Raw genomic sequence first — 70,001 nt, 5'->3', positions numbered from 1 at the left:
TGGGGGGTTGGAAAGTCAGGGCCTCCCATCTCCATCTCTCCCCCAATGAGATAGAGTTTGCTCTTGAGTGATGTGGAGGCGAAATACCGCAAGGTGAACGGGAGGCTGGCGATTTCTGCCCACTCCTCGTGCTCCAAGTCAAAGCTCTCGGCGCCCACCAGGGCCCCAGTGTGATCCCATCCGCCGGCGACATACAGCTTCTTCTTGCATTGGAGGAACGCGTGCCAAGCGCGGGCCATGGACATGGAGGGGAGCTGGGACCAGTAACCCCTGAGTGCATCATACACAAACAGACTAGCAGAGTAGGAGCCATCCAAATGCTGCCCACCAGTCACATAGAGTTTGTGGCCCATGGAGATGCACCCAGGGGAGGTCAGCGATTTCAGGTCAGGCAGCTGTTCCCACCATTCAGTGGTTGGATCAAAGAAGTGCACATGAGAATCCAGCTCCTCTTCCCCCAGGTTCATCTCACTCCATTTGGGGAGCCCTAAGCACACGATCCCATCGTGGTACATGCCCCTCCGCAGCCCTCCACTGGCCCACAGCCTTTCTTCAGCGCTTAGGTCCTCCCAAGGCAGGCGCACACGCTTGCAAAACTCAGCCGTGTCAGCCCGGACCTCAGCAAGCTCTTCGGGGACCAGGAGAGGGAGGCGGATGTGCCCCATCAGTTCGGTGAACTTTGGGAGGCGCTCGGTGGGGTCATGTCCCACCCAACGGCGCACAGCCCTGTACACGGTCACCTCTGAGTCCACCGCCAGGCTGTCTGAGCTGATGATACTGATCAGGACACTGACGTCCAGGGAGAGGAAAGCGGCTTGCTCTATGAGACCCTCAAAGCAGGATGTGACATAGCGCAGTGCTGAGTGGAGGAGAGGCAGGTGGTTGTGGGAGTGAGCCAGTACGTACAGCTCCAGGCAGTTCTTCTTGGAAATTTGCTCTGCCAGGAATCTGCGGAGAGGAACAGAAAGAGGCCTTCACTTCCGATGCCCATCGCAAAACCTGCTCCCATTATGCCCTCTGTATCTGGATCAGCCCTTGACTCTGAGCAAGGCCTGGCGTACTCCACACGGAGAAAAACCAACCATTTTAAGTCCTGCATTGAGAAAGTCCAGTTTCAGTGATTTTCAACCAGCGTGGCCGTGGCACATTGGTGTGCCACAAATGGTCTGCAGGAGGGTCGTTTATTAGTAGGGTCGTTGGGGGATGTGGGCCCTCGACCAGTAGCATGGTGTGCCTTGTCAATTGTCCAAAAACCGATGGTGCGCCTTGACAAGTTTAGTGCCCTGTTAGTGTGCTGTGAGATGGGGAAGGTTGAAAATCACGGCTGCAGACATTTTTGCCAGCTAAGCACAGAAGTTCGCATAATCTTGCCATTTTGACTATTTTGCACCTTTTCTTCTACTTCCAGGGAGGGACCAGGAGATGGCAGGGGGCAAGAGGGATTCTTCCAGTGCGGTGCATGTATATTTGCTGAGTGGCCAGGTTGCTGATGTTAGCAGAGTGTTAGGACAGCTGGGATTGGAATCAGAAACCCAGGAGGTGCTGGACTCTGCTGTTTAAAACACATGTTTTTGCAGTGTTCTTCTGATGCACAAATGCACATCTGAGCATTGGTGGTGGTGGTGGTGGTGGTGGTGGTAACAACAACAACAACAACAACAACAACAACAACAACTTAATTTTTACCCCGCCTTTCTCCCCAAAGGGACTCAAGGCGGCTTACAACAGGTTAAAACAGATTAAAAACAGATAAAAGCATATTAACACATATCATAAAAACAGTAGTCAGATAAAAAGTAGTAAAAAGGTAAAAAGAGCATAGAGCAGCAGCAAGTCATAAAAGAATCAGGCCTGTAAAAAATTAAAAGATGTTGAAAAGATGTTAAAAAGGCCGAGAACTCAGAAGGCTTGTTTAAACAGCAGGGTCTTCAGGCCTCGCCGAAAGGTCTCAAGAGAGGGAGCCATTCTTAAGTCAAGGGGAAGGGAATTCCATAGCATTGGTGCCACTACTGAGAAGGCCCTGTTTCTTGCCTCCGCCCCATGTACCTCCTTAGGCGGCAACACTTGTAAAAAGGCCTTCTCTGATGACCTAAAAGGACGAGCTGGATTGTATGGGAGTAGGCGATCTCTAAGATACCCTGGCCCAGAGCAGTATAGGGCTTTAAAGGTCAAAACCAGCACCTTGAATTGGGCCTGGAAACAAATGGGCAGCCAATGTAGCTGCTGGAGAAGCGGACTGACAGAGTCAAACCGCCTACCTCCAGTAACCACACGGGCCGCCGCATTCTGGTAAAACACTATACAAAAAGAATCTTGCTCCAGTCATATGTACAGTCATAGCAAGTTTGCCTACTTTGTTGTGTTTTTTTTGCAGTGCTTTTTTTAAATGCACATAATGGTGATTTATAGGAAAGGGAAAAAGCATGACTGAGTAGAAGGAACTGTATACTGTGGCCAACTGCGCATACTCCACTGGCATTCCTGGAAGGGGGGGGTCAAACACTAAGTTTTTTCAGATGCCTGGCTGCTGGTGTAAAGTGGCCCCTCCCCCTCACCTTTAGAGCCAGTCCTGATGGTAAAAGCAAAAGCTTTTGCATCCTGGCTGACTCTGAAGGGAAGGAGGAGGGGTCGCTTTACACCAGCATCCAGGCATCCGAAGAAACTTGAATGTTTTGCCCCCACTCCAGGAACGCCAGCGGCCTACACAGTTCAAAATTCAGAAATAAAAAGCAAATCAACAGGGAATTCCTAATTCATTGATTCTGTTTTGGAAACCAGAGCAGATAATTTTGAATCCTGGGAGAAATTTGGATAGGGAGAATTGTGGAGGCATTCCCAGTGCAACCCTCTCTGCCACGTGGACTTGTGAAGTACCATAAGCCCTGTTGGCCCGCCGCTAGTGGGACAAGCCATAGAGTCACGGAGGACCTTCTCGTCTGATACCTGCTGGTGATCTCCAGGGCAGGCACCATCTGAAGCCTGCTGGCCGCGGCAAATAACTGTTCCGCATCTTCAACTTGGGGCAGCAGCTCCCCTGTGTATACGTAGTCCAGGAGACTCTGGAGGGAGGTGGCGGACAAGTCCTTGAGGATGATCTCACCTTCCCGAGACTCCTTGAAGGAGCTGGTGAACATGCGCTGGAAGTAAAGGCTGACTGAGGCCAAGAGAGCCCTGTAGGGAAGGAGAAGATGGGAGGGAGGCAAAAAGGGAAAGAGCAAGAGATTGCTCCCAACTGATATTTATTATGGTCATCGTTATTAGTACCCATCAGAACCTATTGGGGGGGCAGGCTATGCTCTGTGATTCACCCCTTGCACAAATATGGTTCTCATGGGGGCCTGGGACCTGTGGCGTAGGGGACTGGTGAAGGGAACTGGCCAGCACTGATGTAGCTAGAGGAGGTGCAAAGCTCTAAGTTTTGCAGGGAGCCTCACCGCAGAGTGCAAGTGGCCCCCCCATTCAGAGCCAGTTGTTTTTGCTCCCCCCCCCCACCTAGAATGGCTCTGAAGGGGAGGGAGAGGGTTTGCTTGCTTGCTGCAGTGAGGCTCCCTGCAAAACTTAGCACGTTGCACCCCCTCTAGCTACATCAGGGCTGGCCAGTCCCCTTCCCTCCTCATCTCGCTGGCATTTTTCGATCACGTGTGTTTGATCATAAAACTACAGGGAGGTCACTGCAGGGTGGTGTGGCCAAAATTTCACCAAGGAGAACTTGATGGGGAGGGTGTGTGGCAAGATCAGCCCCCGCTTGCTACCTCTTCATAGTTTGCAGCGGTGCTGGCAGCCAAGGTGGCCAGTCTGCCCAAAATGTCGTTCCCCCAGTTTGCTTTTTTCTCAGGTTAACCTTGTGCCATTGGAATGGCTGCTCTTCAGTGCCTCCCCATACAAAGCATGAGTAAGCATTGCTACCTACCTGTGACAAGGGAAGCGCCTTCCTTCCGCCACCAGTGTGACATCGCAGAACTGCTGCCTCAGATATAGCAGTCTGATCCCTGCAGGGGTGGGAAAGGTACAAAGTAAGAGCCGTTGGCAAAATCAGGGCCATTAGGGAAGCACCGGAATGCAGTAGTGTAAGAACTGCTGGGTCAGAGCAGACTCCGCTAACCCAGCATCTTGTTCTCACACAGTGGCCAGCCAGAGGCTTCTGGGAAAGTCCACAAGCAGGGCAGGGAGGTGGCAGCCATCCCGCCATGCGTCCCAGCTGCTGTTAATCAGAAGTACTGTAGACTGCCTCTGAACATGGAGGTTCCACTTGGTGTGCACACCTTGCCAGACATTGGCAGGAATGGCAGCCTTACCAGTATTAGATCAGGAAGAAGCCTCCTGTTCTGATGTAGAGATACCAGGAGCCCCAGTGAGAAATGTCTCATGGAAACTTGTTTGACTTTCCTGAAACATTCTCAGGTGTCTCTTCTTGGGAGAGACTTTGTGTGATGATGGTGTCGGCCCTGAAGGGATATGACCCGGCAGATGTGCAAGATTACCCTGCCGGATGCAGCGTCTGAGAGATGGGAGCTCAGCCTGGATGCCATCTGACTCCATTTCTCGGTCTCTCGGGGAGAGGCTGTAACTGTAGACTGTGGAGACATCTGGTGACTGGAGCTGGATTCCCCTTGAAGAAAGGCAGAGAGAATTGGGTGTTTTGTTGTGGTTATTGCTATCACGTAACAGTTTCACCCTGTGGAAGATGCTGTTTAATGAGGGTACAAGCTGACGGTCCCCCCTTTTGACCCGCTTTTCAGAAAGGAGGTTGGTGTTTTCCCCTGTGGGGAGGACACATAGTGACCCCTGGAAAAGTTTGCGTGTCGGGATGCATAGAGGCAGTTGCAAATATCAAAGACAGCCTCTCTTTTAACGGGTGCCTCTTTGCCTAGTTAGCAGTGGATTTCAGGCATACCTACTGCGGTGAACATTAAACATGGGGAGCTGTAGGTGCAGGGCACCGGTTCTGTGGCTGATTCTGGCTGAACTGAACATGCACGAGTGATCTCACTGGTGTGGTTCAGCCTGGCATAAATATAGCTTCCCACATAGAAAAGAGCCCACTCAGTTTCCGTTCTCGGTGGAAACAGTGCCACTCCGGTGACTTCTGGAGTGGGCTGGCTGTTGGCGAGCAGAGCAGAGGCCAAAGAGGTTCTTCAAGTGAAGTAAAGGTTTGCCTGTCAACATTAAAAATAATACAGCTTGGTCTATGTACATTTGTAGATTTACAAGGCAATACGGCATGTCAGCCAGAAAGTCAGGTCCCTGCCCCAAGAAACTTACAATCGCAGCCTCTACATTTCCAGTAGTTGGGGAGGCAGCAGAAGAGAAAGAGAAGCTGGATGAAGAGATGGACAAGAGCAAATGCAGTGAGTCCAGTACCCTGGGCCAGGAGTAGGAGCCAGCAGGCTACAGGGGAGTTAGGGAAGCTGGTGGATTAGGACAAACCACCTAATCTGAAGTGGCAATGGAGGAGCCCCACATGCATGGGCTACTGGCCCAGCCTCTCCGCCCATCAAGCTTGAGCCTCAGTGGGTTGGACTGCCTCTGCCTGGTTGCCAGAGGGGTCCAACATTGTCCCTTCTACCTGGTCAGGGGGGGAGGAGAAACAGCTCTGGTGCTTCATTGACAGGAAGAGGTCAAGACTGGGCCTTGCAAGAAGTGGGAGCTCTCCAGGAAGCCCAGAACCAGAAGCAGGTGAGGGCACAGAGTTGGCACCTCCAACCTGAAGGCAAAGCTGCTTCCCCAACCAGACTTGATGACCCTTTGAGCATGCTTTGTGGCCCTGGAAGGTTGAAAGGGGAAGATGATGAGGCGCCCCCACTGGGACAGTTTGGGAGAGGCTCCTCTGAGAGCACAGGCCATTAACAGCTCTGAACACGGTCCAGGCCATAAGCAGGGGTTTCCAACCCCCTCTCCTTACCCCAAAGCAGCTGTAGTTTCATCCTCAAAGGAAACTTTGTAGACAGCCACAGGGTCTCTCCCCGGATGGTCCAGCCGCTAGGCCTGTGTCTTGGGTGCCTAGCAACCACCACCAGCCTCTAAGCATCTCCTAGCAACCCTCCGACAGATGTGGAATTCACTCAGGCAGAGCTGGTGGAAGGGCAGAGGATACCCCAAGGTCCATCCCCTGGGCGGAGGGCAACACTCTCCCTGGGACAGGGACCAGACAGATGGTAGCTGATGAGGGAATTGTCCTCACAGAGAGCTGAGGACACAAAGAATGTAGAGTTGGGCTTAAGAGGGGAATTAGCAACTCATGGCCGCCTTCTCCAAAGTTTCAAACTTCTCTTAGCTGTTCCAGGACCCAGGTGGTGTCGAGGTTGGCTGGTTGAACTAGGGGCAGGGAGATTTGTTTGAATCAAGGAAGGCAGATGTGCAAAACAGGCTTTAATCTTGTCTCCTAATTAATGCTTGTTAATGGTCTGACAGGGTAAAGCCTCCCTGAGGAGGAGTCTCCTCAGTGTCACCTCCAAAGGTTCATCCCATGGTGAATGTTCACCCATCAAATGTATCTGCTGGTGTGGACTGTATCAGAGCATTGGGGTCTCCGGTTGACCCTCCAGCCACCACCTGTGGGCCATCCAGTAGCATAGCTAGAGGGGGTGTAAGGCACTAAGTTTTGCAGTCGCCTCACTGTGCCGTGCAGGCGGCCTCTGCCCTTCGGAGCCATTCCGGGCTGCTCAAGCAAAATGGAGACATTTGCCTTTTCTCTGGGTCTTCTCTGGCATTCTCCTCCATTTTGCTTCCACTGCCTGGAACGGCTCTGGAGGGGAGGGGGAGGGGCGCTTGCATGGCACATTCAGGTGGCTGCAAAACTCAGTGCTTTGCACCCCCTCTAGCTATGCTACTTGGGCTACATGCTCCTCATCCTTTGCAATTGAGAGTAAGTTTATTGACAGCATTTTACAGTATGTGAATGTTGTAGACACTTGTTTCGTTGTTGGGCATTTAGACCCTTGGCTCATCTAGGCCGGGATTCTCTCCTCTGGTAGACCCCAAATCTTCAAGATCCTTTCAGATCCAGATGCTAGGGTCGAATCCCGGACCTTCTGCTTGCAAAGCCGATGCTCTTATGACTGAGGGATATCTTCTCACCTCCCGAGTCTTCTTTTTTATGTTCTTAACCATAATCAGGCCTATAAGGGAACTGCTCTTAAGATTCATATATGAGGCAACCTCTGCCACCTCTGCACTATGAAAAAAAACTCACCATGCTCCTCAAGTTGTTTTCACAAACTCAGAAGTGCAGGGGCTGTGCTTTTATTTAAAGGGACCGTGCAAATGCAGGAGCCGCTTTGCTCATTCACTCCCTGCAAATAACATTGGAAGTCCGCTTCCACATTTGAGGAAACTGTATGAGGAGCATGTGAGGAAGTGGGTGACCCACCTTCTGTTCCCTTTTAGCCAGCAGAAAGTGGTTCAGTACAGCTCATGTCCTTGGTGACTGGAAGGAGGTGGTGGCAGACTTGAGGTCATGGTCACCTTGAATCCACTGCCTTCATCCTGCATCACCTTGCCTGATGGTTAGGCCTCCTCTGCTAGTGTAACTTAACTCCCCAGAAGCATCTAGTTTTCCCCTACAGCAGGGGTGTCCAAAGCTTTTGGCAGGAGGGCCACGTCAGCTCTTTGACACTGTGTCAGGGACCAGGGTAAAAAAAAAGAATTAATTTACATTTAAAATTTGAATAAATTTACATACGTTTACATAAATGAATGTATTAAAGATGAACTTATATGAATGGATGAAGGTCTTGTGATAGCTCAAGGCCTTGCACAAAGCGAGGCTGGCCTTTCCTTTGCTGCCGCTGCTGCATCACAGACGAGCCCTCATCCCATAGCTCTTGTGAGAGGTCAAACAGTCGCCCTCAGGCTGAGAGCAGTTGCATCGGGCCAGTGCGGGCTGCAGCAAATCTCTGGAGGACCAGAGGCTCATTGGAGACTGGGGGCTCCCTGAGGGCCGCATTGAGAGCCCTCGAGGGCCACAAGTGGCCCCAGGGCTGGGGTTTGGGCACCCCTACCCTACAGGAAGAAGCAGGATGTTGGAGTGGATGGACTGGATCTGGTTCAGCAAGTTTCACCAAATCTAGACTTTCCTGTTTTCTTTCTTATAATGGGTTGCCCTGTGTGTGTCGGTGCACTCTCAGCAGCTCCGCCCGTGTCGGTGGCTGATTGCCGGAGGAGTGCATGTGTGGTGTAACACATCTCGGAGGTAATTCGCAGCTAATTTTGAAGGAGCACTCAAATTCCTAGAAGTGACATAAATGCAGCTGTCTAATCCCATTGGCCTCCGCATTGACTAGACGCCTGCCGGCTGCTATCAATGCTGGAGAGGGCGGACGGGCAGTGCGGAGGCTTATAATTAAGCAATCAGCCTCTTAGTGGAGGTGGATTCGGCAGGAGATAAGAGTGATTGTGCTGGAATGACTGTAGAAGAGAAGGAGCAGCCAGTCTGTGAACAGACAGTGGCCTCTCTTTGGCCAGGTAGCAAACCTGCTTTAAAAAGGTGCCCTCTTCTTTGTCAAAACAGGTCAAACCATACATTGCTTTAAGTGTGTCATTTAGTTGTTGCTTTTAACAGTAGATAGCAAGTGCAGAGCTGTTCCAGTGGGTGAAAGGGGGAAGAGTGTGCATTTTATTTTTATTGCCTGTTGTTTTTTTTTCATATCCTACTGCATCCCAGCCTGCAGCTTTGTGGGGAAGGAGGGTTTTTGGAGGATTGGAAGGAAAGCAGAGGAGGCATCTTGGGGGTGTTCCAAGAGGCACTTACAAGCACAGGGAGCAAAAAGGGGGAAAGACAGGTGATATGAGGGGGAGCAGGGGACCTTCGGACCACTGAGAGTGATGGTGCTGGGAGAATGGTGATCACAAGCAGCAGAATAATGGGATGTGAGTTACGATGGGGCAAAGCTGTGGTAAGCGTCGAAGGAAAGGAAAGGATTGGTCAGGAAGCCAGTGCAGTGGGATTGTGGGAGTAGTTTTGAGGTCAGGGCAAGAAAGAGGATGGTTTAGCAGCAGAGAATTGGACCACTGGCATAGCTAACAGGGGTGCAAAGCACTACGTTTTTCAGGAATCCTCAATTCTGCATGCTGGCAGTCCCTCCCTCTCCCTTTCAGAGCCATTCCAGGTGGGGGGAGCAAAATAGAGGAATGCCTAGAAGGGAAGAGGCCCTTGCACACTGCACACTGCGGCGAGGATCCCTGCAAAATTTAATACTTTGCACCCTCTCTAGCTATCCCACTGAGTTGGACAGAGGTGAGGCCAGAGGGAAGAAGCTGACTACCATCAGTGTGAGGTACTGACAGTTTTTGCCCAAGGGGCAGAGAGGAAGGGCCACCTTTTGCGAAGGCTGTAAAAAGAGATTTGGTACAGACTTAATATGGGGGCAAAAGAGAGAGAGGCATAGAAGAGAAAGCCAAGTCTACGTTTAGCATTCAACGTGGTTGTGGAAACGAGTTCATCTTGCAGAATAAATTATGCAAAATCTTCTCGGTTTTCATGATCTACGCTAATCTCAGAATTAAGCTGTTCTTCGTGCAGATTTCAGAGCCACACAGCTTTCCCTTAATGATGCTCAAGCTGGTGTTGGTTAGTGGCTATTTGGGTCTGTCACAGGCCTTCTGGTCACCCTGCCTTGTCACACTTTCGAAAGGTTGTTTTTTCAAAACAGCCATCCAAAAACTTGTTTCCCCTCCCCCCCCATTGCTGAAATTAGGCCTACACTCATTTGGAGAAATAGAATTTTACTTTCCTTTACCAGGGCTGGAGGTGGTGTCTGGCTGCTTAGTGAAAATGTGCTGGCATCCGGGAGATGGATCATGTATCACCTTCCCAGATTAAAATGTATTGGAAGATGTCCAGCGCCTGACATTTCGGATGCAAGCATTGGGCCTCCAAGGAAAGTCATCTGCACGGGTTGATGTCTTGCTGATCCCACTGGGAACCAAGCATCTCCTAGAGGGGAATGTTTATATACAGTTTTCCTCCCATGAGCGCACTGAGGATTGTTGCAGGATGGTGGTGCTGGAAAAGGGATGACAGATGGCACTGGGAGTTAGCTAGTGACTCAGGACAGCCAGGCTGTAAATTTCCAAATTGCATTCATTTTGATGACAGGCCTTCTACCTCCTCTTTGGACTGGGCTTAAAGAAGCCCAAATCATATTAAAATTGAAATGCCCAAAATGGCTCCAAAGGGGAGGGGGAGGGTTCTGCTTGTACAGCACATTCAGGGCCCTGCAAAACTTACCATATTTTTCGCTCCATAAGACGCACTTTTTCCCCCCAAAAAAGTGGGGGGGGGGGAAGTGTGTGTGTCTTATGCAGCGAATACTGCAATGCTGCAGCCGTTCTCAGGGCAGCAGAGCCTCCTTGGCAGGTGCTTCTGCCCCTGACTAGGGTCCTGCCTGCGCTCAATGGTAATGCAAATGCAAATGCAATGGTAATGCAAATGCAAATTGTAATGCAAATGCCGGCACTCAATGGTAATGCGAATGTTCAGCGCTTAGTGACAATGCACTTGCAGAAAAATACTACAGTACCTCATTCTACCAGTGCAAGGATGATAAAGCAGAAAAGGCTAGCATATAAAATTCCTTTTAAACTAGAGGTAGTAAAATATGCTAAGGAGCATGGAAACAGAGCAGCGGAGAGACATATTTTATTACACTATTTGGTTCAGAATATTTTTTTTCCTGTTTTCCTCCTCTAAAAACTTGGTGCGTCTTATGGTCAGGTGCGTCTTATAGAGCGAAAAATACGGTAATGCTTTGCATCCCTTCTAGCTATGCCACTGGGCTGGGGGAAAAGCTTGGTTGTTGAGTCGCTGCAAAGGTCAGGGAGTCATGAAATTTGGGGGGTGGGAGAAGAGAACTGGAGTGTGTATGGTGGGAGGGGAACAAATTCCTGCAGAAATTAAATTCAGGAAAAAATCTCTTTCAGGACGTGCCGCCTGAATTCTTTGAAGTAAATGAACAAGTCTTCTTTTGAACCTTGTTCTCGGCTTCTGAACACTTTCAGCACCATAAATGCCTGGACAGCTCCCACCATTGGACAGCTGTTGGATGCAGCTGCAATACAGTACAGTATTTTGAAACGTGTCCCCTTCCCAGTTAAGACCTTTCTCCCAGTCTCTCCATATCCTGCAAATTTTCTTTTGAAAATGTTATTAGGGGTGCTTCTGAAATTCTCCTCATCCAAATTTCTCAGTTTTGGAGTTCTGAATTGACTGGTCTTCTTTCCTTTTTTAAAAATTTTTTATTAATTTTTTTTAATTAACACACGCAGACATCACACAATACAAAACAATACAAATACTGGTGTTCTTTCCAAGGTAGAACTGGTGCCATAGAAATTCTCCCTTGTTCCGCTTTTAGTTCCACATTTGGTAGAGAGCAACACACATGTGTCATATGGCAGCAACTGTTACCCTGCACATGCGTGATCTTGTCTCATCTCGGAAGCTAAGCAGGGTCAGGCCTGATTAGTACTTGGATGGGAGACCGCCTGGGAATACTGGATGCTGTAGGCTTGTACCATAGTCTTTCGAGACTGAAGGTTGCCGACCATGTGCCATAAGTTTCTGTTTCTTTGATTTGTCCATGTCTTTCCCTTCACTCCTATGTCACATGGGTGCATTGTAAAACACTGGGAGGGGGGCAAAAAAAAGCAAACCTTTCATGTCATAGTACATGCATCAAGATGATTTTTGGAGTGATGTTTTATCAATGTGCGAGTACACGTGTGCATCAATACAGGGCTGTGAGAAAATAATTTTGATACAACGGTGTAAACAATTGCATGAAGATTACTTTTGCAATGCACATGTGAACAGGGGTAGTGTGAGTGGGGGAATACAATAGTTAAAGAAATGGAAAGCAATGAAAACCTTGCTTGGCACAATCACAAAATTAATTTTTGAAATTAACACAGAATTTAAGAATGAAGCAAAGAACACAGAGCGGAGTGAACCAACAACAACAACAACAGTATTTATATACCACTTTCCAACAAAAAGTTCACAAAGTGGTTTACAGAGAAAATCAAATATCTAATGGCTCCCTGTCCCAAAAGGGCTCACAATCTAAAAAAAGAATCAACAGAGAAATTGAATGCATCAGGGGTTGAACTCAGGGTGGGACTGGGTAGCTCTGACCTCTTTCATCATTTTCAGAGGTGAGTCCAGCTCAGGGCCAGTGTCAGAGATCAGCCAGAATGAGCACTGCTGAGATCCAGTCAGCCAACTCTTGAAGCCCCCCACTGAGACTGCATTCAGACAGCCTCAGTGGTGGAGCCATGTGCTTGGCTGAGACTGTTTCTCCATCAGTGCTTTCCAAGCATGATTGTCCAGGCTGGTGAAGGGGGAGGGACCAGCATGAGTCTTGCGTGGACTCCTCTACCTTCCCTTGTACCCTGGGCAACTGGTTTGCTCCCGAGGCTGTCTGAATGCACAGCATCCCAAGGAGTTAGCCCCCACTGGCCTGCTCACTTGCTAGCTAGCTTGGCTGGCAGGCAGCCAGGCAGATAAACCAGGGACAGGCTGGGAAGGAGGAATGAATAGCACATGGGGGGGGGGAAATGTTGTGGAGGAAGACAGATCCCCCTATGTGGGGTTTGCTTTGCACATGCACGAGAATCCTTTCCCCATGCCCAGGGCCCAGTGCAACGAGGCCAGGTCTACCTAGTTGTTATCCTGAGATAGCAGGATTTAGCCTTTTTTTCCTTTTGGAAAGAATAGATCATTGTTAAAAGAAAGCAACAGAAATGTTTAGAACTTTAATATTTCTGGATTTTGAAACATTGTAGACAACACACACACACACACACACACACACACACACACACACACACACACACACACACAGACACAATCCGGAGCAGCTCAGATTTTTGGCTTTGTTCATTTCTGGGCCTGGATGCTTAACACTGAGTGACAGTCCACAAGCCATGATTACTATTGTTCAGTTCATATCGAGCAGGTTTGCATGAAGGTTCTTGCACATTCGTGATGTGGCTGCAACATGCTATGATTTGTCATGAATCCTGGCTCTTAGCAACAAATGGTTCTCAGGCCTACCTTTGTCCTGAATGAGAATTCCACCCAGAATGGAGCGAGTCCTCTTTTTCAAGGTCTGCCTCCCCCCCCCAGCACATTTGCTACAAGGCCTGTTTCCCATGTCACAGCCTGCCCAGGGAGTCACGTGTGTCGAGCTCTCCTCTTGTTGACGGAATCAGGGCAGCAGGTATCCCAGCACATCTGCCTCCCTCTCCACTCAGAAACTGGGGCCTGCAAGCTGCAGCCCGAGATTCTCATTACCGCGCCAGCCATGCCACGGCTGCTGTCGTCCCAGGAGAGAGAAGGAGAAATTGAGTGTGATCGCTAATGCGCAGGGCAGACAGATGCATGTGTGAGAGAGAGAACCAGAGTGGGGGAGTGGCCTGCTGGGAGAGGTGGCAGGGTATTTGCCTCAGAGGATGGAAGTGGGAGGATAGAGTTCTTTGTTGCCTGAGACACATTTGAATTCTGGTGCCAAGAGGCAGGTGGTTAATTATCCACAAATTATGCATCAACACAGAAAATCCAGTGTGATGCAATGGGGCTCTTTAATTAAGAAAGAGCCACAGCCAAATATGGGAAGGGGAGATGCTTGGTGGGTGTAGTTCATGGGATGGGGCTACCTGCCAGTGATGTGCTTTCTACTCACAGGTAGGCATGCAGCTGAATGGCCTACAGGTTTTTCTTCCTGGCAGATAGTGGGGTGATAGCGACGATCTGTCGAAGCAAGATCCCTGGCAGCCAGACTCCAGTGCCTCACTTCCTGTGCTCCTGGGGCAACTCTTAGGCAGGGGAAGCTGGAGGGCAAGGCTTTGCTGCCCGTGGTTGCCTGACCTCAGCATCTGGAAATGTGGGGTTGCAGATGCGGGGACTGGTGGTGTCCCAAGACCACTGACCTTTGAACACAAACAGGGGCATGAATCTGGTGATGGGGTGCAATTTAATGGTACAACAGATGCCTTGTATGTGGGCAGTCGCTGGCCATTCTTGTGAATGGTATGTGCAAGCTCTTGGTTTTAGAGCAGGAGGGCAGGAGATCTGGTCTAGAGGGTTGAGCCTCCATTTGCCTGAAGATAACATCCGAAGGTCGCCAGTTCGAGGCCACCGGCACCGTGCAAACTTGAAGCAGCTGACAAGCTGAGCCGAGTTATTCCATCTGCTCTGAGCGTGGGAGGATGGAGGCCAGAATGTATGACCAGATCAAGAAAGAAACATCTGAATGTTGTGGTTTCTTGAAAGATAGAAACCTTCTTTCAAATTGTAAAAATCCCTACGGGGATTTAAATTGCCTGCCTGTGTAAACCGCCTTGAATAAAGTCTAAAGAGAAATCTGAGGACCAAGAAAGGTGGTATAGAAATACCTGTATTATTATTATTATTATTATTATTATTATTATTATTATTAGAGGCAGGTTGCCTCTGATTGCCAGATGCAGGGGAGGGCACCAGGACACAGGTTGTGTCTGTGGTCTTGTGTGCTCCCTGGGGTATTTGGTGGGCCGCTGTGAGATACAGGAAGCTGGACTAGATGGGCCTTTGGCCTGATCTAGCGGGGCTCTTCTTATGTTCTTACGAATGTGGACCATTTTTATCCTACATCTTTCTGGTCAATACTGAGCTAACTGGACCAAGGGTCTGCCTTGGGTTAAGGAAATTTTCCTTGTTCCCCCAAACCAAACAGACCTTAAGGGAAAAGATGTTTCAGGTGCTGCTGCCCAACCTGCCACCTACATGCAAAGATTCTTCTCACCCTCCAAGCTGCAGAAGCAACTAGTCATTGTTGAGTATGTGGGGCAAGGCCACCAATTGGTGCAGCACCCGGAACATGGTTAGGTGCTCCCTCCAGGCTTTTTCTCACAAAGCCGCCCTGCTGGACAAGCCGGGCAGCCTTGGAGCGATGAGCTCATTAGTGGTACAGCTTCCCCCAGCTGGAGACGGGATTTCAGAAGCTAGCCTGGTGCTGTGTTTCAGATGTGCCCCGTCAGCTCCAATTAATCTTCATTGTTGCGGCAGTGCCTGGATTCCACAGTGAGTTTTCTCTCCCGTTCTCCTTAGAACGCGGTCCCCCAATAAAAACCGATTGGCAGAAGGCTTGTGAAATTCTCTGCCGCCACATGTGGTGATGGGAGTTGGTTTGCTGTGGCTTTGGAAGTGGGTTGGCCAATCCACGGAGGGACAGGGTTCCGTCTGAGGCATTAGTGATGCTGGCCAGATGTTCCAAGGCATCTGAACTCCATATGGGAATATCAGATCCTAAGAAGTCATGGAGTCTCCAGGTTCAGTGTAGCTCCAAGGTGAACAGAAGTGGTGTCACAGTTGAAGTGAAGCAAGTAGTGGGGGGGTGGGCTCAGTTGCAGCAATTGCCTGGCAAGTGAACTCTGGGGGCTCCAAGGTGCCTGCTACTTTGGAAACAGTGCTCCAGATTACAACTGAAATGGCAATGAATTGTGACCTCAATTTTCTGGTCAGTCCCTCTTCGCCGCTGCTTTGCAAGCCACACATAGTGTGACCCTCTCACGTTCCACTTAATTGTTGGCTTTTTTGTTTGCGGCTAAACCTACCAGGAAACGTGGACCTCCTTGTGTCCTTCCACAACCACCTTCCTCTTCACAGCCCTTCAGCGCTCAGGAAGGCTGAGCAAGGAACGGAGCTTCTTTATCCCACAACTTGGAGGACAAGGAAAATGGGGCGAGACCAGGAGAGCTGCACCTGCAAAAGGTGCCAGCAGTTAGGGCTCCCGTAATAAGAGTAAAACATCAAGAGGGTCCTTGACTGTGTTCTTCTCGACCAGAGCTGGCAATAGCCATTTGGAGAGCTGGGCAGGAACCTGGATTGACAGAGAGGAGAAACATCCCCCTGGCCTGAATCTGACTGGAAACCTGGTACTGTTTCAGATGCTGAGTCCCTCCGGCCCACTTTGGTTGGCGCAGTGTGCCTGCCCAACCTGGCATGTCAGGGGTACCATGGCTCGCCACTTTCCTCTCCTCCTCATTGCGCTTCCCTTCTTTTCCCAACCCAGGGAGTGTGAGAAGGAGTGATGGATAGGCAGAGATGATGCCCTGACACCAGTCTACCGCCAAAGGGGGCTGCCTCTGTCAGCTTCATGGACAGGCTGGTCCACTGACTGGCAGCAGTTCCCCAGGGTCTCAGGCAGGCACTTGATTTTGCCCTTCCTGTATTTGCTGAGGAGCAGATCAAACGGTCCTTCTAACCCAGCACCTGAGACCACAGTGCCCAACCAGGTGCTTCTGACAGGGCCCCAGGCAGGGCATGCCAGACCTCCACTGTTGCTTGATCTCCTGTGCCTAATATTGAGGCCCAGTGTATGGAGGTTCCATTTAGCCATCCAGCCATCATGCTGTGAAGATGTTTCTACTACTTTAGGATGCTCAGGGGGTGGGGGTGGGGGGAAGCATTTCAGGTTTTTACCAGTTTTGCTTTAATTTGAAATAAACACTTGACTTTCCTCTCTTTCTTTCCTCAGCCCAAAGCAGCAGGCAACGGGCCCCCAGCCTGAATGTCCCTCTGCAACAACGGTGCCAGCATGCCTTCCCCGCAGGAGGCATCCAATGGCTTCCCCCAGCCCGGTGCCTCGGGCTCCTGGCACAAGCCAGAGGAGGAAGTGCGGCTGGTGGAGGCCGGTCTCGTCAAGAAGGCACACCGGGAGATCCTGGACCACGAGCGGAAACGGCGAGTGGAGCTGAAGTGCATGGAGCTCCAGGAGATGATGGAGGAACAAGGGTGAGCTGTGTGCCTCTTGGGGCAACTGAGCAAGAGGTGGAGGGTGGGCAGGGAGACGGAGAGCATGGCCTGTCTTGCCACAGCTCCTCCCCACTGGGCCTTGTGCCCGCTTAAGGCTAATTAGCTTCCCTTGTTAAACTCACAAGTGCAGCAGGCAAAAGTCAGAGTCCAGTCCCAGTCCAATAAGTGCAGATTGCCAAAGCAGAGTCCAGAAACGATATGCCGGGTCACAGTCCAAGGTCAAACTCCGGTCAGGTCAGGTCAGGTCTCCTCTGGATCAGGTAGCGTCTCCCTCTGGGTCAGGGTAGGCTTTGGTCCTTCTGAAGCTGCCTTTTATCCTTGGATGTCTCATAATCCAAAATTCAGCTCAGCTGTGAGCTACCTTGCTAGCCCCTTGTTAAGTCCAAGTTAGGCTCAGCTGAGCCATCTCTTCAGTCCATGAGTCCACGTCCATTCAAAGCCCCATCAAGGTCAAATGAAGCTCAGGTGTCCATCCAGGTCTCCATTGGCCTTGATTGATTACAGCTGTGGAGCCAGTCCTGCCCTTCCCAGAGCTGTCAAAACAGGGAATCGCTGTCAACACCACATCACCCACCTGATGATCTTCTGATCTTCCATTACATGGCCTCTTATAGGCAGCTGAGGCTGGGTGTGGAGAAGATGCAATCGCAGGCTGATGCCTTTGTTAGTACCAACCCAAATGTCCAGCTGCAGGCTTTGGGTCCCGCAGGGCTCTCACCGGATTGTTGGTCAGCAAAAGAATGGTGCAGGGAGGGGCACATTTGAGAAGCCCAGGCAGGCTGCAGCTTGTGAACTTGTGCAGCTTGGGAAGATGGAGTTTAGGGGTTTCCTTGCAGATGCGGCTCATCCTTTGAAAGGCATGAGTCAATTTCAAAGCACAGCCGGGGCTGCTTAGAAAAAAGGGAGACAAAAACGGTTGAACCATCACCCTTCCCCTCCAAATTTTCTGAAAATATGAAATCTAAAACTAAACCCAGGGAAATCCTTCAAGTCAACATGGAGCTCACAGGTTCCTTCCAAGACAGAACTCGGGAAGAACCAGAACAACTAGCAGATGTTCTCATACCAGGACAGAAGGTTGAGGTGTGTTATCGGTGGCCATGGGCCCAGGCTCAGTGACCCAGCCCTGCCTGGCCCTTGAAATGAGGCACCAGAAGCTCTGGAGCTTGAGTCTCAAGCCCATGTTTGATGTGATAAAAACCTTGGCAGAGAAGCTGCTTTGTGTGTAGCGAGTCCCGGGATCAACACCTAGGAAATATCTCCAGGAAGCTTTGGGAAAGTACCATGGGAGGACTACTGGCTCGGTGTCTACTCTGATGTGGTTTGTGCTTTCCTGGACTGAGCCACTGTGGGGGAGGGGGGTGATAACATGCTTGAATGTTCCCCCAAGTCAAACTAAATTCTGTGCATAAGGAGAACTAGATGCCGAAGGAAGCATTTTAGCTAAACAGTCTTCCTGAAGACCACCTTTCTGCATACAGAGATCTGTTTTCATGTGGGGAGCACCAGTGCTTGCAGTCTCTCTCACTTTCAGTCCAAATGTTCAGTCTGGTACGGACTGTACCACCTGGTATTTTGCGCATGCTTGAACCAGCCACCAAAGTCATGGTAATAAGGAAGAGCTGAGTTGCTGGCAGGCGTGTCGATCCAGCCCGTCCAAGGCTTTGGCAGCGTGTGCTCGCTCCAAGGGCTCATCCTGTTGAGTTCCACATTTTCCCCTGGAGAGCTGGAGGGAGGGTCAGTGTGGAACATTGTTTGCGCCTGAGCACTTCTGCCTTCGATTTCAGCTGTGATGGCCTCTTTTTTCCTGCACTGCACCAAGGGACAGATGAGTCACAGGGATTTCCGTGCCTCTGCTGAAGTGAAGGACAGGAAGAAGCTCCAGGGGTGGCAGGGCAGAGGCTTTCCCTTCCTGATAAAATGCGGCAGCTGCTCCCAGCTCCCCCAGCTGGCCTGTGACTCAGAAGCTGCCGGCAGACCAGGCTGTCAGGCTTGCTTTCCCATCAGTGGCAAGAGCCCAGACAGGAAAGCGCCTGCCTTGCTGCTTCTGGCACCCTGGGAAACACTTCCCTAGAACTCCCATGAGGCCCAGTTGTCACGACGCAGGTCAAGACTCTGGACCTGCAGGCGCAGCAAACCAAGTGGGCTGCCTGGTTTGTTGGGCTGGGATTTCTTTTTAAAGGAATTCTGTTCTGTTCTTGCTCATCTGGCTGAGCACATGAAACTTCCACAGATGGCATCAGACCCTTGTGTTCTGGGAGGAAAGATACTATCCGGCGGAGTAGTGATACCATCACTGCCACTCCCACAGTACTCTGGAGCAGGGGTGCCCAAACCCCGGCCCTGGGGCCACTTGCAGCCCTCAAGGCCTCTCAATGTGGCCCTCAGGGAGCCCCCAGTCTCCAATGAGCCTCTGGTCCTCTGGAACTTCATTGGAGCCCGCACTGGCCCAACGCAACTGCTCTCAGAGTGAGGGCGACTGTTTGACCTCTCACATTAGCTGTGGGATGAGGGCTCCCTCCACTGTTTGTTGTTTCATGTCTGTGATGCAGTAGCAGCGGCAAAGGAAAGGCCAGCCTTTCTTTGTGCAAGGCCTTTTATAGGCCTTGAGCTATTGCAAGACCTTCATTCATTCATATAAATTCATCTTTAATATATTCATGTATGTGAACTTATGTAAATTTATTCAAATTTTAAATGTAAATTAATTCTTCCCCCTCCCCGGCCCCCGACACAGTGTCAGAGAGATGATGTGGCCCTCCTGCCAAAAACTTTGGACACCCCTGCTCTGGAGCAACAGCACTTTGAGTTTAAAGAATGAGAGGAGGCTGCCATCACTGCTGTGAAGCCACCAGCTCCCCCAAAACACTGATTTTCCTGGATAGGGCTGTAAAAATGAACACACACACACACACACGCACCGGAATTCTCTTGGAGAAAATATGAAGGTGAAAACAATTAGCCTAGTTTAATTGGAAGAGTTTTTTTTTTGGGGGGGGGTAGGATGTGAAAAATAAGAGGTCATTTCTGCTGGGGGGGGGCTGGCAAAAAGGGTGTGAAATGGGAAGTCTTGAATGAACAGAGCTGAGCTGAGCCAGGGGTGGAATTTGGGATGCTGCTGCTTTGGAGCAGGCTTGGGCTACAATTTGTGGAAGGTCCTAGGTTCAAATTCTGACAACTCCTGTTACAAGGATCTCGGACAGCACAGCTGAAAGGGACCATGGAGAACTGCACCCAGCCAGTGCAGGTAGACACTAGTGAGCTTGATAGTCTCTTGGAATAAGGCAGCTCTGTTTGTCCATATGCAAGAGCTCTGATGTCGGCTGATGTGGACTGTCAGAGAGAGACTTCCCGTCCTGAGTGGACGGCCCCTCCTGAGCAGTGTGCGTACATTTAATTCAGTGGCACAGCTGGAGAGGGCACTAAGTTCTGCAGGAGTCTCACTGCGGCATTCAAGTGGCCCCTCCACTTCTGAGCCATTCTGGCAGGGTGAGCAAAACAGGGGCAAAAGGAGAGGGGGAGGTGCGCCTTGCACGTTGTGGTGAGGCTTCCTGCAAAACTTAGTGCTTTGCATCCCCTCTAGCTATGCCACTGATTTAATTGGTGGCTACAGGCTGTGACCTCCCAATGAGAGTGGTGGGGGAGTTGAATGTAGCCTCGAATGTTTGGGATTTGGAATTCTTTTTTTTTTTCCCTTTCCTGAAGAAATTCATCTGGGAAAAAAGGTGGGGGGGGGGAAACTTAAAATTTTACATCAAGAGGCTCATGAGCAGAGAGGCTGTCTGTTGTTTGGTGTTGGCCCCCACTCTCCGACATCCAACCACCACAAACATTGCTGGCATGATAACACACAGGGACATATATTTATCATTTCTAGCTGGTCCTTCCAGCCAAGGGAATGCTTCTTAATGTTCTCCTCAGAAAGCTCTCCAAGGGAAGGCAGGAGGTCTGTCTGGGATGAGTGTCTGTCTAGGGCCAGAGTCATAATTAACATAATTATCAGCAGATGAAAGAAAATATCTCCACCAGTGCCCCAGTGGAAGCTCCAGTGCAGGGGTCCAACCCATCAAAGTTCCCTTTGGTGTAAAGGGTTGCTGAACGGTATCTTGTTGGAACCTGAGCAAAGCTTGTGGGGCACCAGAGATCCTTTCCCATGGATCTTGTTGGGAGTCCACAGCATTGCCTGCAGAGACGTTAGTTCAACTGAGATATTTTGTCCAGTTTAAACGGATAAGAAAAGTCCTGTTGGATCAGGCCAAAGGCTTCCAGCAGTGGCCAGCCAGATCCCTCCAGGAACCCTCAAGAGCTGCATCTCTGCAAAGAAGCCCCTCTGCTGTTTGTCCCCACAAATCTGGTCCTCAGAGGAAGTGACATGCGCTGAGGTTCCCGGCTGGTGAGGCAGTGTACGTGGGACTCGGTGACCCAGAAGTGTGGTGGAGATGTGATGATGTAACCGTCAAGCTTCTAGGTCACCAAGCTTCTGCATTATTTCTACGCAGCACATGTCCAATTTTAGCGAAGGCTGAGCTTTTGCTGCCACAGCTCAAATCTCTATACAGGGAGAGACCATCGCCGTGGCCGATGAGAGCTCAGCTTCCCCCGTGCTCGTGCAACCACTCAGAAACTGGGCATGCACAATGTGATCCCCTGTGACTGTGCATGCGCTCCACCCAGTTTCTGAGTGACTGCACAATCCAAGGGGAGGCTGAGCTCTGGACTGCCCTAGCTCTAGCCTAGCCTCCCCGGACCACACATCCCTGCTCTGAGGTGCATAACCCTGAGCATAAAGGCCGTGAAGTAGGCAGGACCAGTTCTCTGCCCCAGCACGATGTGTCCCTCCCCCTTCAGCATTCTCCCCATTTCTCATAGCAATGGCCCTTCCATTGCGGAGTCAGGATTCATCCAGAGTCCCTGGCTCACTGCTAGTGAGCAGGAAGGGAGAGCAGCTTGGAAACAGTGAGCATAGGCAGCCCCTCCTCTTCAGTCGAGCGCTTGGTTCCTCTAACTCAGTCCTGCCTGCACAGACTGGCAGTGGCTCCCCAGGATCCTCACCCAAGCCTTACCCAGAGTACCTTCTGCAGGTGCTCTCCCTGGGGGCGACAGCCCCTTCCCAGGGCAGGCCCTGCCCTTCCCTGTGGCTCCAGCTTTTAAATGTGAGCACACGGGCAAGCCTGTGTGAGGTGCCAGTGCCCATGAGCCCCTCTGATCACTGCACAGTCTTAGCGTGTTCCTTCTGCCACCCCTCGGCTGCCCTGTGATCACAGGAGTCAGGGCTGACCAAGAAGGAGCCACGGCCTTAATGAAGCCACCGGAGAGATGCAGAACAGCAGCCCAGCTCCTCAGCTTTGGTGTGATCAATTAGTGGCGTCATCCTTTTGAGTGGAGCTGTGAAGGCAGAAGCAGCAGGGAGTGGGAATGAGATGAAGCTCAATCCGGTTCTTCAGCGCCAGCTCTTCAGTCCTTGTTCTTGCTTCTTTGTGCTGAGCTGGTTCATGGACCTGCATCTGATCCTCTCACCTGCCTCTGCGCAGGGAGGTTCGGTTCGGCTGTCGTGGTGACTAAGCCGGCATATTTTAGTAGGAATAAAAAATTGCATTTTCTCCGTTGGGTGTTGATAGGCCTGCTCCAATGAAGGCAGCGCCCCATTCATTGAGCCCCCAGAAAGGAAGGAAGGGGGGGCAGCAAGATCGCAAAGCTGCCAATACACAAGGTGGCATCAGCCTCTACATACCTGGAACCACACTGGTGTTTCTGCTGCTTCCTCTGCCACTGCCATCTTGGCTGAGCCTCACGTGGCACCCTCTGCCAGCCTGGCACCTGAGGAGACCTGCACCTGCCCCCTATGCCACTACTGAATAGAGTCAGATTTGGGGAGGTTGGAAACAGGCCAGCTGAAGTCCTCCTGGTGCCTGAGATGGCATCCTCAGTGCAGCCCCTCCTTGCCTGGTGCTGAGCCAACCTCAGTTCCTCCAACTCCTTGGAGGGAGTGGAAGAAGTGAGAGATGGACTCACTAGAGCATCTCTCTAGTCACTCTGCCCCTCCACTCTCTTCTCTTCCTTTCCCAATCCAGGGAGGAAAAGGGACAGTGGAGGCAAGTGGACGGACCAAGCCGGCGTTACCCCCAGTCTGTTGCTTGTGGCAACCACCTTCCCCCAGGCATCTGTTGGAAACATGTTGGCCACTGTTGGAAACTTGTGAACGCGTGGGAGGCAGAATAGGAGGTGGGGGTCAAAGGAGGGGTTCAGTGGGGTAGAAGGAGGGGCTGGCGATGTCTACCGCACTGCTGGGTCCTGGTAACCAAGGTGAGCGCCTCTATTATTGAACAGCCGAGCATGTCTGTTGGTCATGAAAAATTCAACAGAGCTCAGATGCCCAGCTGAGACGCCTGCAACTGCCTGAGCCCTCCAGCTCCGTCTTCCTGGTATCAGACATTGTCCAGATCGATTTGTCCCTCTTTCCTAACCAGTGGGACAATCTGAGCACTTTGGAGATGAGCTAATGCTTTGCTGGAGCTCAGGGCTGCCTGCTCTGACCGGCAGATGCTCACAAGCAGAGACTCGTTCCCGTCCCTGCTGCTAATGCCAGGGACTGAGTCTGAACCAGTGGCATAGCTAGAGGGGGTGCAAAGCACTAGGTTTTGCAGGGAGTCTCACCGCAGCATGCAAGGGGCCCTTCCCCCTCTCCTTCAGAGCCTGGTGTACACCTGCGTTTTGCTCCCACCACCCAGAATGGCTTCGAAGGGGAGGGGGAGGGCCCCCTTGCATGCTGCAGTGAGGCTCCCTGCAAAACTTAGTGCTTTGCACCCCCTCTAGCTACGCCACTGGTTTGGGCTTGGACCTGCTGTGTGCAAAGCAGGCGCTTCGCCAGTGCACTCCAGGCCCTCCCCAGTGCGCAGGTCTGTTTCCTCTGGAAGACACAAAGAGCAAATTCCTGCACAGCAGAGACTGAGAGCTCAGGCTAAAGATGTAGCTATTTTGAAGGCTAGAATGGCAGCGACTATTTGTCAGTGATAGGACAGGGCTGTCCCTGGCCAACAGCATATGAAGCTGTGGGAGAACTGGTTGTCATGGAAGAGGCAAGGCTCGAACCTGGGGCTTCCTGATGTGTAGCTCTGCCTTCCTCTGCATGCTGACCTAGGAACAAGTCTCACTGAACTCAGTGTCGTCCGCTTCAGGGGGAGCATTTGTAGGCCTGTGATTTGGGGCTGCACACCTAACTGCGAGTAAGCCCCCTTCAACACGGTGGGACTGGCTTCTGGATAAACCGTTTGCCTCCCTGCTGCGCCAGGCCTTGGATATGAGCCACAGGGTGTGGTCTGTTGGGAAGGCCTTCAGCACAAGTTTCACTCCACAGGGCAGATGTGGGTTCTGTAGTGTGGCCAAATTTCAGGTTTCTGCATGATGATGTTCAGGCTCTAGCAGCCTCCCTCCTCCTGCCTTTCACGCCCATTGTGCCCTGCTCTGCCTTTGCCGCGTCACTGCCACACATGTCTCCCTCCCTTTGAAGTTAGATGAATGAGAATTATTGATGTCCTCATTTCTAGAACTCCTACACACAGGATGCCGTGGAGGGGCTGGAAATCCACAGAGGTGCTCAGAACTTCTCGGGATCAGAGTCAGCATTACTCACAAGCTGGTTTCCCTCTAGGCAGGCACTTTGAGGAGAGGGACAAGGTAGCAATGTTTGCTTGGGCCTGTGGCCTCAGTCAAACATGGTCGTCTAGTGGACACTGGCAGGAAAAGGAGGGGAGAGAATTCAGGCTGTTGTCCCCACTCAGGCCTCCCTCTCTTACACAGCTGCAGTGGCATAGCTAGAGGGGGTGGAAAGTACTAAGTCTTGCAGGAAGCCTCACCACAGTGTGACTCCCCTTCCCCTTCGGAGCCATTCCAGGAGGGGCAACAAAACGGAGGCAAATGTCAAAGGCAAATGCCAGAGAAGACCCAGAGAAGAGGCCTCCGTTTTGCTCCCCCACCCAGAATGGCTCCAAAGGGGAGGGGCTGCTTGCGCGTTGCGGCGAGGCTCCCTGCCAAAAGTGCTTTGCACCCCCTTTAACTGTGTCCCTGTGCAGCTGCCTTCTGCTGAGTCAGATCCTTGGACCCGCTGGCTCAGTGTGATCTGCGCTGACTAGTAGAGGCTCTCCGGGGTTCCAGGCAGGGATTTAACCTGGGACCTTCTGCATGCAGAGCCAGGGCTCTGCCATCAAGCCGAGGCCCCTCTTGGCACAGGTTCTCATGGGTTACTGCATGGGTGCAGTAGGCAAGCTTGCATTTGAAGGGTGCAAGGGTGGCAGGGCAGTTGGAGCATTTCTCCAAGTGGAAAGCTCGTCCTCCTCCTCCTCCCTTCTCCCCTTCCCTCCTTGCTCTCCCCCTCCCAGGATGTCTCACCGATGCTATAAATCAAGGAAGTATCGACCAAGCAACTCGTGCCATGGGAGACCCATCACGGAGAGCCTCTGGTGCAAGCAAAGATCAGTGTCCGGCTCCGGCTGCCAGGCCATAACTCCAAGTTAATGAGCTGTGAAAGCTGCACCAGCCGCTGGGTGGATCACCCAGTCAGCGCACAGCTGGCTGGGAACCTGAAGCCAGCCAGGAAGGCTTTCCGTCAGTGAGGCCAAATGCAAGGAGTGAAAAAGGCTCTTGCATTTTGCCCTCCCCGCAACCACTACTGCATATTGCTGGCGGGCAGGCAGGTCTGTGCTCCCTCTTGTGTTCATTTCCTCTGTAAACAGTTGAGTGAACTTTTTTCCTTGAGAAAGGTGTATGCGTATCCTTTAACAACAACAACAATGCAGTAGTAATAATAGTAATTAAACTGGACCACTAGCGCTTCTGGGGGGGGGCAAAAGCTAAGTTTTGCAGGCTCCCGAATGCCGCCATAAAGCATTTCCTCCTCCTCACTTTGCTTTCCCAGCCACAACTGGCTCTGAAGGCGAGGGGCAGGTGTGCATTACACCAGTATTTGGGAGCTTGCAAAACTTGCATTTTGCCACCCCCTTCCAGGAATGCCAGTGGCTTGGACATTCCGTCATTTCAGGTAATTCTGGGGAATATAGCCCCTGTGGAGCAGCCTCCAAAATGGGTGGATGGGGTTGTCCATCTCAGAATCTGAGAGTCCCCAAAATGTAATAGGGTCTCAAGAGTGCACCCCCCCCCCACACACACACACACATTGGTTAAAGCAACACCAGGTGGTTGTGCGAGAATGAAACCACAAATGTTACCCATTTTCTCTCCCTCTCGTTGTCTGTCCTGGCAGGTATTCTGAAGAGGAGATCCGGCAGAAAGTAGGAACCTTCCGGCAGATGCTGATGGAGAAGGAGGGTGTGCTCACCCGTGAAGACCAGCACGGACGGCAGATGTGAGTATGGGGGGATCGGTGGGAAGGCTGGGTTGGGCAACATGGGATCAATATGTCCATGGGAGGTTGATGAATGGATTGGTAGATCTATTGATCAATAGAGAGACTCTGGCTTCCTTATCTCTGCACCCTTGATTTCAGTTTGTTTCTCAAGGTCTCCAGGATGTCTGAACAAGTGCTAGGCTGACCATCCTCCAAGACAATGTCTTGGGAGCTCCAATGGGAGTCAGGGGCAAAAGCCAGCATGAAGCTGCATTTGCATTTCCAGGGTGTCTTTGCAACTTTCCTCTGAACCCACTGGCCTGCCTCCCAGCTCTGATTGGCTGCTGGCCACAATCTTTTTTCCCCAGAGCGCCCCAGGGCACTGCAAACATGACATGGCATTATTCCAGGGGGTATTCTGGGACAATTTACCGCAGCCATTGACACTCTGCATAAGCCTGTCTGCTGTCTTCTGCACCCCATCTTAAGACTGTTACAAGCGGCAGACTTGGGGGCACCTTCCATGATGTCCTGCTTTGGCTCCCCCCGAACTTTCTTTTGCCTAACATCTGCCTAGCATTGAGTTCTAGAAACAGTGGATGCTTGCGCACCACTGAGTCATGCTCATGAGTAATAAAGACATTACCCAACTTTAGGTTTCTAATTTGCCACCATGACCCTCTCTCCAAAAAAAGAGGGCTTTTAATCTCATTTTTCTCAGGTGCCCGTTGCCTCTTGCCCAGACTTCCCGCTCTTCCTTCCAAGCTGACAATTATATGATGTCATGAGTCCCCCTTCATGTGACATCATCAGGCATCTCGGTTGCTTGGACGGGCCCAACCGGCCACCCTGGCACACTTCAGCGACTGAAACAAAACCACCTAAGAAAGCCTCCTTACAACCAATGCCAGCACGAATGAGGTGGCCATCCCTGACCTTGTCGAAGGCCTCGGTGCAGATTGTCTATGCATAGGGGCCCATCCACTAGGCCAACTGAGGCAACTGCATCCAATGATGGATTTGCTAGGAGTTCCCCCTCCATTTGTATGCCTGCCTCTACCACTTCTCCTTCTTTCTCTCCATGGCTTAGTAAGGGGGGGGGTGGAGCAAAAGAGGGACAAGAGTGCTGGGTCCTCCTCTCCCGTCCTCCATTTTTCCTCTTTCACTCCCTTCCCCTCCGTCTTTTCTCATCCTTGGAGCAGGTGGGAGAGAAGCAGCCACAGAGGCGGCAGCAGCACCAGGGGTAGTGGGCAGTAGTGTTGCCAGAGGGGGGCAGGGTAAATACTGCAGGCACTGCAACACACTGTGTAAGCAGCCGCTCCCACTGGCTGTGAGAGCCATTCCAGGCATGGATGGCAATATGCAGGCCTGCATGTTGTCGTGTACGCCTGGAGTGGCCCCAACGGCAAGTGAGAGGGGCTGCTTACATGGTGTGTACTGCATTACTCACCCGACTGCCCCCCTTCTGGCTACACCACTGGTGGTGGGACAGAATTTGGTGCACTGCTTCAGTTGCTGGGAGTCTTGAGTGAGTTCTCTCTGCGCAACACTCAGGCCCGTAGATCCCGCTGGCTCTAGGTGGCCTTTCAAGTGCACACCAGCCTGGTTGGACTGCAAGAAACCGCTTCCTCAGTCATGCTCTTTTCTGGGTCTTTGGCCTCATCTGATTCCTTCCATTTGCCATCAGAAGCTGCGACTTTGCTTCCCCGAGTCCAGACCTTGCCCATTGGTAATGCTTCTCCAATCTCCGGGATTGACAGTGATTTAGTGGCTGAGCGCTGGACAGTCCAGCCAGCAATCCACACGCCCTTCTAATCCATCATCTGTGGTTCCGGGTGTGGGGAAACCAGGTCAATCGGGGCAGGAACAGGCCCTGCTGAGCCACTGAATATTTATGCCTCGTTAGGGCTGAGGAATCGAGGCTGTGGTGGTGAAAACGCCGGGCAAAATGGACAGTGGGGCTTTCAGTGTTTTTGTTCCATTTTCAGTTATTCCAGTTTTTCATGTTTTTCCTTTCATTGGTTCATTTCTTTGGGCATCGCATTTTCGGTTGGCTTCTGTCTTTTTGTTTTTATGTCTGAGTTTCATTTTTTATTCTTTAAGGTGTAAAAGAAATGGCATCACCTTCCTTAACCATCCACTCAGGGTCAGAAAGTCGCATGCAGCCCCTCCCCCTTCCCAGCAGCTGTTTTGTTTAAATGTGGGGACCCCAAGCCAGTGTTTCTTACAGGCTGTTGTTCTGTTAAGTAATGGCTGCTGATTTCATTGTTGTTTTAGTTTTCTAAAATGAAAAATCAACAGCAATGTGGGGATTCTGCAATGGAGTTCCCCATTTGTTGCCATTTGTCCCACTTATTTCTAGGGTCCTTTGGTTCAAAATGAACAGAAATGGATACAAATACGGCCCTATCAATGGCGTAGCTCGAGGGGGTGCAAAGCACTAAGTTTTGCAGGGAGCCTCCGTGCAAGTGGTCCCTCCCCCTCCCCTTTCCTGGTGGTGGGAGCAAAGGGAAGCGAATGCAGAAGAAGACCCAGAGAAGAGGCAAAGCCTCTGTTTTGTTCCCAGCACCCAGAATAATTCTAAAGGGGAGGGGAGGGGAAGGGGCCGCTTGCATACTGTGCTGACCCACAGTCTGGAAAACACTGCCCTAGAAGGTTCTGAAACGGCACTACATCATGGCGTGCTGCTGTTCTGGGAAAAATAATATGGTATCCACTTGCCTAAAGAGGCTGGAATACTCATACTCAAAATCCTGCGTCCCCCCCTTGGAAAACAGATGCGGTGCTTTAGACCCCCTTTTACCCCCAAACACCCAGCCCAAAAGTGGCTACATTTTGGGGCAAAGAGCTTTTCTCCCAGGCCGACATTTGCTTGGCTTCCTGTTGATGACATCGCGGTAGCGAGTGTCCACTCGGGTCTACACTAGGACATAGCCAGGTTAGAGAGAGGATGGTGTCGCCAGCCGCTCTCTGACTGGGAGAGGAGCCGGCCCTTTCCATAGGAATGGAAATGCAGGGATTGTGTTTCGCAGGTGCAGAATTGACTGCGACACAGACCTCTGCCATTAGACGAGGCAGCCCTCCACACATGCCCCATTCACATCTATTGTTCACTCCAGCCTCCGTAGTGGCTCACAAAGAGAATCCCCTGAACAGGCCCTCTGATCCCAAGCCAGGCTCCCACTTCAGCCTCTCCAGCCCACTGACAGCTCTGTTGTACTTCCTGAGCCCAAACATCCTGGGGTTCATTTCCCTTCAAGCAGCCAATTATTCACTCCACTCGTAATTGGGTTAAGCTCCCTGAGAGACTGAGATTAATGCCTGCCGGGCTGCGTCTGCCTATCGCTGCACTTTCCCCCTCTCGACATCTTCCGAGGGGAAGCCAGACAAAGAGGGAAGGCTGGTTCTGCAAGCATTTGCCAGCCTCAGTTCTATAATTACTTAGGCTTTTTTCCAAAATCCAAGTGCAAAGACCGAGGGCGTGAGGTTGCCAAACGTTGCTGCCGTGATCTGTGGTGCGACTTTGCTGCTCACCAGTTCAGGAGTTTGAGCTCCTGCAAGCGCATGTCAAATGGACAAGCCTCATGAAACAGCAGAACCCCCTTTGAGTAAGAAGAGCCTTGCTGTGTCCAGCCTAAGGGCCCAATCCTATCCAATTTTCCAGTGCCTGTGCAGCTGTGCCAATGGGGCATGCACTGCATCTTGTGGTGGGGCAGCAGTCACAGAGGCCTCCTTAAGGTATGGGAACATTTGTTCCTTTACCTTGGGGCTATATTGCGGCTACTCCTGGAAAGTTGGATAGGATTGGGCCCTAAGACTCTTCCCATCCAGTGCCCTGAGTCACACTGTCTACAGTCACACACCTGTAGCAGTGGCATACCTAGTTTTGCCACTAGGCTACAGGTGCCATTAGTTTTGCCACTAGTTTTGCTAACTAGGCATAGCACTAAGTTTTACAGGGTGCCTCACCACAGCCTGCAAGCACCCCCCCCCCTTTGGAGCCAGGCATACGCCTCTGTTTAGCTCCCCCCTGCCCAAAATGGCTCCGAAGGGGAGGAGGAAGGGCCGCTTTCATGCAGCCCCTCTAGCTACGCCACTGCAGCCATGTGCACCCCATCTACATTCGTGGCTCAGACCTGTGTCATGCCATCGGCCTATCTGCTATTGCATGTATGTCCCCAACATGCAGGGCTGGTATGTGGGGTGGCAGATAGATCTGCACCAACATAGGAACCCCTTTGACATTGCCTTCCTCTTTATCGCCCTTGGGCAGAGTGATAGAGAACCATCACATGGTGGACGGAGAAGAGTATGCTGTGGAATACCCAGAATACGGGGAGGGCTGCCCACTGCAGTGCGACTGTGCAACTGACAGCTACCAAGACGACAGCAGTCATCAGGAATGCAGGTGCCTTTCTGAGATGTGTGTGGCACTTGACAGCAGAGGAGGAGGCAGGTCCCTGCCCCAGGAGGTTCACAGTCTGGAAGCAGACAACAGAGGAAGGAGGGGGTGCCAGTATAAATGCAGAAGAGTGGCTGGTTATTTTGGGGGCCTGCAGTCGGGCTTAGTGGCAACTTGGATGAAAGGGGGTGTGTGCCAAAGTCCTCATGAAGGCTTTGAAAGAGGATTGCGAGGAGCGGGGCAGCAGGGAGGGGGGAGGAGAGGAGCCTCTGGAGATTTTTCCTCTTAATACCCTGACACAATGTTGCTGTGGGTCACCCCCATTTGGTGGGTGGGTGGAGGGAATGGCGGCTGCAGCCCAGCCACCACCAACACCCAGCGTGACTGCCCAGTAAGAGCCTCCCTTATGAACCTGGGGAGGGAGACATTCATCGAAGGGGCAACTTATCAGAAGGACACCTTGATCTCTTCTGATCTCGGAAGCTAAGCAGGGACAGGCCTGGTTAGTACTTGGATGGGAGACCGCCTGGGAATACCAGGTGCTGTAGGCTTATACCATGATCTGGGAAGCTAAGCAGGGTCAGGCCTGGTTAGTATTTGGATGGGAGACCGCCTGGGAATACCGGGCGCTGTAGGCTTATACCATGATCTCGGAAGCTAAGCAGGGACAGGCCTGGTTAGTACTTGGATGGGAGACCGCCTGGGAATACCAGGTGCTGTAGGCTTATACCAGTGTCTTTCGAGACTGAAGGTTGCCAACCAACCATTCCAGGCACAGGTTGGCCTCCTCCTCTGTCATCTCTGAGAACTACCTCTCAAAGAAAGTTTTAAGGAATGGGTGTCTCTACACTACCTCTCTCTCTCCCCCCCCCCCCACTTTCTCCCACAGGCTGAAGAGGCGATCCAGCACCTCCACCTCTCCCCCACCTAAAAAGAAAAAGAAGAAGAAATCGGGTCACCGCCGAAGCCGGTGAGTCGCTCCGCAGGGAGCCGTTCTTTGGAAGGACAGGCAGGCAGGTGCAGAACTGGAATCCGGGACTCTGAGATCCAGTGGCAATGCAGGTGATGAGGAGAGCTCCTTTCCCCCAGCAGGCTCCCAAATCAGCTTAGAAACCACAAATAAGTGATTGGAAGCATGACAGGGACCTACCCCACCCTGGCCTCTGCGGAGCCTCCCAGGCCCTCACTACACCAACCCAGCTGCCCCTCTCCCATTCCTCCCTCTGTCCCTTGCCTTCCTTATGGTGGCGGCAGGGGACTGGAGGAAGGGAAGGATAAGTCTCCCTTCTTCTCCTCCCTGACTCCTGCCACTGCTTCAGAGAATGGGGAAATGCAGTTTTCACAGCACTTCCGACAGATGTCCGGGAGGTTTGAAGAAGGGGGGTTTCCTTTCTTCTCTGTCTCAGATCCAGAGAAGAAGATCTGGGGCTTTATGCTCTCTTTGCATTGAAGTGAGCACTAATGAGACCATCAAGATTTGAAAATGACCGATTTCCACTCTGTCACTAACCAAACCCCAAGGGAGGGAGGGAGGGAGGGAGGGAGGGAGGAGAAGGCAGTAGTATCAGCTGATCAGAAGTTTGGGGGTAGAGACCCTTTCAGGTGCAGCAGCAATTGGCGACATCCCCAAGTCAAGTCATGCACTTATTTCTGTAGTGTCATCAATACACATGGCATTGTGCTTGTGAGAAGAGAGGTCTCTGCCCCAAAAGGTTTACAAATCTGTATATTGACACAAGAGATACTGCAGAGGGAGGAATGGAATGGAGGCAAGGTGAACAGGAAGCATACATGCTTGCTTCCATTACGTGCAATTACAGTGGGAAAAAAGACACTTCAAGCCCGATCCCGTCTGGGGCTCACACCAAAAAATTTCTTGATTCATCTGTGTAAGTCCTAGACCAATGGCAGGAAAGCTGATTCACCGCTCAGTGGGCCACAGCCGCCTGGGCAAATGGCTGGAGGCCATGTGCTGGCCACAGCAGCCCACAGAACCTCCTTGGTCCCATGCGGTGGCCACTAAATCGATGGTGGGGGAGGTTCAGAGGAGGATCACGAGTGGACTGGGGTGGGGAGTGGGCTAGGCTGAACTGGGAGCGGTTCAGGGGCAGAAAGGGGAGGATGTTGATGGCAGCTGCACACGGAGAGAGCCTGTTGCCCCTTCCCAGCCTGGAACTGCCCCCTGGAGTCTCCTTAGACTTCCACCAGCTAAAGAGCTGGCTTAGATCCAAGGAAACCCGCTGGAGACCAGGTGGCCCATGGAGCGAAATGTTTACTTACTTCTCCTGGGTTGTCTAGTTCCCTTCCCAGCCATGACGGCTCTGCCTGGTCTGGACTGGCAAGGGTTAGAATTAGGCCCTCAGCCTTCCTAAGGACACAAGTAGGGCTTAAACTCCACATATGCAAGACAGAATGTTTGCAGTTAATTAGTCCAAAACAAACCACGCCCTGGCAGCACATGCGCAGACCTCCCTGCGAGACCCAGCCCTAACTGGGACCTTGAAGAAGTAGCCATGGCTTCCCTGGCCTGCTCGCAGCTCCTGCCTGCCCCGTCCAAATTAAGTGTGGGACTTCAGAATAGCTGCCCGTGGCCATCTTTGCTCATTATTCCTGCCTACGTGGGGAGCCAACCCCAAGCCCCCTGCCACTGAGGCATTTTTATACACTTAGCTGCCCTACTGCGACCTGCACCCCAGCTGCGCTAAGAGGTGGAAAGGGGGGGTTGTCGCTGCTGCCAGTTTTGCCAGCCGCACATTCCTCTTCCCTTCCCCCTCCAAGGCTTCCACTCCCTGTGCAAACCACATTCTCCTTGGAACGCCCCGACCATTTTAATGAGCCTCCGTGCTTTGATCTGGGCTAGTGGAAAATGCAGCTAATGAGGGGAAGGGAGAAGCACCTCCTCCCTCGGGAACTTGCACAGGGCCTGCTTTCGCTTGGAACTCTGGGAGGTGGGGGCCATCACTCTGTGAGAGAGCCCCCAGTCCAACCCCCAGCAGCAGCTCCAGGGACCACTCAGGAGGCCCAAAGGCTCGACTCAGCATAAGGCAGCATTTATATTCATCGGGACAGGACTGGCTGGATTCAACCCTCCCACCCCCTCCCCAACCCCCATTATGGCCCCTCCCCACCCAGTTTCACCCCTCCCTGCCCCACACTCCTCACACCCCTTTCTAGTAGTGTTGGGATGAAAGTTACAAAACCCCCAGGAGGGCGGAAATTTTTTGGGGTGTTTGAGGTGTCTCTGTTATTCAGTTTGAATGTTTAAATGCCACTTTTAAACAAAAGGTTCTCAAAGCACTTTCAATAGCAGAGGAGGGAGGAGACAAACCCCTGTCCCAGAGGAACTCACAGCCTAAAGATCATAAAGTGGGGAGGAAGGGGAAGCCAGGGCTCCTGGAATGCCGTTTTCAGCTCGTTCACAGGGCTGCTGGAGGAAGACTCAAGGGGTGAGCTCGGCTCCATGTCGCCCGTGGGATCACAAACCTGGTTGAACTCCCACCTTCAGCCCGGATGTGGGAAGCCTGTCCTTTCCCCCAACCGCTCTGCCCTTTTCCAAAGAGGCTCTTTTAACCCCCAGTTTGTTTCCTGTCTTGCACCTCAGCAAAAAGAGGAAGCCTGGATCAGAGCGCAGGTGAGTTGCTGTTCTTATGGTTCATCTTGGTTTCAAGGGATGGGTCTCAATGAAATGAACGAGAGAGAGCGAGACCCATGGCTGCTGGCCCATGTCTATGTGCTCCCTCCCCACCTCCATCCCACCCTCCTCGCTCACTCTGGTTTGGCAGAGCTTTCCTGGCCACCTGCAGAAAGGCTGGCATTTGGTTTCAGTTTTGGGGAGAAGATATCAGTCTACATCTGCTGCCTTTCCATGCCAAGATAGAGGAGTCGAAGGCAGCGAGCTGAAAATATTTCCTGACCCAGCATAAGTGGAACTCCTTGCTACAGGATGTTGGGATGGTTTCTGAATCTAGATGCCTTGAAAAGGGGATTGGACAGATTTCTGGAAGAAAAGTCCATTGCAGGTTACAAGCCATGACGGCCATGTGAAACCTCCTGGTTTTAGAAATAGGCTGCATCAAGAATGGCAGGTGTTGCCAATCAACAGGATATGGATATCTTGCTGTCTTTGTGCTCCCTTGAGCATCTGGTGGGCCACTGTGAGATCCAGGAAGCTTTGGCCTGATCCAGCGGGGCTCTTCTCATGTTCTTATACAGAACGACATAGGAAGTCTAAAACGAATGACTAACACAGCACGAAACAACAAAGCCCCTCCCTCCCCCAGATAGCTTTAGGGAGCTGCTGCCTTCCCATCTGGCTCACCACACTGGGAAGTAGGCCGCTGGGTAAGATGGCCATCTGATCTGATCCACCACAGCCCTTCAGGAGTTCCAGACTGAACTGTGGGGCTGTGGATCTGAGAAAACGGGCAGGGCCGCTCCACCCCTGTCCCCCATTTCCAAAGTGCCCACCTCTGGCCTTTGTCAGTCCAAATGTTGGCTTAGCAAATGTTGATCAATCCTGTCTTGGCTGCCTGGCTTTCCCTCTCGGCTCAATTGTTTGTGTCTCCTTCACAGCGGGGACAGCTCTTCCCCAGTTCGGAAGGAGAAGAAGAAGAAGACAGGGAAAAAGCATAGAAGAGACAGGTAACCTGCTGTGGGGACCTCTGCCTTCTTTCTCAGCATTCCCAGATGTCTTGATTCACCATGACTGGGTGGTGGAGGCCAGAGCATGATGGCAACAGAGCATGATGGCACCCATGACTGGGTGGTGGAGGCCAGAGCATGATGGCAACAGAGCATGATGGCACCCATGACTGGGTGGTGGAGGCCAGAGTATGATGGCAACTCATTCTGCAATAGCAGCAGTGGGAGGGCAGAAATCTCCCCCCCCCCCAATGTCCACATTCTGATGCCTGGCACAATGCAACAGCTGTGAGCCAGGTGCCAGGAGCCCTGGGAAATGTCATTTCCCAGTTCCCACAGTAACACACCACCTCTGTTCCAGTCAGTGGAGTAGCTAGAGGGGGGTGCAAAGCACTTCGTTTTGCAGGGAGCCTCAAAGCGCCTTGCAAGCAGCCCTTCCCCCTCTGTTTTGCTCCCGCCATCTGGAATGGCTCTGAAGGAGGGAGGGGCAGCTTGCACACTGTGGTGAGACTCCCTGCAAAATTTAGTGCTTTGCACCCCCTTCTGCTACGCTACTGGGTGTCATGGAGTGAATTTTTGTGTGTGTGTTTTCAGTTATTTTATGGTTGTTTTGAAGTGTTTTGCTGTTAGCCACCTTGATTGCCTCCCTCACAGGAGAGGAAAACATAAGAGAAAGGAGCTTTAAACAAACAAAACAAAACATTGTCCCCATAGCCTATGGGGGGAAAGTGAAGAGGTGCCCCATGGGGACAAGAGATCATCCTTTCTCCCGGTGACCTTGGTCTTTCAGGATCAAGCCTGAGCATGCTTGTACATCCCCTGGCTGGTACTTCTTAGAGCTGATGAAATGTTGAGGACTGCCCTGTATATAGGCCACCTCCCAAGGTGCCACAGTGCGCTCACAAGGGCACCATGCAGCCTCTTCTTCCCAGCTCACTGGGCCAAGATCATACAAAATCTTGCACGACTGAATGAGATTTCATGTGATAGCACCACTGCTACAGGGCAGCATAGACAAAGGGTACCACAGCAGCGGTAAATGAGGGGTTAAAGACTGATCACTGGCATTGCAATCTGTGTCCCTCCTTCTCTTCATTCCCCTCTTGTTGGTTCCCCATCAGGTCTGCATCTGGATCTCGCAAGAAGAGGAGGCACAGGTGAGGCCAGAGTCCTCTTCTTCCTTCTCCACCACCCTGGTTTCTAGAATTGTTTTCCTGCTATCTTCCCCCACCCATCACTGGCCAGGCAGGCTTCGCACTGCGCTCTCGTGGCCAAAGCCCAGTGGCGTAGCTAATGAACGTGTAGCCCAGTGCCAAGCTCAAAATGTTGCCCCAGAAGTGATGTCACCACCGGAAGTGATGTCACACCTGGGCTTTTAAAAAGTGAAAATTGGGAGGGACCCATCTCCTCCCCCCAGCAGCTCGCCAGTCACTTTTTCTGCTGCCTCCCCCCAGTCAGTGGCATAGCTAAGGCAACTATCTACTACCTGGGGTCAAAGAAGATTTGTAGCCGCCGCCCCCCCAGACAAAATCAAATTTAATTAAGTAAATAAATGACAAGTGTGTCCCTGATCGGTTTGAGACACTGTGTTGGGGTGAAGAGGGATGGTTGTTCTCCCCCTGCTAAATATAAAAAGGGAACCACTTGAAAAAGTGGCTTTTTACCCAATTAGCAGGGGTAACTGTTTTATGATACATGAAATAAGAGCTGACTCATATTAACACCTTATTGATTTCATGCTGTATCATAATAACATGTCATTGCAACACATCAATAACATAATATTTCATTGGCTCTCAGAACAATCAATCCTATAAGTCAGAAGAGTTAAGAAAATCGTTTAAAAAAAATCCAATTTTTGTTCCATAAGGCAGTTGTGTTTTCATTTTCTGGTTAATTGGCCATAACTTTTAATAGAACACAGCTATTCCAATGCAGTTTGTTTCATTGCATTCTGCATTAAATTACCTTTCCAATGATTTATAACATGATGGTATTATTCATACATACCAAGATTTTTACAATTTTGATCACTAGTGTCAAGCTCAACTTGTTGCCCCCCTAAAGCTTGATACCAGGTGAAACTGCTACCCCCTGCACCCCCTTAGCTATGCCACTGCCGAAGCCCACATTTCTTTGCTTTCCTTCATTAACCTCATTTCCTTGATAAACTCACAGTGGCCTGAAGCAGTCAAACATGTGCTGTAAAATTTTAAAAAGCCGCACAACACTGTGAAAGCAGCACAATAAACAGCACATCACCCAGCAGCCGGGGATGGGGAGGGCTGTGGAATGGGAACATACAATCCAGGGGTATTAGTGGAAATATAACATCTGCGTGCGCTCCGAAAATGGCCAGGTTGGAGCACCAGTCCTTTGCAGAACCTCCAGGTGCTGTTGTTTTTGGTCTTATCCCTGGCAAACCTGAGTGGGAGGTTCAAACCCTAGTTGGAGAAAACCCTGAGACCTAGCAGATGGGTGAGCCAATCCTTCCATGTGTGTGGTGTGCCACCGGTGGCCATTTTGAGTCTGGTGCCACAAACAGCACTGGTGCCAGAGGCCCACTGCCGGCTACCTCTAGCAGCAAAGGTAAGCCAACGGTGGCAGCGGGAAAAGGTGGGGGTGGGAAAATTTGGTCAGAGAGGGGGAGGAATGGGGAGCCCCTCCAAAGGATACAGCGCATTCTCTATTGTCACGTCTGCATCAGTGGAGGGGGGCATTTAATTAGGACTGAGCTGAAAGGGAGGCCACTCCAGCGAAGATGTTCTGGAAAGTTCCAGAAGGTTCTAGAAGATGCACCACACTCATGAGGCTGGTGCTGCCCTCTCTCTCTCCTTCTCTGTGTGTTCAGTTTTCTGCTGTCTCATAGGTCCAGAAGTCCCAAGAGCAGAAGGAAAGAGAAAAACAAAGACCGAAAAAGGTGAGGCTCCCATCGCCAGCTCAACACGCTGGGAGCGTCTGGTGGGTCTTTTGTGACAAACAGCAGCGCAAGTCAGGAGGGGCAGCCTGAGCTCCGGTGGGCCCCAATGCTGAAGTAGGATATTGGTGGTTAGGAAAAAAAAATATGGAGTGACGTCATCCACCTGCTGGAGAGGGAGGGACCTGGGATGGGGCTTCTGGAGCTGGTGGCTGCTCAAGTTCAGGACCAAACCGGATGTAATCATCTTTTTTGTAAAGGAAGCAGCGGGGCAGGGGATAATTTAGGCAGAAGCTGCTAAACAGGGCATCCCTCTGCCCCTGCACTGTTTCCCCATCTTACACCACATGCCTCAGAGAAGATATAGACCATTCAGATAACCTCCTAGTTAATTCATAAGATCAGGAGGGGAGCACAGCCTGCAGGTGGAGAGGGGTCAGAATCCTGGACAGAAGGTGGCTGCAAAGTCATTTAATGGGAGGATCCCACCCCTCCCCAGTTCCAGGCTGCCTGGGCACGGGTGCCTGGCCAGTCACCTCAATGCCCCCACTTCTCATTCTCCTCCAGGTCGCACAGCGGGTCGTCCACCCGTCGGTCCCACCGGCACAGCAGCTGCAGCTCCCAGAGTGCCTCTCTCTCCTCGGATTACAGTGACTGCAAATCAACCAGCAGGTGGGGTGCGCTTGCGCCTGCTTTGGCCTCGGGTTCAGGAAGAGGCTTAGTAGGGAGAGGGGATGCGGCTAGGAGGGGCAGATTCAGAACATGAGGAGAGCCTGCTGGATCAGACCAAAGTTGAGGCCCAGCTAGTCCAACCTCTCATTTCTCCCAGTGGCCAGCCAGATAGACAGGCTCTGGATGTGGAGGTTCCATGTGGACATCATGGCCAACACCCATTGGTAGACCTCTCTCCTCTCGGGCAAGCAGGTGTGGGTAGGAGCTTGGACAATAGTGGAGTGGAGGCAGAGCCTTGCAAACCAGGGGGTGGGATCAAGACAGGGCACTTTGTCCCAGAGGAACATGGTCTTCTGGAAGGTGGGCATCCATCACCCATTGCTCTGCCCTCTGCAGACTCAGCCCCAAGTACAGAGAGGATGGCCAGAAGGCCAGCAGCCACCGATCCAGCCGGAGCCCATCCTCCTCTTGTACCCGCCACAGTCGGTCGGCCACTCCTCATCAAAACGGGCACAAAGGAAGCACCCACAATGGCCGCCACAGCCACGGTGTCCAATCGGAGAAACAGCAGGAGGTATGGATGCTCCTGTTCTTACCATGGTTCGCTCCTATCCAGACCTTCCTTCCTGGAACTAACTGACCCTTCCTCACACTCCCCCTACCCACTTTTTAGACATTTTGGTCAAGGCAGAACCAATGATAATGGTTCTGCATCTGTGCAATGAGGCAGGGATGGGAGTGGGCGTTCCTTGGCCTGTCCTCCCTCCCTCCCCCTCTCTTTCTCTCTGCCTCTCATCCCAGCCCAAGAGGAAACTTGCTGGCAATATCTGGGCAACTCCAGATGAATTCTCAAGGCAGAGAGGGAAATACAGAATCCATGGGGAGAGAGCAGCACTTGGGGGAGGCCATTTCTTGCCATTCAAATGCTCATAGCAAACATCTTTAATACGGTGGGTTGGGGGGGGGAATGAAAGGTTTAGCAAAAGCTTCCTTCTACCTTTTCCACCACATTTCATTACCTGACCCATAGTTCAAGGGGCAGCAGTGTTCAGATGTCTGCTGATGTTGGATGCAAGTTTTAAAAAAAAATCCCCGTAAGTTAGCAGTGTGGCTAAGCAAGGCTCGAGTTGGGGTTGGTTCTGCCTGGAGTTATCCAGCACTGGTGAGCAGCTTTCAGGTTCTGGAGACCCTGAGTGAGTGTGTGTGTGTGTGTGTGTGTGTGTGAGAGAGAGAGAGAGAGAGAGAGAGAGAGAGAGAGAGATGGGTTTCAGGACCTGAAACAGCTCCCAACTGAGGCAGACGTTGCTATGTACAAGGTCAAAAGTTCTCATGAAATAACTTATGTCTGGTTTAATGGTGGGGGGCTATCAGACAAAATATCCCCCAAATTGCACCCAACTCACCTTGTTTCACTCCCCCGAAAAGTGTGGGTGCTGTCGCCCCCGCTTGGGCTCAGCTTCACTCCTGCCCCCAAATGTCATTTTCTGCTCCCTGAAATTGTGCTGAAATTGCCCTCTAACGCCTTTGAATAGGATGGTGGGAATGCAGGGTGGGAGCACTTCCTGCCTGTCCTAGCTTCCTGTCTAGACCAAGCCAGAGGCAGCTGGGACCGTCTACATATTGGTTAGGGAGCCGTGGAGTCCATCCTTTGGGCCCTGAGACTAGGGACAGTTGGCCTGGAGGAACCTGGACGTTCTCTCTGTATACAGGCAGCCTTCTTGAACCCTTTTCCCATCTCCTGGTCCTCCGGTCACCTCCCAAGGCCTCATAGCCTGGAAAATCAGTGCCCTCAGAATGGCATGTGTCACCACTAAGATGTCACTAGAGCCCCCCCTCTCCATAGCTTCTCTGTTCTTTTTTTTCTTTTTCTTTTGCAGTTGTAACCTCCCACCCCATCTCCTTATTGAAAATCTACATCTGTATTTTTATTTTTCTTATTATCTTAATAGCGTTTCCCCCCCTTCTTTTTCCATATCACAACCCCCCTCCCAGCAATTTTTCTCCCCCTCCCCATCTCCATTTTTGTAAAATCTTCCCCGGGATGAAAAGAAAAATGGTGTTAATGACTTAATGTTCAAGCTGCAGTTCTATACATGCTTTCCTAGGAGTAAGACCCATTAAACACAATGGGAGTTACTTCTGGGTAGACATGCATAGGCGTGTGCTGCAAGCCAGTGCTTGCCAAACCTTACGGTGGAGAAGAAGGCTTCTGTGCCATGATATGTCAGTCAGTAAAATGATGACAGTTAAACCTGCGAGCCCAGCACTGAGGTTGCCCACTGTGTCTCTGCCTGATGCAAGGCTCTGGTGTGGTCAATCAGCTTCCGCTGTGGTAGGCATATAATTCTGCTTCGTCTTAGCATCCCATGGGACTGGATCATTAAATCACTCCTGATGCAGAGATGTGGCAGGATCGCCTTTGCAGAGGAAGGCAGGTCCCATGTCTCTGTATGAGTCACTGCTGTGGGCTTGCCTTTTTCCAGCCAGCCTTGATCCTGGGCTGGTGATTCCGTCCTGTCTCTGTATTGCATGTGGCTGGACCATTCACTCGCTTCTGATGAGTGACGCAGGAAGGTTACCTGCCCTCAGAGGAGTCTCGCTAGAACAGTGACTCACACCCAATCCAGGAGGCGAACTTCTCTGAGTGCAGGTGTCTTACTCTTCGGTGCCTTAAAACTCCATCTTTTCAGGCCTGCAAAGAATGTGTCTCAGTTTTCTGAAGTTTGGGGAAACTCTGGTTTGAATAGCCACAACTTTTGCAGTTCCAAAGATGACAAAAGAATCCTGCTGTTCTCCCCGGTTTTCTTCTGTCCTCCCCAAAGACAAGATTTTTTTAAAAAAAAAACAAACAAAAAACAGACTTTCCTTTTGTTAACACTTGTGGCCAGTGCTCTTCTATGAGAGATTTTTTTTTTAATTCCAATCTGTGTTTTTCTTTAGCCTCCCGTTCGAAATGCGGTAATATGATATATTCCATTTCTTGCTCGGTAGAAGCAGGGAGAAGGGTGGTGGGCGACGGTCAATGGGACATGCCTTTTGGACACCCCCCCCCCCAATTTCTTTCCAACTTCTTACCTTTTGTAATGTACAGAAATGCAAACTATATCTTTCTCTTTTTTTTCTTTTCTGTTGTTGTCATGTGGGTTTAGAATATCTATATTTTATTTCTCCTTCCTTTTTTGGTTTTTTTTTTTTTGTATGTGTTTTAATGTGGGACGCTCTCAGCCACTTAAGAAATGCACAGGCATCTTTCTTTAATTCTTTCAAACTGTTGAACTTTGTTGTCCGTTTAGTTTTCACATTTAAAAGGGAAGACAACTGTGCAGATTTTTTAAAGAAAGGGGGGAAACAGACTTCTGTTTGGCTGTGAACATTCTGACTTTTACAGACTGAATTACTGCATTTTGCTGTTCCATTATTTCACTTGTGGAAGGTTGGAATGGCGAGGGGGGAAAAATAAAATAAATTTCTTTCAAAGAAGTAATAAAATAATCGCACAACCGAGATACTGGAATTGTTCAGCTGATTAATCAGAACAAAACTCTGAGATCAGCTAAGCTGCAGATTTTTAAAAAATTTCTTGCTAAGTGCCATTTCAGAAGAGGTATTCTGTCCTGAGTGAGAGAAAATGGGGAATGACAAAGATGACACCTGCTGTGATGTATGAACACATAAACAGATTGGGATTGCATTGGGGGGGGGGGGCTTCTAATTGATTAAATAGACAGATGAAGCTACACACATTCCAGGGACAGTCCGTGGGGAAGTGTATGTGATTCAGCAGCTGTGGGAGTGGGCTTCTGGCATCCAGGGTGCTGGATGGCTAAAGAAGGCCTGTGGGACTTGCTCCACCAAATACTGTAGCGGGGGGGAGCAGCGTGATAAGTGAGCTCCTGCCATCACTGCCCCAATGGCTCCAACAGTGAGTGGGGAGGGGCCACTTACATGCACCCACATGGATCTTGAGTCTCACATCTTCCCCAGCGGCAAGTGATGGTACTATTTGGCTCTGAAAAACATAAAAGGCCAAAGGTGAGGCCCATCTAGTCCATCCCCTTTTTCTGTGCTAGGAGGCCCATAAACAGGCCATGAAGGCAAATAATCCTGCTATTGCTACGCAGCAGTATTTTCTGGTAGACTGCCTCTGAACCTTGGAGGCTCCATTTAGCTGTCATGATCAATAGCCACTGATACACCTGTCCCCTGTATGATATGACTGCATGAAGCAGGAGAGAGATGGGGAGAGCCTAGGACTTGACAAAGGAATTGCAGGATAGGGTGGAAGAGGCTTCTGCCATTAGGACTAGGAGGGAGGAGCCTGACCGAGATCATCATGATCCCAGGTAGCTTGTGGATCATAGAATACTGTATTTCATATAGGAAATTGGCACATCTGATGGACGTACAACTGATGTGCTGAAATTTTGAAGGCGTGGAGGGATTTCCTTAAGAGGTTCACCGCCAAGACAATCCTATTCTCCTTGGGAATCAGACTGAGACACAAATATAGCTTTTTTTTCCCTGCTGGGGAACCTGAAATAGTTTTGCAACTCAAGTTGACTTCCCTTTTAAACCATTTCAATTATCATTTCATCTTTTCATGCCAATTGGCTTCCTTTATTATTCTCTCTCTCTCTCTCTCTCTCTCTCTCTCTCTCTCTCTCTCTCTCTCTCTCTGACCTTCTTTCTCTCTGTCTCTTTCGCTCTCTTTCTGTGTCTCTCTCATGTGCACACTATACAACTCCCCCCCCGTTTGATGGGGCCACTCCTAGTCTATCCCAATACAAACAGAACCTCCAATCTTGACATTTTCTGCCTCCATCTGCTGCTTCTCTTGCATGCTCTTTGGGACTTTTTTCCTTTAAAAACTTTAAATGTTACATTGAAAGTTTTTTTTTTTTAATTTTATTTTATTTTCCAAGGGCTGCCGCTATTTAGACAACTGGTGAAAAGAAAATATATCTATTTTTTTAAAAAATGGCTGCCTCGATTGACCAAGGCAAAACTGAATTGAAAAGAAACACAAAGCAAAAAAAAAAAGTTTATTAGCAAAAAGGGTCTGAAGCAAATTACTAAAGAGTCATTGTCTTTTTCCCATTCTGCCCTCCAAATGTGGAGATTATTGTTTTGTTTTTTTTATTGCATTCCCGACCAAACAGAAGGTAGGTATTGTCTCCCTACGCACGTTCACTTCTACAGATCAGCCTGTTGAAAAGCACCGTAGTTTGATTAAATGTTATTTTTCTACCTTTCTATCTCTCTCGCTCTTTCTCTCTCTCTCTCTCTCTCTTTCTCCCTCTTTCTCTCTCCTGACGCTTGTCTCTTTTTGGTGGCTCTGTACAATTTTTATTGTAATTTTTTTACAATTAGCTACAAAGTCATGCTTCTCAGTCTTCTTTATTTTCCCCCCATGTAATTTTTTTTTCTTTTCAAAAGACTTCCTTGTTCTGTTGTTAGAATGCATTTCTGTGTGTTTTTCCAGCTCCTTGATTTCGTGTTTGTTTCCATAAATGGTACGGTTATGTCTAGCTGATTTGATTTTTTTCCTCTGTGTGGTTTTAGTATTCTTATCTTTTAATGTCACTGGCTAATGAAACAAGCCCCCTTAATTATAACCGATGGAGAATAATTCAGCAAAGGACTGTCCATTTGATTAAAACTCCCACTTTGGTTTGGTGTGGGTTTGATAGTTACTGTACTCATTTTACTGAAGGTGTGGAAAAAATTATTTCAGCCAGAGTTGTCACTGAATATTTCTTGAAAGATATTGATTTGAGGGATTGTGGTTGGGCCAAAGAGCCAAGGAATGTCAAGGGAAACAGGAAGGGGTTTTAGCATAAGAGATCTCCCAGCCAGGAGAGCCCCTCCCTCTCCCCACGGAATTCACCATCAAGTTTTGCTTACACCAAGATCTGGGACTCCCCTGAAGACTCCTATTCAGGCAAAACACTGGAGGAGACTTTCAAGGGGCTCCATAAACCGAAGCAGGGTTTCCCTCCCAAGGGCCCCAAGATAATTGCTAGTGGACAATAAAAGACAAAGGATCTAAATAAGCAAGCTGTAAAAGTGCCCATCCACAGAGGAAGCTCCTCAACGTCTCTGTATGAGTCAGTGCTCTCCTTCCAGTCCGCCTCTGCTGAGGTCCTTCTTCTTGATCTTTTCTGTCTACTGACTTAAGAGAAACTATCCACTGCACTTCTCCAAGAGTCCTTGCTCTGGCTTGGCCTCCTTCTCTTCTGGGGAGTCATTGGTTTGGTGCCTGCATCAAGTATAATTGGATTAGCCCTGCCGTCATGCAGAGATGCAGCATATTTGACCAGCACTTGGAGAAGAAATGGCCAGAGCATTGACTCATGGGAATATAGTCAGGTCAGGGAAGACAGCAGAGCAATGGTAGACTGTGCTCCTGACCATGTTCACTAAAACATCTGTAGGATGCCTCTGATGTAAAGTGGTTGGGGTGGGACCTCCTGCTACAGATGTTCTACTGCTTGTGTGTTGCTAGAGGTGGAGCCTGTTCCCCCTCATGTGCATTTATTATACTTTAATGAGCACCTGAAAAGGGTTTGATTTTTGTCCTATTGATTGGCATGAGCAAATCCCTATTTTCCCATATTCTGATGGGATTCCAAGCAATTTCAGCTTGAATACATAGAGAGTTCCTGTGGGATTTTGGACCACATTCAACAGACTTAGCCCTTCCTGATGTTTTGCCCTTGAATATGTAGGGCTGTAGCGTAGATGGAGGGGCGGGGAGCCTCACAGCGGTGTTCAAGTGGCCTCCCCCTTTGGAGCCATTCTGGGCGGTGGGAGCAAGACAGGTATACACCTCCATCTTGCTTCCACCCCCCAGAATGACTCTGAAGGTGAGGGGAGGAACCGTTTTCACACTGCGGTGGGGTTCCCTGCAAAATCTCCCTCCCTCCAGCTATGCCACTAATGTAGGGCATTATCAAAGGACTAAAATAAGACACCTAAAATAATGAAATTACTAGGAGCAGAGATGTAAAATGCTACACTAGAGTAAGGCAGACCTAAAAGAAAACTTCCCACAGCTAAGATTCACTCGTACAACAAGACTGGGCAATTCAAGTTTAAAATCCTGACTTCTGAAAAGCCCACTCAGGGGAGTCGTGTCCATTTAGATGCATTATATCAGCCCACATGATCGCTCCATTTTCTAAGGAAATCACTGAAAACCAGGTCTCTGCCCAACTCACGATTGGCTCTCGACAAGAATTCTTTGAGTGTTGTCTACAGCTTTGCATGTGGTCTTCTCCGTAGCATGTTTTCCCTCGCTGTAGAGTGATAGGGGAAACTGGCCACCCAGAGTTTCAAGTTTTCCCCATAACAGACCCCAAAGACCATCCCCCTTATTGTGCTTTTCTGCCATTTTGTCCCATTTTTGACTGAGACCAAGGCAAGTCCCTCTTCCAGGTGAGGCAGGCATTCATCCAAGTATCTAGTTGGCATGACCTGTGGGGTTAAACATCTTCTTGGTCCTGGAGTTTGGGCTGAAGTCCAAGAATCCTGGGTGCTTTCAGGGCCCAGATAACGGAGACTCATGTCAACCTTCAGACTGCAAAACAGAGCCAAAAATGACCCAAATGACCCGAGGTATCCACGAGGCCCCCAATCCTCAGCATAGCTCTGTTTCTAGCACCCCAGGAAGTTTATGAACTTCGTGCACCCTTTTGGGGGCACAGTAGATCTAGCCATGTCCTTCCAGGTACAGACTGGACTTTCCCTACAATCCTGCCTCATTCTACTTATCAGAGCGGGAGGTCAGTGATGAAGAAGGGTGAGTTCCAGCCTGGGGGGACGCAGGGTTCAGGGAGGCCTTCGGTGCTCCTCCCAGGGTGCCCAGGACAGCTGGCCATCACTTCCCTGTGCCCCTCCTGGCACAGATGAGGCCCTCTCTGCTGCCCTGCTGTCAACCACTCAAACCATAAAGGGAAACAAGCAAATGACCAGAGGCCGTTTCTGAAATTTTCACTGAGATGTTTTGGTCTCCGCTTACCTTATTACACAACTATAATTCAAATGAATCCTTGGGAGCACGGTGAGTCCAGTCTTAAAACGATCACCATGGCCCCCAGCATTCTTTGTTGTTCTTGTGTATCCCTGACAATTTGGGATCCATGGGACCCATCCCCTCTGGGTCCTCAAGGTCCTCTCTGGGAGCCAGGGTCACAGCTAGGAGCAGACGGAATTGGCGCAACAGTTCAACCTGAGTTCCAGAAGTGGTCTCAGAGTGGCCTGTGGTTGGGTGGGAGGGAAGGGGATTGGCACTCACCTGGTTCTTTTCCTCCTGGGAGCAACCTCACAGGGCTGGCGTGTTGACCTTCCCTCTCAGCAGGAGATAGCCAAAAGCCCTCAACCTCCTGCTCTTCAGCCACCTTGCCTGCTCATTGGCCAAGGCTTCTAAAGCCCTCGCTGCAGGAAACACAGGCTCCCTCCACTCCCGACTTTCCTGGGCAGCCCAGATGTCGCATCCTGGTCCCTGGTCATGTCTTCCCAAGGGAAGGAATGTTGGAGTCAATGACACCAGTAGGAAAGTGGGGGTGCATGCACTGCATGTAGGACCCCAGAGCCGACCCTCCCTGCACCCTGTGCCTCCCCAGTGTGAATCAGACCCCCTTTCACTACCGCCCCACAATGCCAAACAGTACCTGTAGTTTAAAGGGGCTCTAGTTTAAGGTTTCTCACTGCCCGAGACCCTGGTGATCATGTCGTTAGTTAGCTTGGTGGTGGGAATGTTAACATTTTAGACCAAAGTACTGATTTGCTTTTGTTTTCTCATTCATGCTGAAGCCTCCATAGGGTGTCTCGCTGGTAGGTATATGTATCTCTAGAAAGATTGCTAACTCTCTTCAGACGTAGTTGGGCATGCTGTGAATGGGTGACTGGCCACTAAGCAGGCCTGGCCAAGCCCCCCTTGGGCTGTCACAGGGTGGAGTAACAGAAATTTTTACACCTACCAAACTGTGGTCCGTGGTCCAGGCCGAGAGAAAAAATTTTTTTTTTTAAATTGCAGCTTGTGCAATTTGAAGGCAAATCTTGAGATTGAAACAGTTTGGGTACATTTTGTGTGGGCTGATAGAATTCAGGTGCTGTGCATTTTGTTGGGTTCCTGGGAGGGGCAGGAAAATTCAGGGGGAAGGGAGGTGCCCCCCACCTGCTCAGCCTGCAGCAGACATCCCAGTCCATCCCTGAGGCTGCGGTTCTACCTTTTTCAACCGTGCTCACTCTTTCCACAGTCCAGATTTTTGTCTATATTTTCTGGAACCTGGCAAGCAAATCACAGTCCCAATTTCCCTTTGGGGGTGGACACCTACTAAAACTGGTGTTGCTGTTCACGGGAAGTTAAATTATTGAATATGACAGGTGCTGGGGGGGGATCTTTTCTAGTATGCATGGATGGAAATAGATATGCATGAACAATGAGACTTGGTGGAGTTTGGCCTGCAATGTTTCATATGGTGGCCGGAGAGATCCGTTTTTAAGCTTCATCCCTCCACCCCAGCTACAGCCACCTACAGCAGACAGAGTCTTTAGCAATGCTGAACCAAGGAGGGAAGTATAGGCAGCGACCCCTGGGTGTGTCAATCAGGGTGTTACAACCACACCATATTCCTGGGTTCACCTGTGAAATATTGGAGGTGTACAGTTCCGTGTGTCTGTTAACTATTGGGCATCACAAGGGAAAGACAGATGGCTGAAAGTATGAAAGAAAGAGTGAGTTTTCCCCTGCCCCCAAAAAGGAAAAATATAGTGGATCTAAAAGCACTGTTGCAAAACCCCTTGTTAAGAACATTTAACTTTTACACTGGGTATAAATTATGGAAATTGAATTGTGATATGTTTGTTGATTTTCCACACTGAACAGTGGTATCCTCTCTATGGCTGGAAGTAAATTCCACTGTATTCACTTTCTAATCACTTCCTAAAACCCTGTGAGCCAGTGGCCATTGCTAACACTTGCAGCAGTGAGTTCCATAAGCTCATTCTGCAATGTGAGAAGACTGACTGTGACTGACAGTAAAGCTTTCATTGGATGGCCCTCAGACAGCTGTAGAATTATACAGAGAGAGAAACAGTGATCTCTCTCGATCTCTCTCTGCATTTTATCAAATCCATTTGGCTCAAGCATCAATGGCCAAGATCATTCATGAGGGGGGAATCCTAGGGGAGGATTCTGCCCACAGGGCAGACTGGACCCCATTGGCTCACTGCCGTTGTGGAAATCATCAAGGAGTCATTGGAGCATCATCTCCTCTGATGATGAGTCACAGCTGGGTGGTTCTGAGATCATCTCTAACTCCCTGCTTCCACTACTTTGCAAACAATTTCATTTTGGAATCACAAAAATGTCCTAAGAGAAAGAGAAAGGCTTCCTAAAAATGCACTGACTGTGTCTGTGGGAAGGGGCCATAGCTGAGTGGCCCCTGCCTGGAATGGCTCCAAAGGAGAGGGGGAGAAGCTGCTTGCATGCCAGGATAAGGCTTCCTGCAAAACTTAGTGGTTTGCACGCACGCACACACACACACACACACACACACACACACACACAGAGACCCCGCAATGCCAGTGTTTGGGTGTTTTATAGTTCTTTTTTTTCAAAAAGTGAGGGGGGGTCTCCAGCCTGATTGCTGTCAATCCTGCATGGAATACTTTTGCTATTAAACTGTGCTGTGGATGCACATTCATCCCGGAGTGGGGGAGATCTACACTTCAGGTGCTCTCAGGCCTAGTCTACACTTGCCACAGAAGGAGGTGGTAGGCCGCAGGTAGAAGTGGTTGGATGAGTTGCCTCCAAGCTGTAGGTGGGGGCTCTACATTTTACACCAACAAAACACTCCATTCAAGTGGAAATCTAGGACACAATCTTTCTTCCTTGCCATAAGAGGTTTTTTTTTTTTAAACTTACTTTTCACAGAGGAGCACCTTACAAAATAGCATCTCCCACCTGCAACCTGAAAGAGTACCTAATTTTGTTTCAGGCCTCATTTAGCAGTCATTGCCTCTCCCCAAAGGTCTTGGGAACTGCCTGTTCTGTCCAGAGAGGGATCTCTGGCAAAGAATCCAGCATAGGTCAGCAGAACGCTTCCAGCTTCCAGAACGCTTTGGGGGAAGCTGCTGTACTTACACTATATTAAGCCAATATGAGTTTGTAGTGTAGATATGGTGATTGTTCCTTCTGCTGCCAGTGCCCTGATGTTTCTCCTATAGTGAGGGTCTTGACTGCTGAGGTAGCACAAGATCCACGTCAATGCTCTTCTGCATCATGAAAACAAGTCCATCGATAGATCATCTTATTCTCTGGTGGGCGTCTCCTGCAGACCGTTCACAGCTAGGGAATTTGGATTGGGATAAGAGGAAGGGAAGAATGCTACTGGTTTTCATACCAACCTCCCAATATTCTCCAAGGATTGCCCAATTCAACTTCAGTCACTTGGGTCCCTTGGGTGAGGCTACGGAGCGGAGAGAGGGGAAGTGGAGGTTGAGCAGGTGACCTGGTGGGTCAGGGGCTGCACCTGGAGGTATCCGGTTGCTTAAGAGCAGTGGTGAAGCAGAGTCTTCTGGGCTCAGTGACAGTCCAGGACCTTCCAATTTGGGGGAGGGGCCAAGGCAACACCCAACTGGCAATGGGTGGAGCGTCGCAGAGTTGGTGGGTCTTTGGAAGAATGTGGAGGCTACTGGCTTTCCAGACTCCAGAACTGGATGATGAGATTGTTTGGGCAGTTGGAGGGCTAGTGCACCCACCTCCTCCATCAGACTCCATCAGACCTTGAAAGGCCCTTTAGGGGTCCTCCCTTTATGTGTTTGCATCCTGATGGGTTGGCAGACCTGCTTGGAGAGAGGACGCCCGTCTCTCTCTCTCTCTCTCCATCTCTCTCTCTCCTTCTCCCTGTTGTTCATTGCCAGGCCCTAGGAGACAAGGGTGGTTTCGTTTTTTTATTTCTCTCTCTTTCTCTCTCTCTCTCTCTCTCTCTCTTTCTCTTACTCTTTCTTTCTCTCTCTCTCTATCTCTCTCTCTCTTGCATTTTTGTCAATCTAACGATGAACTTACATTGCCCCGCTTTTCCCTTCTCTTCATACCTTACCTACTAAAGGAGGAAATGCCACTTTCTTGGTAAGTGGATGTTAACCAGGAGGGACTTAAAAAAAAAAAATATGGCAATTTAACAAAAAAAGAAATAAGATGAAATGAAAAGAAAAAGAGAGTAGAAGGTGATGGAGACTCTGCACAAGTTGGAAACCCAGGAAGAGTTCAGAGACATTTATTTTTTTCAGTACTGATGACATTTGTGGAGTTTTGTTTTTACTTCAGATTTCAGTTCTCCTCTGTCCCAGCCCACATTCTCCCCCCGCCCCCCACCTCCTCATTGCCACCCGCCACCTGCCCAGCCTTTTCCATTCCTGGATCCGCTCTCCCCCAAGATCCCCACCTCCCCCCAACCCTCCTTTCAGATCCCTCTTCCATTCCACAACAACGCCCCTGCCCATCGAGACCCCCTCCCCTTTTCTCTTTCATTTGTTGTCCAGTTTTAATTTAAGTATCATACGGGTATTTAAAAAAAAATACCATAGACTTTAATTTTCCCTCTGTGGTTTTTTTTTTAAGTTGGTTTCCTGTTTGAACTCTCCTTCCCCGTTTCCATTTTGGTTTTGGTTTTTTCTTTTCTGTTCTGCATGCCAGAAAGTTGCATGACCTGCGTTGTTTAAGGTCGAGAGGTTGAAGAGGGGCGCGAGGTGCAGAGTAGATCTGTGTAGCTTGCCTTATTCAATCATTGTGCCGTTGTGACTTGCAGCTTTCCTCGCTGGAGGAAGGGGTGTCTTTTGAAAACTTCTCCTCTCCTTCTTTCTGTTTTCTTCTCTCCTCCTCTCCCTCCTTGTTCTTTCTTTCCCCCAGCGGCTAGATTCAGCATCGCCCGTGACCAGGGTCCACATCAAGGCCGAAGCCCCTTCGCCCCACTCTAAAGATGGCCGGGGAGCCAGGCACGGCCCCAAGGCCCCCCGGCGGTCCTCATCGCTGGGCAGGTGCTCGGGAGGAGACAAGCATGTCCGCAGGCGCCACGCCAGATCCACATCCATGCACAAGCACAAAGGGCGTGGCTGGGCAAAGGCCTCTGCCCACAAAGACTCTCCACGCTCAGTCAGCCACACGGGCTACAGCAGCGACTCAGAGGGATCCACCAGCTCACACCCATACCACGCGGCCTCTGGGGCCGAGAAGAACCACGGGGTGCACCTCAAAACGTAAGGACCCAATGTGATGGGAGTGTGAAAGGCTGGGTCTCAGTGGTGGGCCACTTCCTTTGAGTACTGATGTCCCTGGTTCAATCCCCAGCAGAGCAGCATCTCCTGCCAGGGTGGGGAAAGACCCCTCTGTGCCTGAGCCCTCAGAGAGCTGCTGCCAGTCCATGTAGATAGTCCGGAGCCTGGCAGACTTCACAGAAGGCAATGTCATTCCTAGGAGGTGTGGAGATGACTCCTTCTCAACACAGAGCCTCCCATCTAACCTGGCTTCAGCCTTGCGGCTAGCCCACCCTTCAGGTGTTCAGGAACTCTTGCAGAATGAGCTGCATGCCAGGCTGTGAACCCACTGCCCACATGTTCCATTGCACACCTGCTTGCAGAATAAGCCTGTCAACTGCTGTGGCAACTAAATGGCACCCCCAAGTTCACAGGCTGACTAGGTAGACTGGGGAGGAACAGCGGGGTGACAGGGAACGCATCTAATTGGCCCCCTTTGGAAAAGGGTGATGGAGCTGGGAACCCTGTTGCCCATCCCAGCAGGGCTGGTCTCAGGCTTCTCAAAGTGGGATTAGACCATTGGATTATTGGAGGTTCTGTTCACCGATTGCTGACCCTGATGATGGGGGGGGGGCAACAGCAGAGATGGTCTTCATGTTCGGACTGGGCATTTTCCAGAGGCACTGCTGGAAACAGGAGGCTGGACTCGGTGGCTCTTGGAGGTTTCATCCAGCAGTACTAATTTCCTTACAGCCTGTCTAATCAGAAGTCAGCCCCATGGGGTACAGTGGGCTTACTCCCAAGAAAGACTGCATAGGCCTCAGGAGGCCCAGCTCAGGAGGCCCAGCGCCCCTAATCTTGACCCACTGCACCTTGCAGGGCAAAGGAGAGGCACCACCACAGAAGGCCGCGCAGCTCCTCCCCGGCCCTGACCAGACACTCCAGGCACAACCCGGAGCGCAGGAAGAGCCTCTCGCGCAGCAGCTCTTGGAGTTCCAGCCGGTCGCCATCCAAATCCCGGTCCCGATCCAGGGAGAAGAGATCAGCGCGCAGCAGGACCCGGTCAGGGTCGCAAAAGAAGAACACAGGCAGCAGGTGAGGCGCCCACAGCGCTTGCTGGTCCTCAGACTGCAAGTAGTTTAATCCGTCTGCAGCCCGGCAAAGACAGGGTCCTGCTGTGGGTTGGGGGAGCGTGACGCAGATGGCTGGTTTGCCAGAAGGGCCAGCCTTCGGAGCTGTGGGGCCCAATAGAAAACATTTTTGCTGAGCACCCTGCCCCCGTGCGACCCCCCTACTCACCAGGAAGAGCTGCGGCGGTGAAGCAGCCAGCAGTAGCATCCTTCCCAACTGCCTGGAGGGGCTGGTTTCAAGCCTATCGGACCCAGGGATGGGTGGGAGGGTTGTCCAGCAGCAGTGCTCCGCTCACCGCACTCTCCTTGTGTCGTCTTGGCAGCATCAGCTCTAGAGTGAGGTGCCAGCTGGGGCTGTGGGTGTTCCACTTGCTGCCTTAGCGCAAGGCCCCTCCAAGCGCCAAGCCCAGTTTGAGCAAATTGGTCAAGTTGCCCTCAAGCTGGTCCTGTTAGCTAGTTCAGCAGGCCGGGGCCCAGAAATGATCTTTAGGAGCGTCTAACACTCACTCCAAAGATAAGGTATTCGTTGTGATGTCCCTGACTTCCCCCCCCCCCAACTAGGATGAGCCATAGAAAACTCAGCCAGCGCTTTCTGGGCAAGTAGAGAAACGGTGGCACGTCCCTAATGACCAATCACACGTTTGATTTCATCCAGGTCCTGTCCGGTCCCCCACGGTTGTGGTGTATTCCTGATGCACATCAGTGGATCAAACACTACACAAAAAGGACTTTTGTGCACTTAATGTGTACGATCACCTCGTTCTTCAGTGGTGGTTAATCAATGAATGTTGCTAATGTTGACAACCTTCAGTCTCGAAAGACTCTGGTATCGCGCTCTGAATGGTGGTTCTGGAACAGCGTCTAGTGTGGCTGACAAGGCCAATTCGGGAGTGACAATCCCTTCCACACCGGGAGCAAGTGCAGTCTGTCCCTGGTCTGTCTCCCTGGCTGTGGGCCTTCCTTCTTTGCCTCATACTCATACCAATGCGTTTGTCACATACTTAGTATTTATGTCTCTTTTTTCTTCTTCTACTACATTAGCAACATCATGTCCAGGCTCCTCAGCATCATCAGATCTTTCCACAAGGACATGGTGCTGCTAATGTAGTAGAAGAAAAAAGACACAAGTACTGAGTATGTGAGAGCGGATTGAACAGTTCCTGTGCGTCCCTCCTTACAAAATGTGGAAGTGTTTTGTTTCAGGAGCAATGAAGGATTCCTGATGTAGAAAAGAGCTTAGCTGGTCTTGGAACTTGGCCTTGGTCTCAGCAGGTTTGGAAAATTGAATTTCCAAACTCCAAACCCAGCCGAGGAGGAGTTCGGAAGCACCCCTTTTTCGGAGAGGAGCTCCACTGTGTCTGGTCCCACCCTTCCAGCGTTCTCTTCCCAGTGTGTGTAGCTGTCATCCCTGCTGCCTCATTGCTCAGTAAATCTGGAAGGTACTTCTACTCAGGGGACAGAGAGAGAGAGAGAGAGAGACTGCCCCAGCATTTCTTGCAAACAGAGGGGTGCACTTGCGCAGGGCCCAGGCTGCAACCTTAGTACCCAGTCTGGAAAAAGGAGGTTCACTGTGGGGGATTTGTCCTTGCCTGTGTGCCCAGCAGGTCTCCTGGAAGGCTGATTCTGTCCTGCCTCACCTTTCCCCAGCTGGGTCAGCATTGCCTCTTTTGTCCCCAAGATGCTTTCTTTCCTCTTTGTGTGGCTTTGTGTGCCACTCCCCTCCTGGGGTGTTCCTCCTCCCAGCCACCCATCACCTCTGCTCAAGCAGCCCTTGCCTCTTCCCCCTCCCTGTTTGCCCCCTTCACTCCTCCTGCTCCAGCTCCCGTTCCTGTTTTCCTCTCAGCGTTCTCCATTCTCCTGGCCTCACTGCTTTATCCTTTCCAGCCCCTTCGCCGAGTCCTTCCCACTAGGGACGCAGCAGGCAGTAATACTGCCAGCACCATCTCTCCCTTCCCAGGAGTCTAAAACTGCCAACCCTGCAGTGAGGGGCCACTTGTGCTTCCAGGAGCAGGTCAGGAACCTGGAGAGGGCGGTGGATGCCATCGTGTCCCCCCCCCCAAATGGTGCTGGAACCCCAGAAGAGATCACCCAGGTGGTGCGGAGTCCATACAGTCAATGGGTGAACAGGGGGCGCCACTTCTTGGGAAACAGCATGTGGGGTGGGGCTGATCTGGATCAGACGCACACAAGGGTGCTATTGATGGAGGATCTAAACCTGCGATGACGCCATTACCACCGTGTAGAGCTTGACCTCTTGATCTGCCAGCTTGATCCCTCGCGTGCACGCGGACGTGCAACTAAAAGCCTGCTGTTTGGTTGTCTCTTCCTCTAGAGAGAAAGACAACGAGCTACGAACACGTCACAGTGACACGGAGCCAAACCGGGCCCGGCGTCGCTCCCGGAGCTACTCCCCTATCCGGAAGAGAAGACGCGACTCTCCCAGTTTCATGGAACCCAGAAGAATTACAAGGTAAACGTGAGGGTCTCCACTGCCTTTTAGCCCCACAGAAAATGATCTCACAATGAGGAGCCCAAAGGACCCTCTTTTGTGAACTTGTTGCTGTTTCTCAAGAGGGTGGACAACGAAGGTTCGTCTCAGGCCATTTTGGGCCACTGCTGAATTCTGCACTTTTCTCCCTCGGCTCTCCCCGGCACCAGGGAGGGATCTCCTCATTTTTCAAAGTCAGCATCACCGCACCTTGCCTCAGAAATCTGCAGTTTTTACATGCAGCCAGCCTGGCAACCTGATTTTGAAGGCTGAAAAAAAGAAGGGCTTCCAGATTTGGACAGGCCTTGGAAGTCAATGCTTATATTTGGGGTTTAGGGTATGCAGTGGCATAGCTAGAGGGGGTGCAGAGCACTAAGTTTGGCAGAGAACCTCACCGCAGGGTGAAAGCGGCCCCTCCTCCCCCCTTCGGAGCCATTCCTCCTTTCTTTTGTGCAATCTCTTATGCACCTAACTTTATCTCCTGCTCGTCCTCTGAGTTGCCCAAGATAATGTACATGGAATTTCTCCCCCCCCCCCCTTATCTACACAGTAAGCCTGTGAGGTAGGCTAGACGTTGAGATTGGTATGTAGGGGTGGCTGTTTCAAGTGCATCGCCAAGGCAGTCCTGAGATACATGGTCTGCTATGAGGTTACTCTAGGGCTGGAAGCCTGCGTTCGAGAGCCATGGCCTGCACATGGAAAAGATGTCCTCTCCAGCTGGTGAGAAAACTCTGCTCCAGTTAGAGCGCAATGTGGACCTACAACTGTTGTTGAGCATATGAGTTCCTGCCCAGTTTGGCGCACCCCTTGCCTCCTCTTCATAATCTTCGTCCTCCTCCTCCGTCATTAATGATGCAAACCTCTCCTTTTCCATCCCATCTCAAGGTTCCTCCCGGAGAAGCATCAAGCGGAGCCCATAGCTGCAGGGCCGGGTTACCATGGTAACCTTCCCTTCCATCAAGACTCTGCTGTGTCTCCTTGAATCCGGCGCTCTGTGAGGCCTTGTAGAGCTAAGCGGCGTCTCCGCCATTCCTCTCGCTTTCCCTTTCTCTGTCGGTCTCACTAACAATTTGCTCCACGACATCAGAGCCAGAGGTTGGGGTGGTCAGTGCATTTGGAGGGGCGTTGAGAAGGCTGGGCAATGCCTTCCCAGTGGGCTTCACCTCTCCCAAATCTTCACCATGCGCTGGCACACATCTCCTTCTCCTACCCTCTGCAGGGGGTGGCTGCACGTTGATTGTCCCAACATCAGGATGTTCAAACATCAAACAGCTAGATGCAGGCGTGAGGGGTGGAAGGATCCGTGGGAAAGCCAGCTCATTTCATAAGAAAATCCTCTCTATGAAGACACTCCCCCCCCCATTTCTCTAATAATGGAGGACACACAACATGCAACAAAAAATGTTTTCCCATTCAGAATGAAGCCAGGCAGCACGGAGCTGGCTCAGACCATCATGCCCAGTCAGTCTGTCCAGTCCCATGAGGGGGACGTGTACAACCAAGCCGCATGTGACCTCCCTGCCTTCTGGCCTGCTGTTCTATGGTCATGCGTGTGGAACAGGCCATCGGAACCACCCTTCTGATGTAATTAAGACACTACCGTCGAGCGGAGAAAGGTGGTTCGGACAGGTCCATTGGGCAGCAAGGCAGAGCAGGACACTACAGTCTCCAAAAGGGGGAGGAAGAGTGTGGGCATTCAGACCCCTCATTGTGTGGTGGGTGGGTGGGGCCTGTGAATGGCATTGTCCAAGCAAACCCACTGATTTGGGTGTGCGATGTTGTCGTGTAGTCCGCCCTGATTGGCTGTGTGACCCCATGATGCCATCTCTCTGGACTTCCTGGTTCCTGATTGACTGGACCATGTAACCAGCCAAAAGGAGCTCTCGCTCTCTTTTGAGAAAAGGGTGCATTTCTGTGGGAAGCAGCACCGGAGTCGGGTGGGGAGCTGCCTGGAGGGCACAGCCTGCTCTCTAACTAACCCCTAACTTCTGTTTTCCTGCAGCTTTAACTCCCCAGCGCTCAAGCCAAACACAAGCGTCATATTAACTCTTTCACACTCTGTTGTTTTAGCTGGCTAATCCAGGACTAACGATCCCAGGGGGAGGCAGCACCTTCAGCACTGAGGAACATGGCTGCATTTGGGAAGTTGCAAGCAACGGGGAGAGGCGCTCAGTATGAGCAGGTTACGACGGGCACTCCTGGAAAATGGACGTTTGGCAGGATGTGAACGAAGAGGCCTCAAAGTGGTCCTCTCCATCTTGAATGTTGTAACTCCTCATTGCTGGTGACTCACATCCAGTTAATTCAAGCAAAGTCCAGAATTGCACAAAAGAGTGGATCGGAGGCAGTGGCATAGCTAGAGGGGGTGCAGAGCATTAAGTTTTGCTGGAGACCTCACCGTGGCGTGCAAACGACCCCTCCCCCCCTTCAGAGCTATCAAAACGAAGGCAAATGTCAGAGAAAATTTGAGGCCGGTGGCTCTGTTTTGCGCTCCGCGTGCCTGGAATGGCTCAGAAGAGGCTACTTGCACGTCGCAGTGAAGCTCCCTGCGGAACTTAGTGCTTTGCACCCCCTTTAGCTATGCCATTGCTCAAGGGGTAGACACTCCCTTAAAGTTAAGGAGCAACAAGATGCCTCTGAACCCAGGAATGGGCTTTTAAGACCAAAATGGACCTCAGTGCTGAAAGTTGGCGCCCCTGAAACCAAATCCAGTGTGGGCCACGTGGTTGCTCCTGAATGCTCATGCCGTTTCTCTCTTGCTTCCAGTGCCCGCAAACGTCCGATCCCCTACTACCGGCCCAGCCCGTCCTCTTCCAGCTCGCTTAGCAGCTACTCCTACAGCCGCAGCCGCAGTCGCAGTTACGACAGCTACAGCAGCAGCCGCAGCCGGACGTGCAGCCAAAGCCGCAGCCCCAGCTACAACAGCCGCAGCAGCTCCGAGAGTGCCGGGTTTTGAGCTCCAAGCGCTCGGTGGCCGGAGCACGTTGGGGGGGGGCCAGCCCTCCAGCCCGGTCTCCCCACCCCAGGCATGCCCAACTTAATTTCTCCACCAGCACCAGTCTCTGTTCCTTTTCAGTCTCATCCAGAGTGGCCTCCTTGTGTCTCTGGAGATGCTGGATTCGTCCCACCGCTGAGGACCTGGTAGCTGCTCTGAGCTTGCCACCTGGGAATCAGGAAATCCATGAGTAGGACCCACATGGGGAGGAAACGCCAAGTCATCCGTTGCAATGGAGAATTATGGGGAGGGTGCAGAAGGCCAGAAGAGAAGCCAGCCAAAGGCCCATCTAGTCCAGCATCCTGGTTCCCACAGTAGTCCCCAGGTGCTGTTATGAAGTCCCTAAGCAGGAGACGAAGGCAAAACTCTTAATGAAAATGAGAAAAAGGACTCCTGGGATGGGTGAAGGAACATCTCGAGGTGTGCCCAAAAAGACCCTGGCGATCTGGCTGCTTGAGTCGGAGGGAGGCATGATGGACTGAGCTTGTTTTTTATTTAATCCAAGTTTGTACCAAGAAAAGGTGGGGAGGATCCTGTGGGGTGGGGGAGGGGGTTTGGGGTGAGCTGCACAGAGCAAAGGAACAAACTTCAGCCAGAAACTTGGGACTCCTGGAAAGAAAGAAAAGGGGAATCCTTGTTATTTAATGTATTTATTTTATGAACAAACAGCTCACAGAAGATACTTCCTCGGGCTTTTTAAAAATTGACTGGATGTATTTATTAATTTCAACTCCAGGCCGGAGAAACTCACGCTGCATTTATTTTGGAGTCGGAAAGCAGTGGGGTGTGGTGGGGTGGGGGCACAGCGGTGTCATGTTCAGGGGAAGAAGAAGACCTTAAGGGAAAGTGTTGGGGTGGGGTGGGGTGGGGTGCAGAGCATGGGTGAAGGTGGTAAGGAGAGCAAGCGAGCAAGAAAGCCTGATCTCATCAGCAAATATGCAAAGATAAATTGGCTCCTGGAGAAGATGACGTGCTGCTTGCCAGAGCAGACAATCTGTACGGAAGTCGGTTCAAACTGCAGCCGAGACCAGTGAACGGAAACCATGCGCTGCCCTGCAGATGCCACCAGCCATCAGGGCTTGGCAGTCGGGCCAGTCTCGAATGCCGGGCGCACCATCAACCTAGGCCAAGATAAATCAGTTCTTTCCATCCCATCCAGATCAACATGCGCTGGGCTGCTGAGGCCCCAGACCCAGACTTGTTCTTGTATCTGTTGTGAAGATGTCCCCAGAGTTAGAGCTGCTGGCAACTTGTTCCGTCACTGGGAGCTCACACAGCTCCGCCTGTCTGTGTACAGCCGCATAGCAAAGCTTTGACCCTGGCATACAAAATCACAATCCTAACTCAGGGGCGGTGTGACTTTCATACGGAACTCTCCAGTAGGCGTGACCTGGAGTTTGGGGTGCACTGGACGTGGGCTAAACTGCACCACCCAGCAGCAGGACTGCGCAGAAGGCCAGCAACACTGAGTTGTCGTTTCACCTCATCACACTTGGAGAGAGAGAGAGGACTGAGACCTCGAGACAGACTCAGCCAGACCTAGAAGACCACCAGTAATATGTTTCCCTGGTCCAAGTGTCCTGTCGGATTAAATCTGAGTATCAGATTTAAGGACACTGACTATTTAAAAAAGTGCAGTGGTACTAGTGTCCTGGCAAAGCATACAGGGGAATGGGAACAGATGTGTCAAGCAGAGCAAAGGAAGGAGCTCTGCTGGCAGGCGGTCTGCACAAATTAGTGTTGCAAGAACAAAACCAGAATTCTGTGTCAACACCAGGACCCTCCACCTGTCAGCAAGACCAGGAAGGTGAGGTGCAACGCTACAGGTTTCATTAGATTCTCCTTCCAAGCATCACACCCTGTGGCCTCTGGACTTGGGTCATGACTTCTTTGGCTTTGCTGAGTGAAAGGACTAAGAGCCCACTGAAGTGTGGCTGGTTATGTGGAATCCATTCATCCTGTGAATTCAGAAGCTTCAGCACGTTCACCGGGTGCATATACCCCAGCCTCAGGCATCAGAACTGGGCAGTTTGCAAGCCAAATGTAAAACATTCCATCTTGGTGTGGCAGCGCAATGGGGGAGGGGTCTGCGAGAACTCAGCTATACAACTGTCGGAATTCCAAACCAGGCGGGTTCTTCCCATGACATTTTTGAGTTGGGGCAGTCAGGCTTTGGGAGTTCCACTGGCAAATTTGGTTTTGGAAAGATCTCAAGCGTGGGGCACACATAACACAGTCCCTCCCTTGCTCATTTTTTTGTTTTCAGTGGTACATGAAACCAGTCAGGGTGTCTGAGCCAGACTTGGGCTATATCCTGCCGTACATAAACCTCTGGGCGTTGGAGCCTGCAGTACAGCAGGCTGAATGTTCTTGGTTCACCAGACAAGGTGCACGGGAGATGTGGAGAAGAGATCTCGGTGTCACAGAACAAGCCCCTCTCCTGCTGTTTACATTCCTACCAGTTATGGCAAGCGACCAAGGGCAGCCAGATCGATGCAAAGCTCTTCCTTCCACGTGTACTCAGATGCCATCTTTCCGAAAAGAGCCCAGCAACAGGGTGGGCTCTTCCAGTCTGCCAGGAATGTCTACCAGGGACCCGCTTGCCAGATGTCAGCGTCTTCTCCAATCTGCTTTTTTTCCACCACCATAAGGGGGGAAAAAAAACAACCCAACAAGCAGTGATGAACAGAGAAAGAGAGTGCATCAGGGAAAATTTTCAGTCTTCCTAGCAAACTTTCATAGTCTCTGCAACAGGTAGCAAGCTGGAACAAATCTCATGTAGAAAAACTTTTCAATATTTTTCCTTCCTCCCTCTCGCTCTCTCTCTCTCTTTCTTTCGATTGTGAGTAAGCTGTAGATTCAGTGAGCTGGAAATATACAATATATATATTGCAATGGAAATCCCTGCTGAAGTTTGGTTTCTCTTTTTATTTTAAACATGAACTTCTGCATGTGAGCCCCACTTCAGAGCCCTGCTGGGTCAGACAATGGTGGCCCATCTAATCCAGCTGTCTGTTCCCTCCCAGCGGTCAATCAGCTGCCTCTGGGAAGCCCACAGGTAGGAGAGGAAGGCAGACTTCTTGCCTTCCTGCAACTGGCATAGATGCTGCTGCTAAGCCCTGAGACAGTGCAATAGTCACTGGGACTAGTAGCCCAGGCGAGACCCCTCAACGTCACTGCATTTGTCTAATCTGATTTTAAAGCCATTGCAATGAGTGGCCATCACCACAGGCAAATTCCACGTTTGCTCTTGTGCCGTACAAAAAAGTGTTTTGCCCATCCTATATCTCTCACCCAGTGGCGTAGCTAGAGAGGGTGCAAAGCACTAAGTTTTGCAGGGAGCGTCACTGCAGCATGCAGGTGGCCCCTCCCCCCTTCAGAGCCATTCTGGACTGCTGGAGCAAAATGGAGAGAAAGGGTAGGGAGAGGGGCCGCTTGCATGCTGTGGTGAGGCTCCCTGCAAAACTTAGTGCTTTGCACCCCCTCTAGCTACACCACTGCTCCTACCAATGAATTTCATTGACTCGCCACTGGCTCTAGTATTGTGAGGGGGGAGGGGAATGCCAGCATAGAGGCACACTAGAATAAAGTTATATTCAGCAGTCTAGTCCCCCACCCATCCACAGTGGGTGGCAGCCCCCTTCACCCAGTGCAGGTTGTAAAGGACCCATTTTTAGGTGCACCAACTTCAGAGCTCCTCTGTAACTTCTGGCTTGTTAATGATGTCATTGCAACCCTCCCCACCCCCTCCAAGAGGGGAATTCCTAGAAGAGCACACTAGGGCTGGGTATGCCTTTGATGGGAGAGCACTGATGAATTAGAGTGTTGGTGTTTGTATCAGTATCTTATCTACCAATATAAAAGGGGTGTGTACAGGGAGGCAAAAAGCAGGCGTTCCTACAAAGCACAGCATTGCTTTCCCACATCAGGTATCCAGGGCTCTGGACCAGAGCTCCAGCATGCAGGCGCCCAACAGCTGTTTTTTTGTCACATGACCCACAATCCACCATTGCCACAGGGCTTTGTTGTTAACTAAGGGTCACTGCCATTGAAAGAAAAAAAGAAGAACAGCTGTGCACCACAATAATACTACATCAGACATCATCAGATGAAATAATATGGCCTCCAGGTGTATTCTGAGCTGTGCTCCAGTATTGATAAATAAAGTCAGATTTCACTTGAATTTTTTTTTTTTTTTTAATATATGAAATCCAAAATCACCAAAGGGGAAAAAAATCCAGCAAAGATAAATTCAATGCAAGGAAAGCAAACCGAATTATCATAATTCCCTAGGACAGTGTTTCCAAAACTGCGGTTGGGATCCACCAATGGGTCTCAAGCCGATTTTTGGAGGGTAGCAAAAAGTGAGCTCAGTTTCAGCCTTTTCTCTGGTCTGAAGTCCTAACTGCACATTTTGCTCTCCGGTTCAGGCTTCTGGGTACCCCGGAACGACTGTAAAGATTTGGGGGGACAGTCTGTGTTTGAGCCTCGTTTCTAGGGAGAGTCTAGCAGATGTCTAGACACACACACTATATGTAAGGTCTCTAGCAGCCTGTGCAGCACAGGACCCCAATTATATTAATAATTTATTTATTATTATTAATAAATAAAAATATTCTTTCTTTCTTGTTTTGTCTAGTGGGTTGCAATAGATGGTTGTTTTTAGAAGTGGGTCCTGATACGAAAAATGTTTGGGAAGCACTGCCCTAAGACATTGTGAGAAGGGGGGGTCATCCCTGCATTCGTAGGTTAGGACACCTGCATGACACCTGATAGATGTGGTCTGTCAGCACAAGCACCTGTTTCTTTTGCCACAGTAACGGTGGTGTTCAGTCCCTGAGTGGGGGGGTGTACATTTCACACAAGGAGCAGGACAAATTCCATGCTGTGTCAGGACAGTCCCCTGAAGGAAAGAAGAATTGCACAGGAAAAGCACTCTGCGCATGTTCCAGCGCATCATTTAAACACTTTCCATCTTGCAGGAGGATGTCATTCTGGACATGCTCAGAGGTCAAGTGACCCCAGGAAATTCTGTCAAGTAATCTGAGCACCCATTTAGGAGACCCCCCCCCACTTTTGGTCTTTAACTGGGCCAAGCAGGAATGTCCACTGTTCCAAATGCGGTGAGGTTGGCCCTCCAAGGAGAATGTGTGTCCCCACTGCGCCTGGGCCAGCTTGGCTGTCCTTTGGCATGTGCCTGCCCTCCCTGCAGTGTAAGTGCACAGTTGGGGTGTGAACACAGTCTGTCTCCAGCCACAGAAAGAACTGACACCCGCCTGCAGGCTGCGAAGTGCTGGGGCACGTCTGGCCAGCAGGGGGCGTCCTGGGCTCACGTTTCCCAGCTGCAGCAAGCCAGGAACAAAACCAGCTTTGGGACCAGTGGCGTAGCTGGAGGGGGGGCAAAGCACTAAGTCTTGCAGCGAGCTTCACCGTCGTGTGCAAGGGGCCCTCCCCCTCCCCTTTGGAGCCAGGTGTTCACCTCCATTTTGCACCCGCTGCCCGGAATGGCTCCGAAGGGAAGGGACCGCTTGCATGCTTCTAAAAACATAAGAACAGCCCCACTGGATCAGGCCATAGGCCCATCTAGTCCAGCTTCCTGTATCTCACAGTGGCCTACCAAATGCCCGAGGGAGCACACCAGATAACAAGAGACCTGCAAGGCCTCCTGGGAATTGTAGTTAAGAACATGAACAGCCCCACTGGATCAGGCCACAGGCCCATCTCGTCCAGCTTCCTGTATCTCACAGCGGCCCACCAAATGCCCCAGGGAGCACACCAGACAACAAGAGACCTGCAAGGCTTCCTGGGAATTGTAGTTAAAAACATAAGAACAGCCCCACTGGATCAGGCCATAGGCCCATCTCGTCCAGCTTCCTGTATCTCACAGCGGCCCACCAAATGCCCCAGGGAGCACACAAGGCTGCATCCTGGTGCCCTCCCTTGCATCTGGCATTCTGACACGTCCACTTCTGAAACCAGGAGGGTGCACAGACCCATCACGGCTTGTAACTCATGATGGACTTTTGCTCCAGAAATGTGTCCAATCCCCTTCTGTGAGGCTCCCTGCAAAACTTAGCGCTTTGCCCCCCTGTAGCTACGCCACTGAGTGAGAATATTTATACAGCAATACCTTGCACTTTGGTCTGCTTAGGGACTAGAATGGATGGTGAAAGTCAAACACGGACGGATGTCCAAGCAGCGCCTGACGGAGCTCGCACACTCATTGTGGCCGGCAGAAAAGTCATAATCCACGTAACACCCGAATGTGCGTGAAACCGAAATAAACAGAAATAAAAGAAAAATAAATGTAATAACTTCAACAAATGTGACGGAAGGTTGGATGAAATCAGACCAAAGAGGGAAGCACATAAACAAAATTTGAAATGTTAGAATTTGAAACAGAAAAGTTCACAAATGAGTTTACAGAGAAAATCAAATCCAATGGCTCCCTGTTCAAAAGGGGCTTACAAATGATGAGCAAGATGTATCCCAGCAAGAGTCATCAGAAAAGACACAGCACTGGGGTGAAGGGGGACAGCGACTCTCCCCCTGCCAAGTGTGCCACTTGAAAAGTGCCTTTCGGGCCCGTTAAATGCTTTTGTTTTTAAGTTACATTAAAAAAACCAAAACCCATGTCTTGAGCCTGGGTGAATAAAAAAGAATCAAGGCAGCCATGTTCCTGTCAACTTTCCAATCGCAGTGCTTCGCTAGTCCTGTTTTCCTAAAACCTCCTAACCAGATAAATCTCATTAGGACTGGCTGGATGTCAAACCAGAAGCCTCCCTGGCTGGTGCACCAGTGCCCCCTTGTGGAGTCTGTGGAGCAGTTCCAGAAGACGCAGCATTGACCTTCAGGGGGTTAGCATGGCGGACCCCCTCGTGGCCCATCTGTTTCTCCTGACTCACCTGCTTATCCCTGATAGACTGCCTCTGAAAGAGAAGGCTCCATTTAGACATCATTCCCAATAGTCACTGAGAGTGTCATCCCCCTTTAAGGCCCTCTAAATCTGTGGCCATTACCACCCTTGGGGCCTTTTTAATTCCATGCATGAAACTGGGGACTTTGGGGGACTTTTTAATTCCATACATGAGTTGTGGGCTGCATAAAGAAAGCCTTCTTTTTCTCCATCCTGAAGCTATTACTGTTACTAATCAATTTTGCTATCATCAAGGTTTGTTAGATGGAGGCAAAACACATCTCTGTCCATTTTCTCCATATGTAACTTGAAAAACCAGAATCATGATGACTTTTATGATCCCACACAATTATTTTTTGTACTCAGCCTGGAGACTAGCCGGCCACCTCCTTCTTGGCTACCACCAGGGCTGATCTAATAGCCCAGGGGGAAAAAAAGATTTATAAATGACCATGTAATTTGTGAGCCCATCACCAGCTGCTTCCCAGAATATATTAACCCCCATCTGTCAGCCAAGCAGGGATGACTCGACAACCTGTCACTCATGATGGAGAGGGCCTATTTGCATCAATATTTCCCAGGTTTGGATCCAGACATGGTGCAGCCTTTGCGGCATCAGAAGGGGAAACACACCCAGTCCTCTCTTTGCTATAAAGTCAAAAGCCAGGATGTGCTGTAGGCCAGAAGATCCTTCGAAGAAGAGGACCTTGGATCCCTCTGTCTCCCAGCAGTTGCAATGTCCCCAAGAGGGCGTGAGGGGTGTCCTGTTTCTCTCTCACAGTCTCCTGACCAGGGCTGGGCTCTGCCTACCCCCACGACCAGGGACCGTTGAGGTGGCTGTGGCACCGCTGAAGGTGGCTGAAGGGGTGCTTGAGAGTGGGGTAGGTGGGAGGGGTGCTCATCTGGAAGGTGCTGTGCAAGTGTCTTAGAGCGGTGTTCTGGATTGTGCATTGCAGTGGATGCCATTTGAATTTCTCGCCCCTGAATGTCTTGAGTTAGCCAAGAGTCTGCTGTGAGTCTGAGTCATTGCTCTTCAGGGCTGCGATGCCAACTGAGTCAGGCCCCTCCCTACAGTGGGTTGTCCCTGCAGCACTATGACCAAGCACAAGAAGGAGCGAGAAAGAGGGAGTCCCAAATAGGAATTGCCCATCCTGAATCTACTGCCCATCAGTCATGAGAGCTTGTGTGGGCGTGAACAGGGAACCCCAGATTTCAACCATGAAGCTGCGGGGTGGTCATGGGCCGGTCAGTCTAGCCTACCTCACAGGGTCACTCAAAAGATTAAATGCAGGGAGGACCCATGTACGTGGCTCAGAGCTCCTGAGGAGGGAGGGAGGTAGCAGTGGTGGTCTTAGATGTCCCTCCTGGGCCTGATGCTTTTTGAGGATGTGTTGGGGGGGCAGTGGGGGGGCTGGCTGCTGCCACTAGTCAGCCTGTCTGAAGTTCTGCCCCCCCATGACTGTTCCATTTCACTGCCCACAAATTGCACAGTTACTGAGAGGGGGGGCATTTTAGCTCAGGTTTGAAGCATGCAGGGGGTCACATATTGAAGTAAGGTTGGCCACTTGTGTGTTTTCAGGCCTAATTTCAGATACAGTAAAGGCTTGATCTTACAAGTGGTGCTCTTGAAACTGTTCCCGAATGAACACACACACGGTTCTTTGGATTTTTGGAGAGGCAAACAAACAGGCGACAGGAGAATTCAAAGGACTTCTAACGTTTTACTCGTTTGCAAATGGGGCCTTCCACAAACACACACACGTGGAGAGACCGTGAACAATTACAATGATGCTGGTTTTATAGGATAGACTAGGTAGGGGAGGGGGGACAAAAGAGCACACAAAGAGAGCAAAACACAGCCATGGCAAGCATGGGAAAAATAACAGACCAACAGTCCCACAAACATTTGGCTTGGTTATCAGATCAACATCTTGATCCTCAGGATGTTCAGGAGGGCAATTCGATACGCATCGGCAATTTGTTTACAGATATATCCATTACAAAGGATCTGGTCCTCTATGCATCCCTTTTATTTGTTTATGGCTCTTATTTATGACTTTCTGTTTACCCTTGTGAACATACCACAGTTAGCCTGTTCTCTAAGAGGGATTTTTAGATGCTGGCTTTTGGTCAGAGAAGAGCCTTATGGGTGAACTGGGCATCTTGGGATATTTCTATATTGTGAGCTCAGCATATTGTTATCAGTTTCCCTCCTGATAAACAACAAGGTAAACAGAAAGTCAAATTAGCTTGGTAAACTTGGGCTGAACAAAACAAAAAATAAATCAACACACATTTTACTTTGATAGGAATCATAAATCCAGACTACTTTTAGGTATACCAGGGTGGTGTAGTTTTAGTTCACTTTCTACAGAGCATTCTGAATACACAAGGGCAAAGAGTGAATTTAAAGTGCAAACATAGCTACTTGTCTGGGTGTCTGGTCTGTGAGCAGCCTGTACACCCTGGAGAGTGACTCTATGTTTGGGTGCTCAGGAGAGTAACTATTTGCTAGCCAAACTCTCTTAGTTTTTAAGGATATTGAAAGGTTGCTTACATGTAGGCAGAATGTTTGGAGATAAATGTGAAAGTCAGGGTATGAATGGAGGGAATTCCCTTAATCACCCAGGATGCAGGTAAACTGGGCCAGCAGTGTCAGCTAAAATGCATATTAGCTCTTTGGTGCCAGAGCCTGTCTAGCAACTTTTAAGTGAGGTTTACCTAAATTAATGCGAAATACAGGCATAATCCAAAGTTTTGGTACAAAATACAGAAGTTACTGGAATTACATTCAGGAAAGCAAACACAAACTGAAGATAGAATGGAAAATAATAGAATGAATAGAAAATAAAAATGCTACATTAAAACAACTTCATCCAAAGAAATCATACATGCTCATAACAGCTCATTATTTATCTGCCGTGAGTCCCTTCAGCAGGTCCATCTCCAACATATCTTTCAGCATCAGGTGAGCAAGGTGTTCTTCATCTTCCAGCAGCTGTCTTCTAGGCGACGTTGTGTGTAGTCAGGGACCTGACAAGTTGGTACCTCCCGTGTTGAATCTCCATCTGGGGGTGTATGGCAAGGGACCGGTGTATCTTCGATCTTGCCCTCGCTTCTTTCAGTGGGTGCACACAGGCTGAGGAAAAGAGGTCTGGTCTCTTTCACAGCCAAGTTGCCTCCACCATTTGTCTCAGTCCAGAGGAGCACAGGCAGGAACCGTCTTCAGGTCTGAACCAGCATTGGTTGGAAGTTAGGTCCATGTAGCGCTGGACTTGCGTGAGCTTGTCCAGTGGATGTGTTGGTTGGAGTTAGCTGCACTGACCCTGCTTTGGGAGCTCACCGCAGATGATAATGGTAAAGCCCTCATGATTTCTGAGTATAAAGCAAAAAAGAAAAGTTAGCAAAGCAAAACACATACTCAAGGGGTCAATGTGGTTTCTTAAGCAGTGCATTTCAGGGTACACTTTCTCTGCGTTGGAACACATTTGAGACATCTCAAAAGGAGATATTGGAAATGGAAAAGGTACAAAAGATCACTAAGGTGGTTGCTGGGCTGGGGCACCTCCCCTATGAGGAATGGCCACAGCGCCTGAGCTCCCTTAGCCCAGCAAAGAGACACCTGAGGGGGAACATGATTGAGACATACAAAATCATGCATGGGGAGGACAAAGTGGACAGAGAGATGCTCTCCGTGCACTCTCACATAACACCAGAACCAGGGGACATCCACTCAAAATTGAGTGTGGGGAGAGATAGGATAGACAAAAGAAAATATTTGTTCACTCCATGTGTGGTAGGTCTGTGGAACTCCCCGCCACAGGATGTGGTGACGGCATCTGGCCTGGATGCCTTCAAGAGGGGACCGGACAAGTTTCTGGAGGAAAATCCATCACGGGCCACAAGCCATCATGTGCATGTGCACCCCCCCGACCCTAGAAATGGGCTATGCCAGATGCAAGGGAGGGCACCAGGTTGCAAGTCTCTTGCCACTAGGTGTGCTCCCTGGGGCATCCGGCAGAGCCGCTGTGAGATACAAGAAGCTGGACTAGATGGGCCTGTGGCCTGATCCAGGGGGGCTGTTTCTCATGTGGTCACAGACACAATGCTGGACATTTTGTTGGAACATAATACAGGTTAGTGACAGAGGCTTATTTAGTTGTGTCCCTACATTCAAACAGTTAAACACAACCAGCATGGCTATTAGCACTTGGAATAAATTAAAGTTATTTTTGATACTTGTTACCACAACTTTTTAGTTAACTTGATCTTAGATGTTTAGGTCCTTTCTTTGTTTTCTCACCCTCCTTTATCTAGACACTCCTGTTGATATCAGACATTCAGATACTACACCTACTTCAGACTCTTTTAGTTGCTTTGGTCTCAAACAAAGATAAGATGCAACAATTTACTAAACATAGGAAACTTAAAACATTGTGAGAATA

General features: G+C 50.5%; 2 protein-coding genes across 2 annotated transcripts in view; one reads left to right on the top strand and one right to left on the bottom strand.

Annotated features, from left to right (window-relative positions):
* Positions 1-4,539, bottom strand: part of LOC136659341 (kelch-like protein 12) — a 5,014-nt gene extending 475 nt beyond the window's left edge. Inside the window, exons 1-4 of the mRNA XM_066636477.1 lie at positions 4,482-4,539; positions 3,911-3,989; positions 2,944-3,171; positions 1-948 (exon numbers count right to left, since the gene is read on the bottom strand). The exon at positions 1-948 is cut by the window's left edge and continues 475 nt beyond it. Of these exons, the coding sequence (XP_066492574.1) occupies positions 1-948; positions 2,944-3,171; positions 3,911-3,989; positions 4,482-4,539 (1,313 nt within the window). The remainder of the gene's footprint in view (positions 949-2,943; positions 3,172-3,910; positions 3,990-4,481) is intronic.
* A 12,011-nt stretch (positions 4,540-16,550) lies between these two features.
* On the top strand, positions 16,551-58,601 carry SRRM3 (serine/arginine repetitive matrix 3). The gene is made up of 15 exons (XM_066634737.1): positions 16,551-16,774; positions 26,052-26,153; positions 30,409-30,543; positions 31,427-31,507; positions 34,139-34,168; positions 35,110-35,178; positions 36,300-36,335; positions 38,048-38,098; positions 38,663-38,767; positions 39,164-39,341; positions 50,276-50,278; positions 51,684-52,030; positions 52,907-53,122; positions 55,490-55,627; positions 58,412-58,601. The coding sequence occupies exons 1-15, from the start codon at positions 16,551-16,553 to the stop codon at positions 58,599-58,601; spliced, it is 1,905 nt and encodes a 634-aa protein (XP_066490834.1).
* Positions 58,602-70,001: the final 11,400 nt, after the last annotated feature.

The sequence above is a fragment of the Tiliqua scincoides genome, chromosome 8, assembly GCF_035046505.1.
Source record: "Tiliqua scincoides isolate rTilSci1 chromosome 8, rTilSci1.hap2, whole genome shotgun sequence".
NCBI lineage: Eukaryota > Metazoa > Chordata > Lepidosauria > Squamata > Scincidae > Tiliqua > Tiliqua scincoides.
This window is presented reverse-complemented; position numbering and strand designations above follow the sequence as displayed.

Coding starts and splice junctions, on each gene's coding strand:
- SRRM3 (XM_066634737.1), top strand. CDS start 16,551: ATGTCCCTCTGCAACAACGGTGCCAGCATGCCTTCCCCGCAGGAGGCA. Junction 30,544..31,426: donor AGCAGTCATCAGGAATGCAG/GTGCCTTTCTGA, acceptor TTTCTCCCACAG/GCTGAAGAGGCGATCCAGCA. Junction 35,179..36,299: donor AAAAAGCATAGAAGAGACAG/GTAACCTGCTGT, acceptor GTTCCCCATCAG/GTCTGCATCTGGATCTCGCA.